The sequence below is a fragment of the Mesoplodon mirus genome (assembly GCF_964341445.2).
Source record: "Mesoplodon mirus genome assembly, chromosome: 17".
NCBI lineage: Eukaryota > Metazoa > Chordata > Mammalia > Artiodactyla > Ziphiidae > Mesoplodon > Mesoplodon mirus.
In genome coordinates this window covers 16,555,031-16,615,978 of record NC_138993.1, presented here as the reverse complement: position 1 = coordinate 16,615,978, position 60,948 = coordinate 16,555,031, and the positions used below count along the sequence as shown (strand labels likewise).

General features: G+C 45.0%; 1 protein-coding gene across 1 annotated transcript; it reads right to left on the bottom strand.

Moving 5' to 3' along the window:
• Positions 1–1,207: 1,207 nt before the first annotated feature.
• LOC309792487 (uncharacterized protein C13orf42) lies at positions 1,208–20,963 on the bottom strand (the record flags this gene model as incomplete). Its single annotated transcript, XM_082602150.1, has 4 exons — positions 1,208–1,382; positions 2,359–2,590; positions 4,726–4,873; positions 20,559–20,963. 4 exons carry the CDS (start codon positions 20,961–20,963, stop codon positions 1,208–1,210), a joined length of 960 nt encoding a protein of 319 aa, XP_082458276.1.
• Positions 20,964–60,948: the final 39,985 nt, after the last annotated feature.

Genomic DNA, 60,948 nt, shown 5'->3' with positions numbered 1-60,948 from the left:
TTTATTTAAACTAGAAAAAAAGAAAATTTAAGCATGTCACATAATTATTAGGCTTTTTTTTTCTCATAGCAATTACAAATACTTAGATTCAGAGAGTCAGGTTCATGTAAATAAAAGCTTCTTTCTACAAAAAAGCTGAACCATAAGAACATCATCACATGGGCCTCGCAGCAGGGAAGCTTTATTCAGTTCTCAGAGGGACCTTAGCCTAAAGCATCCTTGGCTTAATTTCGATTACTGCTGTTTCCTAGTCTGTCTCCTTCCCTTATCGCCATTAACACTCCTGCACCACCCCCCGCAAGGTGACTTCTTTTTTTTACAAGAAAATGCCAGAAGAAATAGGTGAGGATGGACAAAGTGCAGTGTAGTCTCCAAACAAGTGGTTCTCAAACTTGAGGGGTCAAACTATACGCAAACGCGCAAAAAGTACGTGAGAAAGGCAAAGAATATGTTAAATATGTAATTCAGACGGTTATGGAAATCAGAAATCCTTTCCATTCCAAAAGGTTCTGATGGCCCTCCGAACTGGGGAAAGGGAGGGGCGTAGCATTCATACGCTGGCTGTACGGGTATCTATTAGGATTTTGGAGGCTGGGGGTGCCCAGGCAAGATACACACCTTCCCCCATCCCACTGCCAGGACACTGGCCTTGTCTTCAGCCTAACCTGGCAGAAGTTTCCAGAACACTGTGAAAAGGGTTAGGGTGAAAAAAAAGCTGCTTCCCAAACTGCACAAAAGAAGGCAACTTCAATACGAGACCATAACGTTTCTGAGCCCTGTGGGGAGAGGAGTTGCCTCTTTGAAAACTTTGGCCCAGAGATCCATGATGGGCAAATTTCCTGGTTTCCTGTACCAAGTAGGACGCTCGCAGCCACCTGGACAGATGCATGGAGAGCCAGGGACAGGCCAGGGGAGGCCGGGAGTGAGCCTGGACCTTCCATTCTTTCTGCTCTTGAAGACCAGCAGGGCTGTAATGACTAGCTAACCCGCCCATGCTGGGAAAGCCAGGCTCCAGAAGGCCCCTAAGGCAGGCCCTCCAGGAGGCCACGGGTATCTTTGGCACTGGCTGGGCACCGGCAGGCAGTGTGCTCCTGGGCCTGACTTCGTGACAATTTCCATTTTTAACTCTACCAGACACCTCCTTCTGTAGTGAAAGCAGACGCCTTCGGGGGAACCCAGCCTGAGCCAGGCTGCAGGGCTGAGGCAGTCAGGGCACTGTTCGTTCCCAGAGTCTCTCCCGAAGCAGCCACTGCCCTCTGGGGTTCTCTGTCTCATAGTGGTCCTCCCCCGGGGATGCCAGGGGCTCCAGTGCAAAGAGCTCTGCGTCCCCGTCCGTGTCGTCCCCCGAGAAGTTGAAGAGGATCTGTCTGGAGCTCACCAGGCTGGAAGGGAGGAATGAGGCAAAGGGTTTAAGTCTGGCTTGGCTGGCCACACGGAGAACGGATGCTCTGATTTGTCATCCTGACGGAGCCCATTGGATGTTCCCCTAGTCCTGGGCCTCGTGGAGGACAAAGCAGTATCATCGTGGGGGCTGTGGGTGGACCTCAGCTGGACCTCAATGTGGCCTTGGAGGGGAAGGACGGGTGATGAGGGTTGAGTCCTGGTTTTAATATGTCCAGTACATAGTCCATTTTTATGGGAGGAAAATGCCATTTAGAAAAGCCCTGAACCCATCAGAGTTGGATGGCTCTTGTAGAAACAGAGGAAGACAGGTGGACGAGCCAAGACAGGCCCTTCTGTCATGAGAGGTGAGCTCCCTGCAGCATGGCCTAGGGTGGCCAGATCAGGAGTGCACATACTTCTCTGAAGGAGTAAGTCACAGGGATTTGGGGGTTAGAGGTGGCATCTCGTCTTGGGAGAGGAGGATCTGTAGGGAGAGAGGCCAAGAGATGGTGGCAGGAGGGCCAGGTCGGGCCCGGTCAGCGAGATGTTCTCCATCCGAGCCTGGCAATGCCTTTCTCCAGCAGGGCCATCTAATTGGTTCAGTGTTGCTTCCCTCATGGTGCTATGCCCTCCTCAACCCCAAAGTCTCATTAAAAATCTGCAGCACACAGTGTGTCAGTGGCACTTGGGGGAAAGAGGGAAAGAGGATGGACAGAGCATGAGGGCTAAGTGGGCCAGGAAGGGAGAGGCAGGTCCAGAGCTCAAGGTGCAGTTAGGGGTGGGGACAGTGGTGAACCAAGCTAGAATGTGAATATAAGACTATCAAAAAATGTTTTAAACTAAGACCTCCCTCCCCCCATACACAAAAGAATGATTTTTCCATGTAAGATGGGGGTTCAGGGCACCTAAGAAGCCACCCAAGAGTCTGGTGCACATGAGAGCCCCTTGGTTATGCTATGTGACCTGAGCACTCACTCTTTTTTGCAGGCTTTGGGCTTAAATTTCAACGTGCTGAAGGCCCCTTCCACAGCCTTGGGCAAGTAAATGGGGCGCCTTTCGAGCCTCTTCTGGGTGCCGAAGGCCCTGCGCTCTGTGCTCCTCCGGAACTGGCCGGCTGTCGTGTGCCCAGCGATGTCCTCGGAGCATCGGCGGGGCACCCGCAGGATCCAGTTGGAGTGCAGGCTGTGCTCCCGGGAGCTGGTGGCCACTGGAAGAGAGAAGCAGGGCCCCCAGGAAAGGAGGACTCACCATGGGGGTGGGGGAGCAGAAGGCCACGGAGAGGACAAATCCAGGTAAGACCCCACAATACATACGTACGTAAGAGAGGAAATTCTTAGGAAGGCCTGGAGAGCCAAGCAAAGGGGATGGTTCAACTCTGCAGTTTTCGTTTGGGGAGACAATGGACTAGCGTGTGTCCATTAAAGACAAGCACATAGACCTACATTTACTGACTTGGAAAGACGCCCATGATGTATTGTAAATTGTTAAGTGAAAAGGGTGGATGAAAAATAGCACAGAGATCTTGTTTTTGTTGAAAAAGAGTAATAAAGTGAGTCTGTGTGTGTTTAAAGCCTTTTTGAAAGGACGCACACCAAACTGTTAACAGTGATTATTAACTCCAGGGGGTAGAATTACAGGTCAAATTCTTTACTTTCTTCTTTATACTTTGGCGTATTGTTTGATTCATTTGATTTACAGTGAACATACGTTACTGTGGCTATCAGAGAAAAAACATGAAGTCATTTCCATTAAAAAAATTATAACTGTGACGATGACACTTGCGTCCTCAGTAGATTTCATTGTCCTTTCACCAATGTCTGGATTTCCCAGGCCCGACTCTGAAGGAGAGGGCTGTTCTTTGTCAGGGGCTGCAGTGGGAGAGGGGGGCAGACCAGTTACCCTGCGGGGTACAGTGAGCTTGGGGAGTGGGAATCCCCTCCCGTGAAACTCCACAGAACCCAGTGAGAACCGAAATCTCACAGATACATGTCCATCAGGGCTAGAAAAACAACAAACACACCACAAGAATGTAATCTTTGAGCATGAAATAAAATATTTAATATTTAGTATTTAAAATTATTTAGTATTGGTACCAAAAGCTGTTGCCTCAATAACCAGGGGCCAGTAACCGCTAAATTAAATCATCATTAATACACCATGAGGGGCAAGTCGACGATGAGAGAAACTGACAGTTGAGTAATGGAATTTAAAAGTGGGTTCAACTCATGAATGTGGCTGTTATTTGCTCTCCATCAGGAGACAGCCAGTGATACACCTTGGCAAGGAGAAAAACACCACCCTCGGCCTTCATCTCACTCCCTCTCCAACAATCCAGACTGGGCTTGAGCAAGCACCCTGGCCCTCTCCTGTCTACACATCCTCGCAGAGTGGTGGCCCATGAGGGCCACAGGGGGAGTGCTGGGGGGAGGGGTGGAGAGGGGTGACAAAGTGGGTGAAGAGTCAGAGTCGGGTCCAGCAGACAGGGCTGCCCAGGGCCAAGTTAGCTCAGGTAGGGTCACAAGCCCAATTTTTAAATATAATTTGTCTATTCCTTCTTTTTTCAATTCTGGTAAAAGACACATAACATAGAATTTACCATGTTGCCATCTTGTAGTGTACAGTTCAGTAGTGTTGAGTATATTCACATCATTATGTGACAGATCTCCAGAACTTTTTCATCTTGCAGAACTGAAACTCTAAACAGACTTGTGGTTGCCAAGGGGGATGGAGTGTGGGAGGGATGGATTAGGAGTTTGGGGTTGGCAGATGAAAACTACTACTTATAGAATGGATAAACAAGGTCCTACTGTATAGCACACAGAACTATATTCAATAACGTGAGATAAAACAAATAGAAAAGAATATAAAAAGAATGTATACATGTGTATAACTGAATCACTTTGCTGTACAGCAGAAATTAATACAACATTGTAAATCAACTATATTTCAGTAAAAAATTAAAGTAATTAAATTACATTAAATTCAAAAATCACAACAGCTGTTTAAAAAAAAACTGAAACTCTATACCCATTTAACAACTCTCCAACTCATCCTTTTCTTTAATTGTTGCCCTATTGCTTTCCCTCCTGGAGACTTACAAAATTCCACCCCATCTCTGCTGTGGAAAATGGACCCCAGGGAAGGAGTTTTTGTCCGAATACAGCCTGAGGATTTAAGGGGTGGCCTGGAGTGGCAGCAGCAATGACAAAAGCCAGGGCCCCAAGGGGTAGAGCAAGCTCAGGGCCAGGCTTCGGCTTGCAGATGTGAGTTTCCATTTAATCAAAGAAAGTCCACTCCAGAGACCCCACTCCACCCACCTCCTGCCACCGGGATGGCACTCACCATCGAAGTCCACGTCTTCGTTCTGCGGGTCAACCTCAGCAGCCCGCGGCCGCTTCTCCGTATCCAGCTCTGCCATGATGGAGTCAAAGAAGGCGATGGCCTCCGCCACATCCGCGCTGAACTGCGAGTGCTTCTTGGGCGTTGCTTTCTGCTAGAGATGAAGGGCGGAGAGGAGAAAGCAGAGCTGCCTGAGCCAGCCTTGGGGCGCCCACACACAAGTGACATGGAAAAGGACCACACGTTGCTGAAACTAAACCAATGTGAAGTTATGAATTTGCAGGTAAATTTGAATAAGTGCCCTTGAAAGGAAGGTAGATACTCCAGATCCACACTTGCTGTAGGTCAATGGATTTCGGATTATCTCCAGGAGGGGGAGTGAAAGGGTGGGTAGATCTGCCTCTGTCTTGGTCAGGGACTGTTATGGGCCATTAGGCAAAATAATTTTCTTTGGCCTGTTGCCTGCTGATAAACCCAATTAGGAGATTGTACAGTTCCTTAGGTAGGCGACGAGATGCTCACAGCAGGTAAGAGGGGACGAGATACGTTGAAAGTAAAATACTCCAGAAGAGTTTTCAGTACCTGAAGTGGCCAAATTTCGGTTCAATCATGGAATAAATTGAAGACAAATTGGTGTGATTGTTTGAACAGTGTAAGGAATAATATTGGGTTGGCCAAAAAGTTTGTTCAGGTTTTTCCGTACATCTTTAGTTTAAAAAAAAATCTACAGAAAGCCTAACTAGGTTCCAGGTTCTGTCCTGACTCATTCTTCATGATGTTTTCATCACCATCACCATCATCTCCATCACCATCATCACCATCATCATCATCATCATCATTCTCTTCACAGCAGCCCACAGTCAGTCACCAGCGACTGGCATCACAGAGGTTCAAGCACCACGGTGGACTTCAATGGAGAACTCATGATGTAGGCACAGAATCAGCATGTGAACTAATAAAAAGCTCCCTGAAAAATTTAGGAAATAAGAGAACTCAGGGAGAAAAAAGAAAGACAATATGTGTTAACCTGGGCTATTTGGACCAAATGTAGAGTTCTTTTATTTTTTGTGTGCACTTTGAAAGTGGGATGGTATTAAAAATGAAAGTGATTTAATTACAGATTTGCATGTTAGGAAACTAAAGGATGACATCTTTATATACACATAAGATTTTGGTAAAATGTATGCATTTTGTACCACTAGGAAACATTTGTACCACTAGGAAGCCACGCGGCTTGCAGGATCTCAGTTCCCCGGACCAGGGAGCGAACCCGTGCCCCCAGCAGTGGAAGCACAGAGTCCTAACCACTGGACCACCAGGGAATTCCCAGGAAACATTTTTAAATAGAGGATTTTTTCCTTTTATATTTGTAAGGAGCATTCTTGGAGAAAAAAATGTAGAGAACCACAACATACACTGAACCTTTTCTGTTAAAAGTGGAAAACTATTCACATGTAGTTATCTCACCCCCTTCAAAGAGCCCACTAAAATGAAAGTGGGCGGGGGGAAAGTTGAAACCCAGTGTCAAAGAGAACAAGAGAGAGGTCATCAGTGAGAGAGAGATTTCCGAGAGCTCCTGCCAAATGGAAAGCAGTTGAAGCAGGGGAATTGATGTAACAGAGCAGAGGGACCACCCTCCCAGAGAACCACGGGTGGATGAAGCAGCTCAGAAGGGAGACAGCTTGACCCTTGGAACCAGAAATGCTCCAGACGTGGCAACACCAGGCACACCAAGGGTTGGAATGAAAAACTGAGGGGCTGGTTGAAAGTCTGTATGAGCACAGAAGCCTGGGCCACCAGCATCCTTCCTGCAGGCAGATAACAGGAAGGCTCATATCTGGAGGCAGGTCCAAATGCTTTTATTCTCCCTGTGTTTTCTCTTGCTGTCCCTCTGCCTTGAATGCCTTATCTGGCCAACTCCTATACAACCATCAAGATGTGGCTGAGACAGCTCTTTCTCCAGGAAGACCACCCTCTCCTGGGCTGTTTCCCTCCTCCAGGCTCCATGGTCCTCAGTACCTAATCTAATTCTACGATGGCACATATTATTTTAGAGAATTTTTTTGTGAAGTGGAAGAGAGAAACAAAGAATCGAGAAAACCACATGTTCTGGACTGAGCCCCAAAGGAAGGTTGAATATTATTTAATAGAAATGCAAGGTCTGTAGGTTTTCCCATCTCAAAACCCATCTCCACCTGGAAGGGATATCACTAAGTCCCTAGTAGCAACTGCCATCAGTGTTTGGCTGAATGCAAGAGTCTCAACCTTGCTCATGGGCACCATATTCTTTTCCATCTGGGTCACCCTATAATTTCATCTAAGCTGTTCATTCTTCAGTGTCCCCAGGAAGTAGACTTTGGCCAGAAGCTCAGAGCAGCCTGGATCAATTGCTTTCATTTATTAAAAGGCTTAAAAGAGGGGCTTCCCTGGTGGCGCAGTGGTTGAGAGTCCGCCTGCCGATGCAGGGGACGCGGGTTCGTGACCCGGTCCGGGAAGATCCCACATGCCGCGGAGCGGCTGGGCCCGTGAGCCATGGCCACTGAGCCTGCGTGTCCGGCGCCTGTGCTCCTCAACGGGAGAGGCCACAACAGTGAGAGGCCCGTGTACCGCAAAAAAAAAAAAAGGCTTAAAAGAGAGTCAACTTTGGTGTCTTAACTAGTAAAGGCTAAGAAAACAGCAACGAGCACACTGCCAGTAGTTAGGTTAACACAAGCCCTTGACTGTGGCCTCTTGTGAATATCCCCAATCTCCTCAAGAATTATCCTCCAAGGATAATATTTACAAAATAAAAAAATAAATTACCAGCATATACATCACCACCTCAGCCATTGTACTCTCTGCCCATCAAAACTAATGGACAAAGACCCTTTCAGCTGCACATTTCGTTGGTTATTCCAAATATTCAAACATGTTTCTTGTTTGTAAAATTTCAAGCTTGGGGACTCAACACTCCCGCACAGCTCACCCTCTCTGCTGTGCTTAGCAGTGATTGCCTTCCTGGGCACAGCCACAGACACTGACAGATAAGCTCCTTGGCCAGCACTTAAGAGTCTGCTCTGTGGGGCCTCACATCCGGGGCTCTGCTGGACCATTCAGTACACTATCACCGTTATAAAGCTTGTTTCTGTTAAAAGAGCTTTTGGATCCTGGTGTGGCTGGAGAGTGAGACATTGGTGACATTATTTGTGGCCGACCCCTATGTACCTGTGTGACCAAGTCTCATCCCCAAAGAGAGCTTTCCCCAACTTGCCTCAATTACCATCATCAGTTTCACCCAAGGCCTTCATGGAATGAGGGAGGAACATAGATAAATGAAAATGAAGAAACAGTTGCTTTCCTTCCTTCCTTAGCTCTGCCTTCCTTCCCTGCAAATGAAAGCACCACCCCTTGAAGGAGTCTGAGGACCCAGTTGGGGGTGATGGTGGTTATGAATGGTTATGACTCCCCCCTCATCTCTGTCTGGGCGGTTCTCACAGTGGAGCCCAATCCCAGCTGGAGGTTGGACCCTCAATGGATGCTCTTAAAGTATCTCTACACTGGCCCTTTCCCAGATCAATTAATTTAGATAACCAGGTGATTCTAATACAGAGCAGTTGAGACCCTCTGCTCTCTAAGGATCCAGGCATAGGGAAGGGAGCAAGAGGGCCCGCGCTCCCCACCTCGGGGTCTGGTTTAGGATGAAAGCCTTAAATACCAGTCTCATGCCCTGAATTTGCAAGAGCAGACAGGAGTGTCTCCATGAAGACAAGGACACAAGGGACAGGACCCAAGAGGATAGGACACAGGTCAATGAAGAAAGAGGACAAAGCGCCTGGATTACAGGGCCCGGACCCTTACATCCCTGTGTATTTCCCATTGCTCAGCACATAGAGACCAGGTAAAGGGACCACCCCCCCCGCCCCATCCCCTTACTAGCTATAGGTATGAGGGCATCCCACTCATAGGCATGCACCTACCTTTCCCACCCAGTCCCCAAACGTGACCTAAATCACCTCCTGGCTTGCGGGGGGAGAGCAATTTCCTCTGCTTGTATTCATGCAGTTTTGTTTGCATCCTGGGTGTAATGTTTGGTATTCATCTCTGCTAGTCTTCATTTTGACTAGACATCAAGTTTTTTGTTTCTCTCTCCATCATTTCTTTTTAAAAACACAAGCAAATGTGTATTAACCCACTCTTCAAGAAAACAAAAGGTAGCGTACAATATCGCCCTGTGAATTGCTTTCTTCACTTGGTGTACCCTAAGAATAACTTCACAGCAGCAGAGACCCTCCTCTTCCCCTTGAATAGCTGCACAGTTCTCCACTACACAGACACACTGTGGGAAGGAACTACAGTCCCCTATTGTTAGAGCTTCGGGTTGTTTGAAGTCTTTTGCTGTTACAGTGAGTGTTTACACATACATCATTTTGCACTTTGCCAATAATACCCTAGTATAGGCTTCTAATTGTAAAGATTCAGCTCGTTTTACAGAGAGAACGGTAAGCATCAGGTGATCTGGTTAACAAATCTATTGTACTTTATAAAGTATACTTTTTTTTTTTTTTTTTTTTTTCTTTTTGCGGTATGCGGGCCTCTCACTGCTGTGGCCTCCCCCGCTGCGGAGCACAGGCTCCGGACACGCAGGCCCAGCGGCCACGGCTCACGGGCCCAGCCGCTCCGCGGCATATGGGATCCTCCCAGACCGGGGCACGAACCCGTATCCCCTGCATCGGCAGGCGGACTCCCAACCACTTGCGCCACCAGGGAGGCCCTATAAAGTATACTTTTAAATGTCTCCAGATGAATTTTGTGATGATTTATCTGAGTACCAATGAAACTGTGGGTAATCATCAGTTAAATCCATTTCACCTGTAACCTGTCTTCCCGCATCAAGGTTGTTTTCATTGTTGCTACAAGACTTGCCTGTCCTCCAAGGAGCATGGAGCCTAAACAAGGTGTTTGCCTGAGTTGTTTTCTTGGCATCACCTGTGTCTAGTTGCAGCTGAGCCAGTTAAGGCCTGGAAAGGACTACCAACCCTCCAACCGGGCATGCGCGAGTCTGCTCCGTGCCGTTTTGACGTCAGAGGGCTGAGAACTCCGCCCTCAGATGGTGCTGGGTGCCTCCATTTTTGGACGTGCAGAGGCCTGTAGGCTAGTTACACCTGCACAGAACAACAATTACCCCACCTTTTCCTTAGTTCCCCACACCCCAGACCGCCCTGCTTCTTTTTTTTGTTGTTGTTGTACGGGGGCCTCTCACTGTTGCGGCCTCTCCCGTTGCGGAGCACAGGCTCCGGACGCGCAGGCTCAGCGGCCATGGCTCACGGGCCCAGCCGCTCTGCGGCATGTGGGATCTTCCCGGACCGGGGCACGAACCCGGGTTCCCTGCATCGGCAGACGGACTCTCAACCACTGCGCCATCAGGGAAGACCCGCCCTGCTTCTTTGTCGCACAGGTACCTGAGACCCCTTGCCTTCCAGGAGGTGGATTTGAATTTGTTCTCCTGTCTCCTCGTTTGGCTGCCTTGTGAATAAACCCTCTCTTTGCTGCAAATCTCGGCATCTCAGCGTTCGGGCTTGCTGTGAATCAGGCAAACAAGCCTGGTTTGGTGACACCAAGGCTAACCTACAAGTCCAGGCTCCCTGGACCTTTTCAAGTCCTAGTTTAAACTCAGGCTGATTCTGGCTTTTCCTGCCTTTCCCGAAGCTTCCATGGGCCTTTCTGGCCTCTACTACGACCTCCTCTTGGTCTCCAGCCAAGACAACTAGCGTAAGAGCTGCACAACTGAGGCTCAGGGTTCAGGGCTCAGGCTAACATCACAGAAAATCTACTTTACCAAGCAGGGGTTGCACAAAATGGGACGTCAGTTATCAACACCCCTGGGTGAGACCCAAATAGTTCTCCCTCTCTGAACTCAGAACTCTAAATAAAAGTGGACTGCCTCGTCCCGCGCCCCCCCGGCCCCCCCACCCCCCATCTTGACTTTTTCTAGCCCAGAACTGAACTACTTTGGAAAGGCTGCGTGTAATGCAGGCTGCTTCCTGTGGCACCTGCTCAGACCTGGGTTTCGCAGCGCTCATGTTCCTTCGCCAGCAGCCCTTCCGCAGCCCCAGGGGAAGGCGCTTTCTCTGAAAGCCATCTGTACTGCGTTGCCGACTCCCCTTTAACCTTCAGTGGCCTTAAGGTTATCATTTTCCAAGCCTCCCCGTCCCAACCCCTCACAACAGGCCTGGGTCTTGGATTACTTTCCCCAGATAGAACACTTGCATCTTTCCAAACCAAACTCCACCGTATTTCTCATTTTAATTTTTGAGTCCCCCGCGGCAGTTTATTTATCTGCATTTCGTATCACCTCCCATCCTGCCTGGTTTCACCTGCCCTTGGGGTACTTGAGCTTCTCCAATCTGTTTACTTTCTTCTGGGATCTGTCAGTATTTGTCTGAAAGAGATCCAGATGCTACAAAATGAACTTCCAGTTGTAAACAGAAGTATTTTGTCAGAGGTTAGGGTAGGGGGACATTCTAAAGCCACCCGACGTCAAGAGGACCACCACGAAACATCTAGCCCCCTCCTCCCCTCCTCCTCCTGGCATCACTCCCCGCCACCTCTTCGGAGGGCCACTCACGTGGCACCTCCTTTCCGAAGCTTTCACTCATTGTAGCAGACAGACCCACACACGTCTTTTCTATGCTCGTATTCTGCCTTGTGTGGGCAGCAACGTTGTATTATACCCTCAGAGCCCCGCACTAGACCCGTGATCCTTAACCTCGTCTATGAAATAGCTTTGGCAAATAGCACTCACAGATAAGACTGTCTTTGGATACACGCTCACTGCCAGCCACTACCTACGTGAGACAAGTCGTCGGATATACCCAACTTCCAACATTCTTGTTGTAATTCTACCTGCTTCTCTTCCAACACACCAGTGTGGTTCAGGCAGTGATGCTGAGAGTTGCAGCTTCAGGGGCTGCGTCAGGGCAGGCGGACTGGCTTTCCATCTATGAATGTGGAACACCTATTTCAATGCCTGACACGGAGTAATTTGTTGAATGAATGAATGTATGCTATATACATGCCATTATCATATGTTTATATTCTACAACCAGTTTGCATGTTGCTAATGTATACTTTTGGATTTAACTTAGCAAATTTTGAGAACTCTGTACTCCTTATTTTTATGGAGTCTTATAATACTGTCTTGAGCTAATCGTACCTGGAAATCAAAATGGCAGTTCATTGTGATGAAATTTCCAGGATCAAATGTGGGACTGGTCTGTACTGGAGAGATCATTTTCCCTTGGATCAATCAGCTGGGTGAAATGAAATGCAAAACAGCTCAAATGTATCCACAAGCAATTTAATGTCCTCAAAAGAAGCTTTTCAGGATAAACCTTAAAAGCTCTAATACATCCTCTTTCTTTCTGCCATCCTTGAAATGGCTATTCAAGATCAAGTCCAAAGCAATACTTATCTCTTTTTTTTTTTTTTTTTTGGCTGTGCCAGGACTTAGTTGCTGCGGCATGCATGCAGGATCTAGTTCCCTGATCAAGGATTGAACCTGGGCCCCCTGTACTGGGAGTGCAGAGTCTTAGCCACTGGACCACCAGGTAAGTCCCATCTTATCCCTTTTATAATACATCACCTAAGGAAATGTGTACCCATCATTGAATAGGGGTTTGTGATAAAAGAATACGAGCTTAAGAAATGAGAACTTTAAATCTGAGGTACAAATAACTTGGGAAAAGGTATAATCACTGAAATTTAAATACATATGTACACATACCCACATCCAAATTTTCAATAGATACGCTAACGGTAGACTTGTCAGAGCTGAAGGGAAAAACTAGTGATATAGACAATAGAGCTGAGAAAATCAGCCCAAAGAGATAAAAAGAAAGGACAATGTTTGTCACACTCTGTAGTATAACTAAACTTGGGTAGTACCTCTCGTAGCTAAACATTACAGTCATTTTGGAATCGTAGCTGCGCGTCTTTTGTCTTTGGTATTAGAGGTTTCAGACTCACAGTGTGAGGCTTAGTCTTTTTTCTCCCACTTTATAATCTGAAGGCTGTTGCTTCCTTTGCTAGGACCTGGTAACTCCTCCCCTTAAATGTCACCTAAGTGACCATTTCACTTTAGTTCAACACTGGGTGAAGGTTTTCTGCTCACGTTTATCAAACTGTTCGAAGCCTAACTAATAGAACTGAATTAATATGCTTGAAACATAGTATAAAAATCTTCACACCTGATACGTGAAACATCACAATCCAATGAGAGAAGGGGTGGATTTGTCCATAAATGGTGTTGAAACTTTTCTATTTGGGAAAATTTCAAGTTGGACTCTCACATCCCACTACATGTAAAAATAAATTGCTGAATAGATAAGAGGGTTGGGTTTTTTTAAATGGAACTATAAAAAAAGGAGAAAAATGGCAAATATGCAACTGACCTTGAGCCATAGAAGGACTTTCTAAGCACGAAGCAAAGAAGTATCAAAGACAACAATCTACATATTTGACTACATAAAAATCAATAGTATTTGTAATGATAAGATTGTACTCTTAAGTAAAATTAAAAGATGGGCTTCCCTGGTGGCGCAGTGGTTGAGAGTCCGCCTGCCGATGCAGGGGACACAGGTTCGTGCCCTGGTCCGGGAAGATCCCACATGCCGCGGAGCGGCTAGGCCCGTGAGCCATGGCCGCTGGGCCTGCACGTCCGGAGCCTGTGCTCTGCAACGGGAGAGGCCACAACAGTGAGAGGCCCGCGTACCGCAAAAAAAAAAAAAAAAGATACATAACTTTGAGAAAATATTTTTAAGACATGTGGCAGACAGTGTACTCACATCCTTAATATGAGTCCAGATAAATAAATAAAAATATTTAGTAGAGCCAAAAAATGTATAAAGACATGAATGGGCAATCCATTAAACAAGAAGTACACATTGGTTTGATAAAACAAAAGGGTCATTCTTTGCTTAAGCAATAATCCAAAAAAAGTACATAAAACAATGCAGTTAATCTATTATTATCAGTAAACTTTAAAAATTAATGACACTACTTGGTGCTGATAAAATGCAATAAGAAGGGCTTTCTAACTCACTGTTGATAAAAGTATAAATTATAAAATATTTCTGGAAAACAATATGTAGAAGAATCTTTAAAAATGAACAGCCTTTCACCTTTGGCCCATTAATCACACTTTTAGGAATCACTGCTAAAAAATGCCTTGTAGACAGAGTAAGATGAATTTATTTATAATGTTTAACAATTGTTTAAAGAATGTGAGTTGTTAAATTTTTTGTCATTAATACTTCCAGTTTTCAAAAACTAGTTAATGAGATAGAAAAGAACCCACAATATAAATTATAAAAAAAGCATATGGTATGAGCCAAATTTAGTAAATTTATACATATACACACTTTAGGGTTGCCAAATTTAGCAAATAAAAATATAGAATGGCAGTTAAATTTCAACTTTATATAAACAGTGAATAAATTTTTAGTATAAATAGATACCAAATATTACATGGACATAATTATACTACAAAAATCTATCGTTTATCTGAAATCCAAATTTAAATAGGCATCCTTTACTTTACCTGGCAGCCCTAATATAACATATCTGCAACTATACAAGAAATAAATGATTGAAAGAAAATATACTTAAATATTTTATAGTGATTGTCTCTGGATGATAGGAGATAGGATTCTAGATCATTTTTATTTTCTTCCTTACAGTTTTCTGTGTTTTATAAATTTCATTTAATGAGCAAATGTAACTTAATAATCGGAAATAAATGTTTACCTAAAAAAGTGTCTTTTTGATGGTAAACTCTGATCCATTACATGTGGGATGTTTTAATTATGAATATGATATGAATATGAATATCCCCAAACTATATTCTACTCCATTAAAAACAAGATAATTTTCCACTCACTGAAAACCACAGACCTATTACTTTTCCAGGTCTTCATCAAACTTTGTAAAGTTCCATTCTTAAATTGGAGCTTCTCGGGTTATTAGTTTATTGAGCATCTACTATATGCCTGGAGCTGCACTAGAGGTTGGAGATAAAAAGAGAAATAAGACATGGTGGCCCCACTCAATGAGCTCACGGCCAGTAGCAGGCACAGCAAATGAACAGACAATTATGGTGCTGTGTGCTGACTGCTGGGTGCTGAGTGCTGAGATAAGGGTCACACCCAGAGAGGGGGGACATCCACTGCATTAGATTGTGGACATGAGAAATGGCTTCCTGGGGCAGTGCTTTCTTTGCTTTCTTTGCTCTCTTAAAAGACAAGAAGTTAGCCAGGTGGGCGGGGTGTGGTAGAGAGGAAAAAGCCGAAGTACTGTACTGTTTCTAGGCTGAGCAAATGGCACATGTCTGGGAGGTAGATTGGGGAATATAATTACCTGTCTTGTGGTCTGACTGAGAGGGGCTGCAGGAATTGGATGCTGTGTTATCGATGATTATTTTACCGTCTGCCATCTTCTGGAGAGCGCTGCCAAGCATAATAGAATAGTCTTTGCAGCTCATATTGAATGTTCACTGCCCTTCAACTCTGCCAACCAGATACAGGCCAAGTGATAGAGACCTCCAGTAACTGATGCTCACAGAAAACCTGCACTTTGATATCCCTGTGTTTGCAGAGAGTCCCCCCAACAGATCTGAAAAATAAATCCCAGTGGTATGGAACAGATTCAGAACCTTCTTCCCATTGCGTATGCAATTTATATATGGAATCTTTTTAGATGAATTGGATTCAGATCTTTCTACCACAGAGGAGAAAAGAAATCTATTTGCTGTTGACTTGGTCTTATTTCATGAACCAGGATTCAATGGCCAATGATAGAAAATTGGTTCTGAAAGTTAACTATTATCAGAACAAAACTACTTGAAACAAAAATCAATCACTTTTGGCAGGCATTCTCCAGAATTCCACTGGTTCTGTTTAAATCATTCTTGTAGCAGGTGAATTCTTTAGTTGGAGCGGGGTGGGAGAGGGGTTGGTGCTGGGAGGGGTGTGCATTTTGCAGCTGGTTCATCCAGGCAGACATATCAGGGATCGAAGCTGCTCAGAACTATATGATTCACAGGTGAATTAATGAAATTTCTTCTGGCTGTGGTGGGTGACCAGGAACCCTGGCTTTGGCAAATGTCAGCCCAAATCTTCTGGGGAGAGTTCCTTGGGGCACTGCAGCCAACCCCAAACTGCCTCTTTGGCAGCACAGACACTGTGGTCCACCCAGGTCCACTTAGGTGGCCCAGTTCTCACAGAGGGTTGCTGGCTGTTTACCTGTTCATCTGGCTTTAAAACCGTGGGGAGCTATCCTCAGTGAGAACCCCAAATGCTGATGAGCACTCCGGGCAAAGTCAGAGCATAATCTCAAACTTTTCCTCCTCACATCCCATCAAAACCCAAGCTCATGGACCATAAAAAGGAAGGAAGTTCTGACACAGGCTACAACATGGATGAACCTTGAAAACATTATGCTAAGAGAAAGAAGCCAGTCACAGTACGACAGATACTGTATGATTCCAATTATATGAGGTTCTTAGAATAGGCAAATTCATAGAGACAGAAAGTAGAATACAGGTTTCCAGGAGTTGGGAGAAGGGGAAATGGGGAGCCACTGTCTTCTGTCTAGGATGATGAAAACGTTCTGGGAATGGATGTAGTGGGCTATACAACACTGTCCTTAATGTCAGTGAATTGTACGCTGACATTATCATTGAAAAAATGGTTCAAATGGTAAATTTTAAATTTTTATGAGTATTTTATTTAAGAGGATATTATATTTTAAGAAATAAAAGATCATTGTCAAACCTTTTATAAAAACACTCTCCTGGGCTGCCTGGTGGCGCAGTGGTTGAGAGTCTGCCTGCCGATGCAGGGGACACGGGTTCGTGCCCCGGTCCGGGAAGATCCCACATGCCGCAGAGCGGCTGGGCCCGTGAGCCATGGCCGCTGGGCCTGCGTGTCTGGAGCCTGTGCTCCGCAATGGGAAAGGCCACAACAGTGAGAGGCCCGCGTACCGCAAAAAAAAAAAAAAAAAAAAAAAAAACACCCTCCTGATTCCTAAATGAAGTGTTTTTAGAGCCTCCATGACCTCTTAAGGAATTCATTTTCTAGTGTTCTACTAATATACTTTCAAAAAGTGTTCTAAAAATATATTAATTAGGGCTTAATAGACTTTTGGATGAATTGTTATGGGTTTATATAAATGATCATTTGGAAAAGCTCGCAGAAAGCTGTGATCTAAAGAACTCTGATTATTGTCTGGCACTTAACCATTTGAAAGGTGTCCAGCGTTACACATTTTTCTTTAAAAGAAATTTATGTAGGGCTTCCCTGGTGGCGCAGTGGTTGGGAATCCACCTGCCAATGCAAGGGACACAGGTTGGAGCCCTGGTCCAGGAAGATCCCACATGCTGAGGAGCAACTAAGCCTGTGCACCACGACTGCTGAGCCTGCACTCTAGAGCCCTTGAGCCACAAGTACTGAGCCCGTGTGCCACAACTACTGAGCCCACGCTCTAGAGCCCTTGAGCCACAACTGCTGAGCCCGTGTGCCACAACTACTGAGCCCGCGCTCTAGAGCCCTTGAGCCACAACTACTGAGCCCGTGTGCCACAACTACTGAAGCCCACGCACCTAGAGCCCGTACTGAGCAACAAGAGAAACCACCACAATGAGAAGCCTGCGCACCGCAATGAAGAGTAGCCCCCGCTCACCGCAACTAGAGAAAGCCCGTGCACATCAACGAAGATACAAGGCAGCCAAAAATAAATAAATTTATTTAAAAAAACAAATAAGGTCACTTTCTGAGGACTGAGTGTTAGGACTTAAATATAGGATTTGGGGGAGACAAGATTCAGCACATAACAGGGGGTCAAGGGAAAAGAACAGAGTTTGCCCTAAATCTGAACATCAGCAAGTATTTTCTACCAATGCAGGAAGGTGATGACATTCCTGAAGGAAGGGCCTCTCCGAATCCCCTGCCCCTGCCATGCACAGAGAGCCAGGAAGGCCACCTTGCTAGCCACGGAGACCTCACCCACCGTTTCTCAGGCACGCCCAGCAGACAGCTCTTTCTTTGGGAGCAGTAGGGAAGGAGAGCAGCTTGTCTCCAGGCTTCCGTACACCTCCTGCACCATAAATTTCAGAGCAGTGAACACTGGACTCCCTAGTATGTGCCAGGTCCTGTCACAGGCCAGATCTTGCTTCCTCCTCACAAGGTATATTCTTATTTCCGTTTGTATGCTCCAGAAATAGAGGCCCAGAGAGAGAAGCTTAACCTGACAAAGGCACACAGCTGCTAAATACAGACCTAAAATTCAGGCCTTGATCTGACTAACTTCAAAGCCATTTTAAAACTCTTTCCTGACTTATTTCACTAAGCATAATATTTTCTAGGTCCATCCACATTGTTGCAAATGGCAGTATTTCATTCTTTTTTATGGCTGAGTAATATTCCATTATATATATCTCATATCTTCTTTATCCACTCATCTGTTGATGGACACTTAGGTTGCTTCCATGTCTTGGCTGTTGTAAATAATGCTGCTATAAACAATGGTGTGCATGTATCTTTTCGAATTAGTGTTTTTGTGTTTTTCAGATATATGCCCAGGAGTTGGCTTGTTGGATCATTAGGTAGTTCTATTTTTAGTTTTTTTAGGAACCTCCAAACTGTTTTCCACAGTGGCTGCACCAATTTACATTCCTACCAATGGTGTAGGAGGGGTCCCTTTTCTCCTAGAGAATACCACACTTAGTGAAATAAATCAGACAAAGAAAGACAAATACTATATGCTATCACTTATATGTGGAATCTAAAAAATAATACAAATGAATGTATATGCTAAACAGAAACATACTCACAGATACAGAAAACAAATTTATGGTTACCAAAGGGGAGAGGGAAGAGGGGAGAGACAGACTACGATACATAAAATGGATATGCAACAAGGATTTACTGTGTAGCACAGGGAATTATACCTATTATCTCGTGATAATCTATAATGGGATATAATCTGCAAAAATACCGAATCACTATAGTGTATACCTGAAACAAACACACTATTGTAAATCAACTATACTTCAAATAAGAACAAACAAACATAAAACCTCTCTCCTGGTTACACCGTGGTAAGAGACATCTCCTGAGGAAATCTCTACCCTGCATCATGCCTGGGCCCTCTTCACAGCCATCCCTACAGGGCCAGAGCTGGTGTTCTACCTTTGACCCCTCCCTCTGTCTTCAGATGCTGAACTAGGAATGGAGCTGGGAGGAAGAGCGCTAGGTTCTACCAAGAAAGGACTCCATCTTGCAGGAAAATGTAGTGCCTGGTGGGAATCTAACCAGAACCGAGAATCCCAGGATGCTCAAGCTGGAAGTCCAGAAATCACGGCAACCCCCTCTGTCATCGGAGGTGGCCCCGAAGGAGGGGGGGCTGGCCCACAAATCTACAGCTGGTTGGTCACAAGGACAGTACTGGAACCGAAGTGTGAGACACTTTGTATCGGCCCCAACCCTGCCCTACTTCTGGAGTTCAAATGGTTATTTAAACTGCTCCCGCCTGGGATAAAATGCAGACAGTTGAAACCAGTTGGGTGAGGCCAAGCCCTAGAGATCTGATAACAGGCCAGTAGGTCACTCAGTGTAAATGGGACTTGCAGGCCTGCAGGACACTCTGGGGGGGGGGGGGGGGCGGGGGCGGGGCATTGCTGGGCCACGCAGGCCTGCTCTGAACACCTTAGAGCCCAGTCATCAGGAGAACAATTGATGGCAATTTAAAAATAGCCTCAAACTTCATTTTTTTCTTTTTAATTGAGGAAACAAAGGAATAAGTAACAGTGAGTTGGGGATCTTAGCAAAATCAGGTCACTGAGCCTCAGCTTGGTCTTCTGCGATACAGAGGGACTTTCTCCCCCCTTCCCTTCTGGCATTATTCATTATTGGAATTATTTCAAGAAAAGGTAATGTGGGGCTTCCCTGGTGGCGCAGTGGTTGAGAGTCCACCTGCTGATGCAAGGGACACAGGTTCGTGTCCCGGTCTGGGAGGATCCCACATGCCGTGGAGCGGCTGGGCCCGTGAGCCACGGCCGCTGAGCCTGCACGTCCGGAGCCTGTGCTCCGCAACGGGAGAGGCCACAACAGTGAGAGGCCCGCATACCGCAAAAAAAAAAAAAAAGAAAAAAAAAAAAAGAAAGAAAAGAAAAGGTAATGTGTACAAACCCTGTAATAAGTATGAGATAAAGGCAAGTTCTTTCTTTCACTCATTTCCTGCTCTGTCTGCCTGGGCTGGACGCCTCCAGTGCCCAGCAAAGTTGTCATTCAATCTCCTTCGACTCACAGACTCTGAGGCTGTGCCCGAGTCCCCCCAATACTCGGGCTCACGGAACAGACAGAGCAAATCCTCTAAACGTTCCCTTTTCACTGGGATGTTTAGATGTGACTGTAATAAGGAAAATAACACAAACTTGCTGGGAAGCCATGTGCTGTCACTCAAATGTCATACAGGCATTCTCTCGCCCAGGAGGTGGGCAGGAAGTGACAGATGTGCCCTGCAAACCGTCTGTCTGACACCAAGCCCGAGTCCTCCCCACAGGCTGCTACGTGGATGCCAGAAGCTGCTCCTTCCCGTGGTCTCCGCGTGAAAACTCAGCATGGGACCAGCCATCCTTCCCAGGCTGGCGAGACGGCGATGGAGAGTGTCTGAGGTGGACGGAGCTGTCAGCCCAAAGGCGCAGATTAATTACGCTGCGCGTGGGTGATCCAGGGCTGCAACCCGCGTCAGAGGCTCTCGGAAGAGCGCTCGCGTCAACTCTACTTCTCGGCGGCGACACTTACCTTTATTTCTTTGGAGGCGGGCTTCTTTCCTCCCCTGGAGGATTTCGAGGAGGTGGAGGAGATGCCCGGGGCGCGGCTGGGCTTCAGGTCGCTGAGGCTGCTCAGGTACTTTTTGCGCAAGGCCAGCAGCTCCTGTAAGTACTGAAGGCAGTCCTGGGTGCGCGAGTACATCCACGCCCGGTCCCCCTCCTGCTGCAGGTAGTACAGGCTGGTGTCCATGCTGCTGGCGCTTTTGTATTTCTTTAAGGACTCGCTGAACTTCTCCCCGTGGTCCCCGACCACGTACATGGAGCTGCTGCGGATCAGCCTCACCGCGGGGCTGGCACAGTCGTAGTAAGGGCTCTCGGCCACCTCCGCCTTCCTCTGCGGCCCGGAGTGAAAGATGGAGTGGAGCTTTCTGAGCATGGTGCTCGGTTTCTCTCTGTGGGTGCCTTCCAGCTGCCTGCGCGGCGCCACTTGATCTAGCTGGGGGCCCAGGAGCCAAGGTGCAGGCCTCCTGCCATCTGTCTTCCCGGAGGCCTCTGATTCTTGGAATCCCAGCGAGTGTGGGCTTGGTCAGGCGGGCGACCCGGGCATCTCTCATGGGGGGGACCTTACATCCAATAACCAAAATGCCATAAACCACCTGAGGACGTGAGGGAGTGCGCTGTGAGCTTAAAAGCAAGCTCCCTGGCTGGCTTTATGCACCATTTGGTGCGCATACCTTCCACGCTCTTCCATCCAAGGCCCCAGCTGGATGCAGAACACGTGACATTGCGTTTCCTGCTCAGCTATTTTCTTTTTCCTTTTTCATTTCTGGATGTGGTCTCCCTCGATTTGACTTGATCGTGGTGTGGATTTCTACGTTTCCACCGCGGCTGATCTGGCCCTGGTCCTGAATCCCTGTCTCCAAAATGAAATCCTGCTTTTCAAAGACAGCACTAAACCGTAGACAGCGTGTTGCTTGAGGTAAAATCCAGTCCCCGGAGATGGACTCGGGTGGACACAGCCAGGGCCTTTGGCAGGAGGCTCTCAGATCCCCGATAAAGTGAGCTCTGAGTAGCATCCGAGCGTCCTGAAGGCGCCTCGGCCCGCGGTAACGAGACCTCGCCGCCGTTACCAGATAGCAGCTCATTGTGGAGACCGGAGGATTCAGATATCCGACCACAACTTACTGCACAAAAGCCTCAGTGAGCTGAAGGTGGCCACATATATGGGGCAAATCCCGTTCTTTAGCTTGAGCACATGTTCATTTAAATAGACTCTCTACCATCAGACACGAACTAATTTTTCAAGAGCCTCGTCTGAGTACGTTAGAATCTCAGGGACCTTCCCTCTAGAATTCTTCCCAGGTGAATGCTACACATCATTTCTGCATTCATTTTTCTACACAGTCTATTTCTCTCCCAAATTTCAGAGAGCTGAAGCCTGAAAATCTCCAGCACAGGCGTTTTCTTAAGCTGAGTGTCAGAGGAAACTGTGAGCCCCCAGAAATCGTAATAAAATGTTATGGGATGTGTGCATTAGAATGGTTTATGTTTGCTGGGGTTTTTTTGTTTTTGTTTTTTTTGAGGAAGAAAGTGTTCATGGTTTTATCAGATGTTCAAAGAGATCTGCGATACAAACAAAAATGTTTTTTAATGTTTATATCCTGCTCTAGAAAAATAACCATGCCTTTTAAAATGTAACTTAAAAGGACATTATAAATGTATTCTTCTTGAGTGCATCCTCTGCATGTGACATTCTCCCAGGCACAGTGGTAAGATGGTCCCCGATATGTAGACCCATTTATGCTTTACATCTGCAGAGTGCTCTAGGGCTGATGAAGCAGTTCCGTAGATGGTAATTTATTGAATCCTTGTGGCTTCCTTGAAAGAGAAGCATCATTTCCATCACCATCAGTATTGCTCCTCGATTCACAAGTGAGAACGGGAGCCTGGAGAGGTTAGGAGGCTCAGCTAAGGTCTAATCAGGCGAGTGAGAAAGGTATCCTCAGCCCCAGCGCTCCAGCTTCAAGCCCGGTATTCTGGTCCCACTGCCCCTTGCTGCCAGGGGCTGTAAAGTCACGCGCTCCGAGGTCTCCTGGGGGCGTTCTCTATCCAGCCCATTTCTCTGGCTTCACACAAACACAATATCCAAGAGCCCAGAATGGACAAGAGCTGATAGAATTTCTTCTCTGAGGAATCCAGGCTTTGTGACCACACAGCCTTTCTCGGTAGCTTGTGCCAGTGGGCTTATGATGATACTTATTCCACATAGATGGAGAAAAAGTTTAAATAGATTAAAAATGAAGTCTAATCTCTATCATATCCAGAGTGTCCCAAGAACCTAGCCTCTATCTTCATGTGGATTCTCCTCTTCTCTACCCCTGCCTTCCAGCCGGATTCTTCCTAAGGGCCAGACTTAGGAGGAAAATTGAGAGAAAATTCTAGCAACATCATTTGCTGAGCACTTCGTGAATACCAAGGGGTAGGGTGGCAGCAACAGCCACGACCCAGCCAGCTGACTCTCCCACCTCCTGTCGCAGACCAGCCCCTGAAGCCACCGTCTCGCTGGAGCTCCCACTGAGGGGGTCGCAGGGAGGGAACACCCTCTCCCTGCAAAAGCATTTGTCATCTCTGCTCAAGAAAATTCATCCCAAATGGCAACTGCTTTTATACCATATTAGATTTTCTCACGGCCCCGCTAGAAGGAATGGGTGGGAAATCACCACGTGGTATTATAAAGTGTGTTTCGAGGACACTACAGTTGCCCATCAAATCCCAAGTTAGGCACCGCGGGCTTGACTCTTCCCTTGCATCGTGGAGAACACTGGGCAAGCAGCTAGGTGGGGAAGGGGGAAGGGCCTGCGTCCTCGCCCCCAGCCCAGCCCCTCCAGCCCAGCCCCACTGTGGACTGGGAAACTGCCCACTGCTCTTGGAGACCAAACCTGCTCTCTGTGTAGCTAGCAAGAGCCTGGAGGCTTGACCAGGACCCCAGAGACTTGGCATAAGGTGACTCCTTGTAACAAACCTTGCTTTATTCCAGAATTTCTCAAAGCCAAAGGGCAGAATCCCAGGACAGGGCAGAGCAGTCCAGAGGATGTGCTCTGTAGCGATGCCAGAAAACAACAGCTATGGGCAGGAAGCGTGGAGGAGGGTGATGGAGCATCTGTCTGCTCCCAGGGGAGCCTCAGCTGTGCTACTGAAGGTGTGGTGATGCTCACCGCCTGGTGTGCAGGGCAGGGAGTCAGGAAAGAATGTGAGTGTGGGCCTTGCTCAGATGGGGTTTGAGTCTCAGATCCACCAGCTTGGGGAAGTTACTTAAACTCTGAGCTTCAGTGTTCTCATCTTCACAAGTAGACATTACCTATTTCACGGAGTTGTTTTCGTGATTAAATGAGGTGATACAGAGGAGCCCTTAACGGGTCATATTTGCTCAAGCAAAAGTAGCAGTTATTACTTTTATAATATGAAAATATTACTATCACTTCTAATTTACAGCTGCAGCATACAGTTGCCAAACTATTGTGTCAGGCAAATAGTTTGCATCCAGGTCTCTCATCCTTCAGTATTTGTAGAGATCAAAGGCTCAGGTGGACCAGCCTTAAGAACGATGAGCTTAGAAATCACTCGTTTAGGCTGCTGTCCTGAATAAAGCTGAGCTTCCCTGAGAGGCTAGTTGTCCTGAGCAGCCCACCTGCTGAGACGGCATTCCATCCCCTTCCAGCACAAAGTCCGGTGAGCATCTAATCCCTTCCCTCCCCCACGGTGGGTTCCAACTGCGCTTTCTATAAAGAATTCGGAGTCAAAGAAAACAATCTGTATGCTTGCCCCATGTCTAGAAATCCCCTTGGCCATATCCCTGCCAGGAAAGCAACTCTGAGTGGGCTCTTCCCAGAAGTCAGCTAACGTGGAGAGGAGGTACGATGCGGGAGGGGATGCAGGGGAAGAAGGGAGAAGCTGAGAAAAGGAAGAGATCGAATCATCTGTGCTGAATATTTAATGGGGGGTAAGATTACAAAGTTTGACAACGTGTATCCCGTGTCACGCTGGTCCATTTGCACAGCCTACTGGAACATTCCGCTTTGTGGTTGTGCTGTGAATTGTGAGGAGAAGAATTTCCCCAGGAGACCGGCTTCTCTGACTCAGACGCAGAGCCCTGTGTCTCAGGACTTCTGTACAAGGAGCACAGCCCTCCCGGAGGCGGGCAGAGCCGCTCCTGTGCCCTTGGGCTTGGCTCTCCATGTTTGGAGACAGAAACAGAACAGCAACAGATGGCTCTGCAGTCCGTTCTTACTTTAACATGCTTGGAAGTCCTTAAAAAGTGTGCCTGTAGAGAAACATCAGCTCCTGTCTGAGGTTTACAAGACTGAAAGCATCCTGGTGCCTGAGGACACGGACGGTTGGTGGCTGCACTTGTGTCCTCCCCTGGAGGGCACGTCCCCAGTTTGGGAACTGCTCCTGATGGAAGGCAGAGTGGGCGTGTCTGAGAGTGGGGGGTAGGGGGGCTAGGCTGGGCTAAGACCACAAGTGACTAATGAAAGACTGGGCCGGAGAAAGTTGGGGCGGGGACTGAAGGTGGCATCAGGCAGTTAAAGGGAGCTTGGAGGCCAGGTCAACAACTTTGGATTTGATTCAACTGAATATTTTGTCAGAGGCGTCGTCACGTGATTTTGAAAGCCTGCCCTCTCTAGGCCAGGCAAGCAGTCCTCACTGGCTCCCTTGACGGGGTCCCCTGGTACACTGAACAACCCATATAATTGTACATGACGACACTGACTGGTTAAGAACTTAGAGCAGAAGATGGTGTGGCAAATGGGATTGTGAGAAAATTCCATTTAGAAACCTTAGATAGGAGCTGCATGGGAGTTAGGAAAGGTTAGTGCTTCATTTATGTTACTGGGTATAAGCCATCCCAAGACTTAGTGGCTTAACTCAGAAATCATTTCATTTGCTCACAATTCTACAGTTTAGCTGCACTTGCAATGAGGGTATCGGTGGTGCTCCTGTGCCTGTATTCAACAGTGGCCAGGCTGGGGCTGGGCTCAGCAGGGAAGCTGGGACACACGGCCTCTCCTTTCTCCACGTGGTTCCTCCAAGCAGGGTAGCCAGAATTCTGCCGTCGATGCTCGGGGTTTCCAATAATGCAAAAGCAGAAACCGCCTAGCCCTAAGGCTTAAGATGGGAAAGAGCACCATGTTCTTAATTCTATTGATTAAGTCAAATCATAGGACCAGCTCAGCTTAAGGGGAGGGGACTCCACAAGGATATGAGTATCAGTAGGCATGGTTCATCAGAGCAGGATGGCCACAGTCTGCTGGGGAGCTGTGCTGACCAGCCAGGTAGAAGGATGAGGACCTCATTGGAGGGCAGCCAGTGAACAGTTTCTCTTCTTAAGAATAATTCCCAAATCATTTATATTTGACTCAGGGTGTATTATATATCCCAATCAGTTTATCTTCCTAAGTACGTTCAGCAAAGATTAATGACAAAATAGGTTACATTAGCCAAAATCAAGCATCGTAAATCACTGTAGGAATAGGTCTCACTTTTTCCCAAAATATAAAAGGAATGTGGATAATTAGGAGTGAATTATATAATGCTTGGAAAGATAAATTTAGGGACACAATTTATTCGTAATTATTTTCATGGTGACATACTGCAGCATGTATCAGGACTCAGAAAAAAGATAGTCTTCCCATGAAGGCTTGTGTTTCTTTATCCAACATACATGGCTATCAACAGAAAAATCGGCTGTGATTTTCCAAAGCCCAAGTGGAAGGCTAAGCCTGACCGTGCTTTGGGGGTTGGAATGGGATGCAATATATGCCTGTCCAGTTTTTTCCATCTTCTCCTGCACCTCACCTCCTTCTACCAGCCTCCTTCCCCACACTCGCCTTTTTCCTCTGATATTTTCTTCTTCCCTTTTCTCTCCAATTGAAGGGTATTATTCTAGAGCATCAGTTTGGCTCCCACATCAGAGGTAAAATGTACCCATTTCTTTCTCCCTTGTGTATCACGTGGAGGAAGGTGATCCAGGGCAGATGCCTCTGCTCCATGTGACCATTCAGGGGCCCAGGTTCCCCCCATCTTGTTGCTCCTCATTCCATAGGATTATTGCTCTTGCCTGCACTGGCAAAGATGACTCAGAGTAAGATGTCTTTGTTTTAGCCAACAGGAAAGTGGGAAGGAAAAGGATGTGCACATCCTTTCACTTTTATTCACCTCCCATTGACCAAAATTTACTCACATGGCTGCCTGCAGCTGCACAGGAACCTGAACACTGTGGTTCTTCACTCAAAGGACTTGTGTCCAGCTCCAGCTTCTATTGTCATAGCAGCTGCAGGGGGACAAGGAGCAATCTCTGTGTGAATGGCTTGGTTTCATTCGTGGTGTAAGGAAAGAAGAGAAAAGCAGATGAAAAAGAAATTTTCTCCTTCTGGGACTCAAGTAGAGATGTAGGGGGAAAAGCTATTTTCCAGGTTTTGGCAAGAAGATGAAGGTATTTCCGACTTTTCCTTCCCGGAGAAGGAACTGGCCTCTAGCTGCCTCTGCTGCAACAATCCTGCAGAGGAAGCCAGGAGAGCGTGCAGGAGCTCCCTCACACCCCGCCCATGCTTCCTCACTGTTCCCCACCTCCTCCCATCCCGGGAGTGATTGCTTCATGGGGCTCCCAGAGTTGGGCCAGCAGGCATCCACTGTTGGATGAGCCTCAGCGATTCTCTCCTAGAAACAGCAAGGAGCCAAGACGAGGAAAAAACACTGCAGCTGCCCTAATGGAGCGTTCAAGGTGGTGGTTCAAGGAAGCCTCAGCTATGTGCTTGCATTGATTAGAAGTGGGGACCCTCTTCTAAAGATGGCAACAGTAACTCAGAAAGTAGTTAGGTGACCACATATCCAGTTTGGCTGTCACTTGTCTCTGGCGTAGTATAAATAGCATCCAGAGGAGAGAGTCTTGTAGCCTCTGCAAAAGCACTGCGGAGCCTAGGGTACCAGAGCCGCTGCTGGCAGCCGTTTGATTCTCAGGCCCAAACGTAGGGCGTGTCCCACGGTTCCCATGCATGGAGAACAGAGCCTCCAGTCATCAAGGGGAGGGTGAAACAGTTCTCAGAACCATTTCCATCAGTAGCCCCGGTGTGCACTGGGAGAGGATTGTCTGGTGGGAATTAAGTGCCCTTCACTCAACCTGGTGAATTACTCCATTCACAGGTGAGGTCAACAGGTGCAAAATGCTCAAAAAGAAACTAAATGTGTCTGGTTGCTTGCCCTAGCACAGCCAGAAATGAACTCTCTGCTGCTGCCATGGTGTGTAGAGTCAGAAGGAAAACAGCCAAAAGATGGAAACAACCCAAATGTCCCTCAGCAGATGAATGGAAAAACAAAACTGGTACATAAATGCAATGGAATATTACTAAGTTTTAAAAGGAATGACGGGGCTTCCCTGGTGGCGCAGTGGTTGAGAGTCCGCCTGACGCAGGGGACGCGGGTTCATGCCCCGGTCCGGGAGGATCCCACATGCCGCGGAGCGGCTGGGCCTGTGAGCCATGGTCGCTGAGGCTGTGCGTCTGGAGCCTGTGCTCCGCAACGGGAGAGGCCACAACAGTGAGAGGCCCACGTGCCACAAAAAAAAAAAAAAAAAAAAAGGAATGATGTTCTGACGCATGTTACAACATGCATGAACCTTGAGGACATTATGCTAAATGAGATAAGTCTGTCACAAAAAGACAAATATTGTAGAATTCCACTTCTCTGAAACACCTAGAAGAGTCAAATTCAGAGAGACAGAAAGTAGGATGGTGTTTGCCAGAGGTTGGGGGAAAGGGAACGGGAGTTTGTGTTTAATGGTTAAGAGTTCTGATCTGGGGAGACGAAAAGGTTCTAGAGATGGATGATGGTGACGGTTGAACAGCAACGTGAATGTACTTAACGTCACTGAAGTGTACACTTAAAAATGGTTAAAACAGTAAATTTTGTGTATATTTTATTTTTCACGTTAAAAAAATAGATTCCCAAGGCCCTCTTGGGGAAATACTGACTCGGAGACATTGGGGAATCTGGACATTTAATTTTTTTAAGAGGCCTCTCAGAAGAGTATGATCATCAGGCAAGTGTAGGAAACACTGCTGCTTCCTCATGAGATAATAGACGTAAAGCGTCCACGTCCACACTTGATTGATGGCCACTCAATAAATGCTCGGTCATAGTAGCTGTTGTTATTAACAATGTAAATGGTTTATCTGTAGAGGTTCCATGTGAAAATTACAATAATTATCATAGCCAGCACTGACTAGGTGTGCTGGGCTTTTACACGTGTTGTCTCATTTAATCCTCACAACCTTACCTATTAGGTAAGATTATTATCCCCGTTGTAAAGATGAGGACATTTTGGAACAAACAGCATAATAACGCACCCAACATCCTGAATCCACTGTGTGATAGAGTTGAGATTTGGATCCCAGAGGCCAGACTACCGGAAACTGGTATATTTGCGAGATAATAATAAGCTCCAGGAAGGCAGGAACTTTTGTCTGTCTTGCTCATGGTTTTATCTACACTGGCACATAGTAGGTGTTCAATAAATATGTGTTGAATGAATGATTCAACCTTTTTGTGGTCACCCAAAATCGTTATCTGAGTACTTGTCAAAGAAGAACCGTCTTGAGGCCAGTGTAGTGTTATTTTTTTGAGTTGGGGATAAGATGCCAAGCCCCTGGTCTGACGTCCTGTTTCCAGCACCCCAAAGAGGCCCCTTTCATTTCCCTCTGATTTAAGAGGCCCTGAAAAAGCACCAGATATGAAAGGAGACTGAAAATCAGAGTTCTATTTTCAGATCTGTCAATGATTGCTGTGTGACCTTGGGAAAGCCTTTGGTTTCTTCAATAAAATGCCAAACATAACACACCCTGCTCTCTCCCACCCCTTCGAGGGAGGGTTTAAGGATTCCTGTGCCTCGAAGTCTGTGGCAGTTGGTAGCTGAGCTCAGGGTTGAGGGCAAGATGAGGAGTCACCCATGTGTACTCAAAAGGGTCTGGAGCTGTCCTGAGGGACTCAGTGAAGGATTCAGGCAGATCCAGAGCCCAGACACCTTGAACCCCGTGCAATGGGAAGAATGGGATTATTCCAATTTGCATAGCTCCCTGGGGATCAAGCACATTTAAATTAAAGTAAGATAACACTTATCACTTGTTGGAAAAGACTGAGAAAAATACTACTCAGTGTTGCAAGGGTAGGAAAAATTGAAGGGGGAAAAAAAGATACTCTAATACCCTGTTAGTAAGGGTACACATTGGAATAACATTTTATCAGAGTAGTTTAGAAACTCACATCAAAATCCTTAAAATTGTGCATTCACTTTGATCCAGCCATTCTACTTCTAGTAATTTATCCTAAAAAAAATAAATCATAGTTGTGCTCAAATATTTGGCCAAAATTTCCTATAACTGATAATTAGCTAAATAAATTATGCTTATATGATGGAACACAGCACAGTTATTTAAAATGATGCCCTAGAACAACAGTTAATAATATGAAAAGAAACTTACAATGTAACAAGTGAAAAAAGTCCAATGTAAAACAGTGTGTGCAACATACTCCCTTGTGTGTGTGTATGTGTAATGACTATCCTGGGTATTGTTTTTTTTTTTTTTTTTTTGCGGTACGCGGGCCTCTCACTGTTGTGGCCTCTCCCATTGTGGAGCACAGGCTCTGGACACGCAGGCTTAGCGGCCATGGCTCACGGGCCCAGCCGCTCCGCGGCATGTGGGATCTTCCCAGACTGGGGCACGAACCTGCGTCCCCTGAATCGGCAGGCAGACTCTCAACCACTGCGCCACCAGGGAATCCTTGGGTATTGTTTTTGTAATAACTATAAATGTGTTATTTTTAGGTCATGTAGAGAAAGAATATTTACATACATAAGAACTATTTATAGTCTATTAAGAGAAAAGGAAGTTAGAAAACAGTTTGTGAAATAGTTAATACAGTATAATACAGCTGTTGAATATATATTTATCTACATATTTATATAAAGAAGATATATCAGAAATACATATATATGATCAGAAAATGAACGCATTAATAAGCTTAAAAATTTTTGTTAAACCATCATCTTGTTATAAAGTACTAGTTCTGCAGTTTTGTGCTTTAATTAATTAGTGCCCATCACAAATAGATGGAACCAAGCTAGAGGCTTATCAACTCTGCCAGATAATCTGTGATGCATCTTGCTTCCCAACCAGTTTTAAGATTGGACATATCTCCTTGGGACCTAGTGGGTTTCTATTCTGATCACTTATTTCAGTTCTGCCCTTGTTTCTGATTAGTTTGAAAACAATTTTTTCAAGACCGCTTTCTTATATGACCCTCACCCACCTTGTATCCATCAGTTCAGTGTCATCTAAAGTCAAACCAGGGGGAGGAGCTCCGCCACTGAGCACAGTGGGGAGAGAGGAGAGTTTGTTCTGAGGTCTGTGGTGTCCACTGCTGTATCTCCCTCACTAATCAGTTCTCTTTGCTCGTCTCCAGAGAGTGAGCTAAGTCAGGGCCACCTGAGGTGACTGATCAGTCAGTGTATCAGACAATCCAGACATGAGAATCCCTCTCCCTCTCCCAGCTGCCCTCGCACTCCTTACGGGGCTCTCTCGTGTGTTACGTGTCGGCACGAGTTGGTTTTGCTGCGGTAATAAATAACCCCCAAACTCTCGTTGGCTTGTTACACAGATTTTGCTCTCAATCACATTGCAAGTCCATCGAGGGTTGTCTGGGGCATCTGCCTTTCTGAGTCTCCTGGGGACTCAGGCTGTTTACCACGGCAGAGGGAAGAGAACGTGGTGAAAGGTGCATCATTCCTAACCCTTCCAGGGCAAGTTACACGCTTCCCTTCTGTTCTCACTTCATGGACCAAAGTGAATTGCACGACCTCTCCCAGCTTCCAAGCAGCTGAGGAAGTATATATTTTTATACTTATATATACTGAGGAAGTATATATTTATTTACATATTATATTATATTATATATTATATTATATATTATATTATATTATACTATTATATACTATTATATTATACACATACATGTGTCTGAAGGAGAGCTGCACCACCTGTGAGCAGCCAGAATAACTTCTGAGCATCCTAACAGTTTGTTGGTGCCTCCAGCCTCCCCTTTCAGTACAATGGGAGAAAAAATCACCTCTCCCATGCAGTTAAATCCGCCTCCATCCCCTAACCCAGCACCTGGCCCATAGAAAGTACTGGCTATTGATCAAGTGAATGAATTAATAACTTGTCTCACATAATGAGGAAGTAAATCTAGGCCTGTGTTGTGCTGTCAGTTGTCAACTTTGTGATACCATTCTCGCTTCTTAGTGGGCCTTCCTTTCCCAGAATCCCCTTCCTTGTATGGTCCAGGCTTAGTTTTCCAATGGGAGGAAGCTGCCTGAGCTTTGGAAGGTGGAAGTGAGGAGAAGCAATCATCCCCTGGAGGCCCCCGGGGGTCAGACCAGACACAAGGGTCACAGTGGTTTCTTGGCTTCTTGGCAAGCACCAGATTTGGTGGGAGATTTCCCAGAGATTCTTGGGAATTGTAGCAGTTTCCCACCGAATGTTCGAGAAACACCCACTTAGGGGTTTCAGGCTGCCCTTCTGGCTCTTTCCATGACCTCCCAGCTGCCTTCACTCCCCCAGTTTCTTCTCACTTCGTGTAAACCCTAATCCCTATATTAAACCTCTATTCCTCTGAACGAGGCCTTCCTTTCTTTTTCCTAGGAGTTAAATGGGAATTTTTCCTTTTAATCCTACCCCAAAGAAACCTGTTACTTTTGCTCATAGGAAAACCCTCTATGTAGGATTTGCTGTTTTTTTCCTCCTCAAGTCTTGGCTGGACAGGGGATGAAGAACTGCTTCAGACTCTGAAGAGGGCCTGCTACTGACAGCCTCTCTCCTGGGCAGACGTGCCAGTCTTTCTCCATGACAAGTAAATTAGAAACAGGTGTAGGTAGAGGCAGTCAATATTTCAAGGTTTGCAAGAAGATGGGCAAACATGCCAGGGACCTGTCCATCCTGACCTGTAACGGCGTTACCTTCTGACTAAATTCTCAGCTCCTGGGCCGACCCCTTCCAGCAAAGCATGTTATTTCCCTCTGCTTGGAATTGGAGTGAAACCGTTACTGTGCATCAAATATTGATGACTGGTTGAATTGAGGTTCCCAGGGCAGAGGTTGCACTGGTCAAGAATGCATATTTCATCTCTAAACCCTTTAACTCCCTTTGAGTGGGAAATGGCTAGCTATTCAATGCTGTAACTCAAAGAGGTGATGGAGAGGCGTCTCACACCTCTGCCACAGGTCTGGGTGGATCAAGCGATTACTGCAAATGAATATTGAAATATGTCCAGATTCAGCAGGATTCTCGGTGCTTGTGTGGAATTAGGTCACCTCGGTTGCTGGCACTGAACCCCACCCCGGACTACCTACAAACAGCCTTCAGGCTTATCCTTTTTTTTTTTTTTGCGGTACACGGGCCTCTCACTGTTGTGGCCTCTCCCATTGCGGAGCATAGGCTCCGGACGCGCAGGCTCAGCGGCCATGGCTCACGGGCCCAGCCGCTCCGCGGCATGTGGGATCTTCCCGGACCGGGACACGAACCCGTATCCCCTGCATCGGCAGGCGGTCTCCCAACCACTGCGCCACCAGGGAAGCCCCAAGCTTATCTTTTTAATCAATCAACAAATATTTACTGGAGGCTACTCTGTACTCATCACTGCCCTAGGCTCCATGGGGGTTTTCCTCTGGCTACTCCTTCTTAGTCTCCTTCATAATTTCCTCTTCCTCTGTCAGTCATTAAGTAAATACAACCACAGCACGATTAGCTAATATTTACCGAGCTGTTAAAAGATGGTGGTGACTGTGATTTCTTTCATTGGGCTGAGCATGCAAGTTTTATAACTTCCACCAGAGGGCAGCACCTGCACACACTCACTCCCAGCTCTGGGCAGTGTGGACCGCAAAGCAAGAATGATCCACGCTGATGTAATCAAGGTGAACATAAGTTGGAGGGAAAGGAAACCTGTCCAAATTAATGAGTGTGTCCAAATTTCGTGTCTGTGCCTGGGTGTGTATGTATATGAACTGATGGAACTACACGTATATATTTATATCTTGTAGATTGCAGCAAATGCATAGTCACTCTTCAGCACCTGCCATATGCCAGAACTTGTACTTCTTGCTTTAATTTTTTTTCTTTTAATAAGGAATCATTTGTAAGTAGTATTTTACATGAAGACCAGTGCCAACAAAATGCACTTGTCTAACGCATAAATAAGCATTCCTCTCTAATCTTGTTGACTCCACTGAATTGGCTTATAAAGCATCTTTTCTGTTAATAATAACCTTAAAAAAATAGTGTAATTGTATTCAGGAGAAAACCCTACTTTAACAACCTGGTGAGGGGAGGAGGATGCGGGAGAGAATATTCCAATTATTTACTGAAGTTAAGACATTTCTGAAGTGAGCTACAAATTTAAAAAGCATTAGCTTCTGATCCGTGTGTTAAATTGTCCACATGCACCCAAGGTTCTGTGATGCTTTATTTGCAAACGGCAGTGTACTTGCAAATGGGGGGCGGGTGCTGTGCAAAAGGGAAGCCCTTCGTAAGGTCTAAAATAGAGACTTGTGAGACTGTTGACTTCGTTGTCCTGGCCTCCAGGGGACAAAGGGTCAGGCACGACAGGAGGAGATTGCCACGGGGGTTCTGGCCCAAGACTGGGGTTGGTGGTTGCTGGGTTTTCTGATAGACAAAGACCGAGGCCAGATCATTGTGCCAAATGAGGAACCTGGTCCGGGGGAAGGGCTAGGGGCCTGGGGGATTTTACACGATGAGAGGCAGAGGGAGAAGGAGAGGGCAGGGAAACTGGAGATACCTCTTGAAGGAATGACAACCAGCAGCTACAGAGTTCTACCTACGTGCCAGGCATCAGTCTAGGCAACACATCGACCCATTCGATCCTGATGACAGCAATGAGGTGGATCTTAAAATGCCACTCGAGGCCTCCACCTGCTTTTCCAGCCTGGTATCTCAGGCAGGAAACCACCCACCTTCCGTCTTGGCCCTCGGCCCCCAGGGCAGCGAGAGCCGAGAAAGCGATGCGGAGCGGGGAGGGAGGGAGGCGGGTGTCAGCGCTGGGTCCACACTGGCCTGTGCTCCACAACAAAACCCAGACTGAGCGGGCCCCTCCGCGCCTGCGAGGGGGGAGGAGGGAAAGCGCTGCTGGCTTCACCCACCTCCTGCCTCCACCTGTCAAAGTCAGCCCCGCCCCCCGACCGTCCCTCAGAAGCTGGATCCCTGTACCAAGCACAGGGACTGCGTCCCGGCTGCCAGAGGCGGGGACCGCGGGTGCCCTGCGTGCTGCTGCTCCGCCTCGGGCATCCGGACCGCGGATCCTGGAGGCTGATGGTGCAGCTGCCCCAGCGGCTGAGGCTGAGAGCAGCCGAGAGGCTGGAGAGAGCCTGAGAGAGGGGATCTCAGCATCCATACCCCCGCAGCAGCTGCAGACCCCTTCTCATTTGCAAACCTCTGAGTCGTCCTTCCTAGAATCCTTCCCTCTCTGTGTGGCAAGGTCCTGGGGGGCGTCTGCCTACGTCTCCCTCCCCAGCCAAGCCCCGGTCAGTTCACTGCCTCTTACTCCTTTCATTCTATAGCATGTCAGGATCTAACAAAAAGCTAGGAACTACTTGTACATTTAAAACAGAGGGACTTTAACACAGGGGGCTGGTTACCAATTTGATGGAAGAGTCAAGAAGGCAAGCAGGTGACTCTGGGGCAAAGCCAGGGTGGAGGGATGGAGAGGCCTGGGCCAGGGTCACCGGAGGAGCTGGAGGAGATGCGGCCCCTGGCAAAGGTCCCGCTTCCCCTCACCCCACCCGCTGGTCTCCTAAGACCCCCACTGGCCCGCCCCAGACTGCGGGGTCAGCACCCACCCTACAATGGGCTCACATCCCTGGGCATTTTTCTTCTATCTCATGTGCCGCCCTGAGGTGTATTATGTTCCTTCTACTGATGGGGAGACATAGATAACACTGCACCCCACTCCCAAACAAGGGGCGAGGTGAACCCAGATCCATTTGGACCCAGAACCCAAGCTGGATGTGTCTTCCAGGGAACCCAGCTGCTTCTCACTCATCTTTGTATTCTCGGACCCAGAAACCTGGGCTCAATAAATAGTTACTGAACTAATCAGATTCTGAGTCATTAGGCCCTGGAAGTGTAGGATTCGGTCAGTTCTTGTCCTAAGAGATGTCAAATAAAGCACAATAGTGAAACACTGCTTCCCAGAAGGGCCACCTGCTCCAGAAGCTGCTGCTGTGATGGAGCAGGTCCCAGGGCCTCACCCTCAGGCGTTTGACAAGGTCACCAGATGAGTCTGAGGCATCCCAGAGTTGGTACCCACTAGGGAAGAGGACTACCTAGAGGGTAAAGGGTGCACAGAGACAGACCTCCTCACTGGCCCTGGGGGAGGGACGGTGATGCCAGGAGGGGTGTGAGGCCAGGAGGGTGACCCACCCAGGGCCAGGTCCCCAGGGCCCAAGAGTGAGCCAGCTGAGCTGCGAATGCATTCATGCTGTCTTCCTTCATCCAGGAAACTCGCAACAAGCACCCACCGTCCAGTAGCTGCCCCTACTCCTCCTTTGAGGGCTGCCTGGTGGCAAGGGGATCCCTCAGGGACATGGTGGGGTAGCTGGAGGGGAGGGGAGGGAGAGGGGGGTGAGAGCAGCAAGAGGCAGGCACCGGGCCCCGTAAGAGAGGAGAGATGTGTGTGTCTGTGTGTGTCTGGGTGTCTGTAGTACAGCCAGTGGCTTTTGGTTATCCAGGAAACTAAAGCCGTAGACACTACGTTTTCTCAGATCATCGAATATTTTTCTTCAGCTTCACTTTTAAGGTTACATAGTATTCTATGGCACAGACATGTCAGGATTTATGTAATCAACAGTGTCCCTGACCCCCTTGCACCCCAGGTCCCCCTCCTCCCTGCTTTCTGCTCCGCATTCTTATAGAATGTAAGTAAGCTGAGGGCAAGCCCTGGAGAGGAACAGGGGCAGGGACACTGACTCAAGCTTCACATTCACAAAGGGTCTCAGCAAAACGACAGCTGGTAGGATTCTCAAATGCTGTGATACACCCTCTACAACAGACTGAATTGTGTTTCCCCAAAATTCATGTGCTGAAACCCTAACATGCATGGCGATGGTATTTGGAAATGGGGCCTTTAGGAGGCAATTAGGTCATGAGGGTGGAGCCCTCGTGATGGGATTAGTGTCCTCATAATGTGACACCAGAGAGCTCTATCTCTCTCCACCATGTGAGGACTCAAGTCTGCTAGCCAGGAAGAGAGCTCTCATCAGGAACCAAATGAGCCAGCACCTTCATCTTGGATTTCCAGACTCCAGAACTTTGCGAATTAAATGTCTATTGTTTAAGTCACTCGGTCAATGTCGTTTTGTCATAGCAGCCCAAGCTAATACGCCCAGTGATAGAGTGACAGCTCCACAAACAGAAAGATGCTTACTACACAACCTGACAGTTGTGGCCCATTGTCAGACGCACCGCCTGCAGTGTATTATGATCCCACACTTCTCTAAACCCTATGATTGTCTTGTAAACAGTAATATCATCTTGCACTGCACATTGGGTGTGTGTTAAAAGCATTTGCCTGTTAAACGTAAACATGTAAAATGCGCCCTGATTTGTCCATTTGTTTTGGAATTTCTAAACTGTTTATATAATAGGTGTTTCTCCTCTGACACCCAGAGCCTCTAATAAGGGGGTGTCTGCAGAAGCAAGACCTTTGAGACCCCGCCACCATCTGAGACAACGCAGGACACTGACGTGCATCGAAGGATTTCCCGCCCCTTTTACATCCGCGAGCTATATTCCATCGGAACAAAACAAGCCTCCTGTGTCCCCTCAAATATAAACTGAAGTGTCCCTTGCCAAGGGCTCTGGATTTCTCCTTAATCTCAGTGTACATCTGGCCATAACCACCACCTGACCAGATTTCTCCACCTGCAGTGGACCACTCTGACCCTCTGCCTGGTGTGAAAGCTCACGGTGTTTCCCTGGCTTATACCCATCTCAGAATCCCCTCACTGGAAGTAGTGAAACGGCGGTAGCTGCAACAGGCGGGGGACCTTGAAGAGCTTTGTCAACAGGCCCAGGGCCCAGGAAGGGGCTGCATCCCAGGGCAATCTCAGGGAGTGACCGCCTGTCCCCACCCGAGGTACCGTACCAGCTCCCGCTCCGCGTCTGCATGGCAGCCACACACTGTTCTCGGGTCTTCAACTGGGTGTGGTGTGGACACCCTTTCTTCTCCTAAATACAAGAGACTGGCCTGTCAGACTCAGTCCTGCTCTGGGGAGTCTGTAGCCCGGCTCTCGCCCTGTGCACCGTGAGAGGGAACAAGGCTGCAAGGCTGGTGACCTCAGGAACATCACTACTGTTATCCTCCCGGCCTCCGCTTACTCATCTGTAAGCGTGGGGTGGGCCCAGCATGGTCCTCAGCCTGGGGTGCACAGTAGAATCACCCGGAGAGCTGTTTCCTACCTGTGCCTGCACCTCCTCTCGGACTGATTAAATCAGAACCTCTGGGGAGAGGCCGGGCCGAGGCCTCAAGCTGCTTGGTGGGTTCCAACAGGCAGACAGGCTCGAGGGGGCCCCCCATCGCTGACGATGGAGGTCCCTGCGTGGCCCTGGGTTCTGGGAGATGCTGGGTCCTCCTCCACCTCACGCCTCTTCTCTCCTAACAAAGGGATCTGGGAAAGCAGATGCACTTACAGGAAGTGGAACCAAGCAAATGGAAATAAACTGCACTTGAGAGCGCTTTGTATTTGCAGGGCACTTTGGCCCCCTGTAACCTCCTTAACCACCCGTGGTCGATTGCACGGCCGTCCTGACTTCTAGTGGCGAGGGGAGAAACACACCAGGGCCCGCGGAGAGGGGTCTTCACCGGCCTTTTCCACCGCCCACCTCCCAGCCCTTGGGCTCAGGCCTCTCCCTCCTTGATGCAAAAGCTGGAGCTCCGGGCTTCCCTGGTGGCGCAGTGGTTGAGAGTCTGCCTGCCAATGCAGGGGACGCAGGTTCGTGCCCCGGTCCGGGAGGATCCCACATGCCGCGGAGCGGCTGGGTCCGTGAGCCATGGCCGCTGAGCCTGCGCGTCCGGAGCCTGTGCTCCGCAACGGGAGAGGCCACAACAGTGAGAGGCCCACGTACCACACACACACACACACAAAAGTACAGTTAAAACTAGGCCAAATATGCTAAAAAACTGATTTAAGGTAAACTTTGAATTACTTTAAAAAGAAAAAAAAAAAAAAAAAAAAAGCTGGAGCTCCTCCCCTAAGGCAGGTGCCATACCAGAGGCCGACCCTGCCCAGCAGGGAGACGACAAACATGGAAACCTACTGAATCACGGCACAGGTGCTAAACACTGCGAAGCCTACAGGGTGCCCGTCAGAGAACAGTGGTGCCAGCAGAAGGTAAAGTCTTCTGGAGACTGCAGTTCAAGTTCCCCCGGGGGAGGTGACATTTAAACTGAGAGCTAGAAGCTAACAGGGAGGCCGGCCTGTGAAGAGCTGGGAGACTCACAGATGGACAATGGGCTGCACTATTCACCAGGGGACCTGCTAGGGTGGGAGATGACTGCCCAGGGACTAGGTCTGTGCTGTATGAGAAGGAAAGAAAGATTTCTCTCTACCACCTGGCGGAGCTTCTGGCTTATTGACAGGAATCCACTCCCATGGGGGAGGACTTGCCTTAGAAACAGGAGAGTAAAACCCGTTCACCAGCTGAGGGCACAAATTCCCCGTAGACCTCAGGCACCAGGGCTCTGCTTAAGGGGGCTCCTGCCCCGAGGCTCTGGCCAGACCAGCCCTGACTGTCCCCGGCTGGAATGGCCATGCTGTAGCTGCCCAAGGCTGAGGTTCCTGGGTTTCTGGAGTCTTCCAGGCTCCTCTGCAGGCTGGCTGCTCCTGACTCTCTTTACTCAGGAAAGGGAAAAGGGAGCATAAGAAGCCTTCCACAGAGGAAGCCTCTTTTCCTTCCCTTGACAAAGCATTTTCTGACTGCACACTCCTGCCCCCGCACTTACAGAGAAAGGCTGGTATCTTTGAGCTTTAGAATTCAGGCTCCCTTGGGCTCCACGGGAAGAGCTGGGCAGGAATTTCAACCATCCTACACATTTCATTCAATAACTGCAGTGGCAGCTTCCTATTTTCCCACTAGATGGCGTCCTTGATCTCTACCACTCAGAGTTCCAATCATTTAAATTGGCTCTGAAGCCTGCTCAGAAATTTTTTTTAAAGCAGAGATCTTATTTTATAGGAAGTGGCCATGGGCTAAAATCGGAGAAGCACTTCATCTGTATCTTCCGTAATTAGTAACTGTGATAAGGGTGAATGTGTTTGCGAAAGAAACCTAGCAAATCTGAAATAGGGATACAAATGGAGTCAGCTAGAAAGCGAGTCCTATAAATATAGAGCCATTGTGGAAAATGCTCCTGCTGGCTCTTCCTCTTGAGACAGGCCAGAGGCATTAACTCTAGACAATCAGGCTGAAAAAAATTCCTGGGGCTGGTCATTGTCCTCATTTTGCTTGGTCAATGGCAGCCTAGTTCTGGTTGATCAGCCCCAAGCCCCAGACACACAAATCAAGAAGAACGAGGTGGTGAAGCCTTCTCGGACATTTCTGGGCAGAGTTGATATAGTGTTGGGCCTAACAAGAACAAAAAGAGCCTATGTTTTAGCACAAGACACACAACTCTCCAGAACACAGTACAAGACTGATATTTTTACATCATTTTATAACTTTGCATGTATGAGCAGAACCCTGACAAGCAAACTCAAAATCTTGAGGTGTAAAGTTTTCATAGATACAAAACCATTTTAAAGGAACCTCTTTTTGAAATGCTTTCACAAGATGCCACAAGAGGCGTCGTCAGCATGCTTTGAAGATGATCGTGGGACAAAAGCACAGGGTAAACTTTTACCGCTTACGTTTTTATTTACTGGAAACCTGTTTGCAGGGACCTCCACATTTCCCCAGGATGAGGGCTATTTTTGACAAGTGGCCTTTGGGTGCTTAGCCATTGTGCAGACAGACTCTTGGGGTACTTTGTCATCGTACTTCACCATTTCCACTCAAATTCACAGCCACAGGCATCGCCAACTGGGAAAATTGAGGGGAACAGATATTGGGCTTCATTTTCATTATGTGTTGGGAACAAGCTCAACTAGTTTCTTAGGAAGTAAAATCAGAACTTCAACCATTTGGGAAGGTGGCCTGTCACTAACGTGCTTCCCTGAGAGATCTGGAGACGGATGGTGGTGACAGCTGCACATGATGTGAATGTGCTCAGCGCCACTGAACTGTACATTGAAAACTGGTGAAGATGGTAAATGTTGTTATGTGTATTTGACCGCAACTAAAATTTTTAAATTACATTTTTAAAAGTGTGTTTCCTTTAACACATTTCTCCGTCCCGGCCACAAAGCTCAAATTTGGCATAACTTCTGTGTAAATTGCATACACTTTTAGCAGGGCTACAAATATCTTCTAAAAGGACTGTCTATGTAATGGAAGCTCTGGTCCTCCAGAAAGCTGCCTTGGCCATCCTAGTCGGTGAAATGGACGGACCCAGATGAGCCCGTTGATTGCCTAGCGATCACTCCTCGTGCCACCAGAAAGATGCTCGCAGTAAGCCCCGTGACAGTAATCATCCTTCCATCCCAGTGTTTGGCCCGGAATGTAAACCAAAACTCAATTATTGCTTGCTGAAGAGAACTGAATTCTTTGGTTTTGTGTAGACCTTGCCTATATGTATATTCCTGGAATCAAGAAATTACCAACATCTTCTGAGATGTCAGCCATCAGCCATAATTCCGGCCAAATGAAAAATACCAAAAATGCCACAAAAGGGGCCACAGGAAGTCCAGAGCTGTAGAACCCTCAGCTTTTCAGAAACCCTCCACTCTGAACTGTGCCCAAAGTGTCAAGCATTGCCGTAGACAGAATAATGCCATAGACCCACCGCCCAAAAAGCTGTCCACATCCTAATCCCCAGAACTTGTGAATATGTTACCCTACCTGGCAAAGAGGAATTAAGGTTGCAGATGGCATTAAAATTGCTATGGGTCACCACCCCTGCCTTCCATGGGCTTTTAGGCTAGGGCAGGATTTTCCAAATTGGTGCATGAGATGACTTCAGGTGGTACATAGATATCTTTTATTTTAAATAGATGCATATTCACTTTAATGTATTTTTTTTTAAAGAAGATGTTGGGGTAGGAGTTTATTAATTTATTTATTTTTGCTGTGTTGGGTCTTCGTTTCTGTGTGAGGGCTTTCTCTAGTTGTGGCAAGGGGGGGGCCACTGTTCATCGCAGTGCGCAGGCCTCTCACTATCACGGCCTCTCTTGTTGCGGAGCACAGGCTCCAGACGCGCAGGCTCAGTAGTTGGGGCACATGGGCCTAGTTGCTCCGCGGCATGTGGGATCTTCCCAGACCAGGGCTCGAACCCGTGTCCCCTGCGTTGGCAGGCAGATTCTCAACCACTGTGCCACCAGGGAAGCCCCTAATGTATGTTTAAAATATATATCTAGCACATCAAATCTTCAATTCTTAAATATTTCTTAGGATGAGGCTCAGTTTGAAAAAAAGAAAATCACATAAACATAAATAAATATAAACTAAATCTAAATTAAATATTTAAACTGTAAACAAATAATGCAGGAACTATACAGATGAGACAAAAAATCTGGAGATTACAAATGACTGCATTTTGGAAACTGCTTAAGGATTTCACAGACAAATATGTGTTTAATATGATTTAAACTTTAAGAAGACCAGGGCTTGGGCTAAGACAAGCTAAATCCACAGTACAAGGGAAATAGCAGGTGTGAGGGGGGCTCCTAACTCAGTTCAGGGGATTCAAGAAAGACTTTTTAGAAAAAGTCATGAAATGAATTGTATTCCTCTTAATTTTTCAGCCCAGGTATATTTGCTTGGACTCTTCAGGTACGAGTGGTGGACACCCACCATGGAGAAAGTGGGGTCATTTATAGATGAGATGCTCGGTGGACCACGGTGGTCTCAGGTCTCAGAGTGACAAGCCTTTCTCTGTTTCTGCCCCTGTATCTTTCTTTCCCTGTCCCTCTCGCTGCACACTTCCTGTCTCAGTGATTTTCCAAGGCAACAGGGAAAGTAGCTGCCTACACGCTTCAGCTCCTCTCTCCTCCATTCAAAAGACCAGCTAGACTGTGGTGCTGTTTACACAAGGTCCATAGTCACCATGTGGCTCCAGGAGGGGGCAATTCCCAGAATCAGGCTGGGAATAGAGATGGAGATCCAGGCAGACAACCTGGTGGCACAAACTGGGAAAATCTTCCTTCCATCAGCTTCCAGACTCCTTTGTGTCTGACCTGAACGTAGGAACCACCTTCAGGCCTAGAACAACATTTTCTCTTAGGTCACCTTGAGGATAATGGTGGCGTGATCAGAGAGCTGATGTGACAAAGGACCTCTACCCCACCACCTGACTGTGAGCCAGGAGTTCTCCACCATGAGCCTGCCAGATGTTTAGGGTGTCTTGCTATTTATCCTATAGGAGGGGAGATAGAGATCGAACATGGTTTAGCTTAGACCTGAACATTTTGCTTTATATCTCAGAGAATCACAGGATTTGGCCCTTCCGCCTTTGAGAGATTTTTGTCATTCGGTGGCAAAATTGCCAGCACATTTATAGCTCTTACTATGTTCTAAGTGCTGTACGTAGACTAACTCAGAACAACCCTGTGATATAGAGCTGCCATTATGATCCCCGTTTCTGCAGATGAGGAAGTGAGGCCCAGAGAGGTCAAGGAACTCGCCCAAGGTTACACAGCTAGGAAATGCGGAGCTGGGACTTGAAAGCCGATCACTCTGTCTGCGGAGCTTAAGCTCCTCAACCAAAAAGCCAGACAGACCAGGGTTAAAATCTTACTTCACAACTTACTGTTATAAGGTTCCTCTAAATTCCGAATTCAGCTGTAAAATGGAACAAAAAATATTTACCTTACAAGGTGGGTGGAAAAACTAGAGAAAAAAAAAATGTATCCGTACTTAGTTCAAATTAGGTACTTAATCAAAGGTAGTTATCACCTTTGTTTGAGAACAAGAGTGAACCTGAAAGGCATTCAGCTCCCCTGTACGTCTGGTGATAGGGTGTGTTCCCATTTTCCACGATGACGTTACCTCCCTGGGCCAGCTCCCATCTGGGCCGGTTCACTCTGCTGTGAAGGAATAATCAATCTGTTACCTGGTGCCATAGGTGGGTGAGTGCCGTTTACTGCTTCCTGCTTACTGAAAGCACGTGTGGCGCCTTCTATACAATTAAGATTTCAATTCTCCCTAACTGAGGTGGAGCACACGTACAGTACGGGGCGCCATTGTAGGCACACCTCTTGAATGTTACATGTGCAAATGTCCAGATCCGGGCAGAGAACATTTCCAGCGCTCCAAAGGCTCCCACTGCTCCTTCCCCATCAATTCCCACCGTCCCGCCCCGCTCCCGAGGTAGCCACTGGTCTGACTTCTACTGTCTTAGGTTAGTTTGTTCTTGAACTTCGTGGAAATGGGGTTTCTGGGTTTTCAGTGCCAGTATTTTCATTGTGTTCTCCAGGCAGGTGAATGAGCAACCCACGGGCATTTTTTAAATGTTGAATAGATAAAGCAGGCTTAGCAGAAGCCCGAGTGTGTCATATACTAATAAACGTTCACTAAAATTCAGAGCTAGGCAATTAAATATTGACACCTTGCCAAGACCTTGCCAAGGATTTGTAAGTGGCAAAGACAAGGAAAGAGGAAGGCCTGTCACCATAATAGGAGTTTAAGGAATCTCATGTCACTACTTTTACTGATATTACTAAGAATAATAGTGAAGGAAAAAACCTAGCCTTTTCCACATTGATAATACCCCAGTCCTTATACAATGAACTTGGTACCTACATTGCTTCAATGAATAGGTATTATCCCCATTTTGCAGATGGGAGAACAGAAATTCAGAAAGTTATGTAAAATTTTCAAGGCCCCACAGTAAGTGCAAGGGTCAGGATTTGAACCCATCTCTTTCAGATTCCAGAACCTGTGTTCTCAGCCACTAGGCTATGCATAGATGAGAGGCAGGTGGCATCCTGAAAAGAATGTCAGCTTTGGCAATGGACAGAGGTGGGTTCGAATCCTGCCTCTGCCTCTCACAGTAAATGACTCTAAAACCCTCAAGCAAGAACAGATTAGGGAGGGGTGACAATACTTACCTTGCTGGCTTGTTAAAACATAAATAATAATATCTGTAAAGCGCCTCTCTCACAGAAGGCACTCAGCAAAGGTAGCTGTTAAGACTATTCACCATCGTGCTCACCAGAGGCAAGCTGCCCTTGATGGCGCACATGGCTGCACCTGGCAGCACGGTCAGCCCCGCCAAAGAAGCGTCTGCTGGCCACGGTGAGCCTGCATCCTCTGTCACCTTGCACTTTGTAAGCCTTCCAGTAGGGTCTGCCTTGGCCTGAAATTCCCATACGACACTTTGCAGGCATGGCAGCAACTGAGCACACAAGCCAACAGATGGATCCGAAGGACTCGAAGTAACCCGTCAATTCAATGAAACAACTGTTATTGATTTCTGGGTTTTTTCCTCCCCACTGGTTGTTTAACTGAATTGATGGGTGTTGGGTGGAATTGATTGCACCAGCCAGTCCTTTTAGTGTGCTAGAGACAAAATGATAGTGTTTCCCAGAAAATGAATGAATCTCCTCATTAAAGAGAATGTTCAAGCAAATGATTTTTTTTCCTGTGACAGTGGCTTTCCTCCGTGGCTCCTTCTGCAGAGGGAATTAGGAAGCATTTAAGGGGGCCCTCATCGCATGTCAATATGCTGATAAGCTGGCTCCCTTTCCATTTCCTGACTATTCGCAGGGACTGATTAGATGCCAGAATGAATCCACCAATCTCTCTCTCCCCACACAGACTTTTGCCAGTTCTGAGTCACTGAAACCCTTGTGTTTTATATATCCCACCCCACTCTTACCCCTGAATCATACACATAAAAGCTGATTTTCAGCATTAAATGTAAAATACAGGCTCTTGTGCAAGTCAACAGTGTGCCAAGTCTTGGCGGTGATGAATCACACACCTATAATTGATATTTTCTTCCCCAGAGGTTGCTCTCTGTGGGTTTCAGACAGCACCACACTTGTTTTCACTGACAGCGATGAAAAAAACAGATGTCAGAACAAGGATTGGGAGGGCGACGGGGGTGGGCTTAGGGGGTGTAGAATGACAAGAAGTGAAAGAGAGCCAAGTCCAGAGAATTCTGAAACTTTTCTTCGAGTTGCTGAGCTCTTAAGCTTCCTCCAGCCACTGGGAGGGACCAGCTAGGTGACCCCCTTTCAAGAAATAGATTATAGTTGAATTTTTATTGACTTTTCCAAAAAATCAGTTTCTCTCTCTCTCTGAGTCTTTCCTGCTGTCATTAATCCCATTGTGGTGCCCAGATCTCAAGGTTATTGTAATTAGCAGCACAACTGAAATTCTCACATACAATAAAAGCAAAAAAGACCCTTAGGACCCCGGGGTCTCGCTCACCATACAGCTCCATAAGTCAGCTTGGAATATGCAGTGTATATTTTGCATTTTTATGGAGTTTATACAGCATGGATGTCTGATTCCTGGTAATTCATATGTAATACAGTGTGACATGAAGACTGGCTCGACACAACGCCAATTTTTAAGAATTTGATTTGCTCCTCCCGTATTGACATCCTTTATGGTGCACAAAAGATAAGGCAGGAAATGAGCCCCCCTCACTGAAAACTAACAAGGAATTGTGAATTCCACTAGGAGGCACTGGAAAGCAGATGATTTCTCAGTGGTATTAGAACATCTCTTAAAATGGCAGGTGTAGAATGAGTGGGAATACCCATAAGTGATTTAAAAAAAAAACAAAAAAAAACCTCTTGGCAAACTAGAAATAGAGAGTAAATTCCTTGACCTGATTTTTAAAAGTATCTACTAAAATCCCACAAAGAATGATAGTCATACTGGTAATCACCAAAGGCACTCTCTCTGAAATAAGGCACAGGGCAGGGAAGGCTGTGGGCAACACTTTTAGTCAACGTTGTGTTGAAGATCCTGCCAGCATAGTAAGAAAAAGAGAAGAAAGTCTGCAAGGATTGGGAACATAGAAACAAACTGGCAGTTTTCACAGCTGATATGATTGTCCAAAAAGAAAACTCAAGAGATAACTTATAAATAAGTGGACTTAATAAGCACGTTCCACACTGCTATTCAGTATCAAAATCAATATGCCAATATCAGTTAGTATCCTATATCCAATTCATTTAGCCAACAGATACTTATTGAGCACTTACTATGTGTCCCAGTCCCATGAATAAAACAGGCAAAGAGCTCTGCCTTCTTGAGCTCACCAGCTAGAGCCACTTAAACAATGTAATAGAAATGAAGTGAGTGGGAACAGGAAGACTAGATGGTCAACAAAGCTAGTGGGGGAGCCTCATAAACATCAGAGTTCTTCTGATTCTTGGTGGTTCCAACACGGTATTATTTATGAAGATGTGCATCTGCTCTTGGATCATCAAAGACCAAGTGGAGTAGACAGAACTCAAACCAGCACAAGAGCTAAGTGTGGCCTTTGTCTAGCAGACAAAACATTAAAAAAAAAAATCACACCCCTAAAACTTAATATGGTCTCAATAGTATTGACTATTCAGCAATCCATATTCAAATTTCCCTAAGTGTTCTAATAAAAGTTCTTTATAGCTGCTTTTAAAAATCTAGGATCCCATTAATGCTCACACAGTCATTTGTTTGTCATATTGTCTTAGTCTCCTTTAATCTAGAACAATCCTCCCACCTGTCCTCCCACCTGTATCACAGGCGGTGACTCCCATCAGTCAGCCCACTCATTCAGCTACGCTTTCTGGGTTCTAGTAACCACTCCTGCTTCTAGCCCCTCAGGATCCCCACTGTTTCTAATTCCAGAATACTGGATTATTGATTGTTGATGTTCCTAAACTGCTCACATCTTCATAAAATGTCCCATTAGTAAATGCTCCTCAAATTACCAAGATTTTTCCCACCTGAACACTGAACAAGGAGAGAGTACAGATAGAGAAGAGACCCAAGCACTGGGACCTGGGACGGTCAACTCAGTAGGTTGGGAAGAAGAAAAGAAACAAGCAAAGACCAAGAAGGAGAACCAGTGAGTGAGGTGGGAGGAAACTCTAGAAAGTGCAGGCATCCTGGACACCTAGTGAAGAAAACGTTTTAAGAAGAATGACCAACTGTGCTGATGGTGTGGATAAGTCAGGTGAGGCGAGGACTGACTGAGAATGTGCATTGGTTTAGCAACATGGAGGTCATTGATCGCCTTGGCAAGAGCGAGTTCACTGGAATGCAGGTGGAATGCTTCCATGCAGGGTGGTCGCAGATAGGAAATGAGATGAGCAGAGGCTGCTCATCTCTTCCCGATGGTGATAAGTAATCATGGTTTCTGAAAAACCAGACCCAGGACTACACTTAAGCCATGTTTTTTGTTGTTGTTGTTTTGTGTTTTTAACATCTTTATTGGAGTATAATTGCTTTACAATGGTGTGTTAGTTTCTGCTGTATAACAAAGTGAATCAGCTATACGTATACATATATCCCCATATCTCTTCCCTCTTGCGTCTCCCTCCCACCCTTCCTATCCCACCCCTCTAGGCGGTCACAAAGCACCGAGCTGATCTCCCTGTGCTCTGCGGCTGCTTCCCACTAGCTATCTACCTTACGTTTGGTAGTGTATATATGTCCATGCCACTCTCTCGCTTTGTCAAAGCTTACCCTTCCCCCTCCCCATATCCTCAAGTCCATTCTCTAGTAGGTCTGTGTCTTTATTCCTGTCTTACCCCTAGGTTCTTCATGACATTTTTTTTTCTTAAATTCCATATATATGTGTTAGCATATGGTATTTGTCTTTCTCTTTCTGACTTACTTCACTCTGTATGACAGACTCTAGGTCCATCCACCTCATTACAAAGAGCTCAATTTCTTTTCTTTTTATGGCTGAGTAATATTCCATTGTATATATGTGCCACATCTTCTTTATCCATTCATCCGATGATGGACACTTAGGTTGTTTCCATCTCCGGGCTATTGTAAATAGGGCTGCTATGAACATTTTGGTACATGACTCTTTTTGAATTATGGTTTTCTCAGGGTATATGCCCAGTAGTGGGATTGCTGGGTCATATGGTAGTTCTATTTGTAGTTTTTTAAGGAACCTCCATACCGTTCTCCATAGTGGCTGTACCAATTAACATTCCCACCAGCAGTGCAAGAGGGTTCCCTTTTCTCCACACCCTCTCCAGCATTTATTGTTTCTAGGTTTTTTGATGATGGCCATTCTGACTGGTGTGAGATGATATCTCACTGTAGTTTTGATTTGCATTTCTATAATAATTAGTGATGTTGAGCAGCTTTTCATGTGCTTCTTGGCCATCTGTATATCTTCTTTGGAGAAATGTGTATTTAGGTCTTCTGCACATTTTTGGATTGGGTTGTTTGTTTGTTTGTTATTGAACTGCATGAGCTGCTTATAAATTTTGGAGATTAATCCTTTGTCAGTTGCTTCATTTGCAAATATTTTCTCCCATTCTGAGGGTTGTCTTTTGGTCTTGTTTATGGTTTCCTTTGCTGTGCAAAAGCTTTGCAATTTCGTTAGGTCCCATGTGTTTATTTTTGTCTTTATTTCCCTTTCTCTAGGAGGTGGGTCAAAAAGGATCTTGCTGTGATTTATGTCATAGAGTGTTCTGCCTATGTTTTCCTCTAAGAGTTTGATAGTGTCTGGCTTTACATTTAGGTCTTTAATCCATTTTTGAGCTTATTTTTGTGTATGGTGTTAGGGAGTGTTCTAATCTCATACTTTTACATGTACCTGCCCAGTTTTCCCAGCACCACTTATTGAAGAGGCTGTCCTTTCTCCAAGCCATGTTTTTAATCAGCACAGCACTATGTAAATGTAGAGACTCCCAAATAATAATGACTAAGAGTAGGTCACCATTAAACAAGCACTAAGAGCTATACTCAGGGCCGGGTTTTTACATACCTATTGTCTTATTTCATCTTCATTATAATCCCATGAGACAGAATTATTATTCCCATTTAATTGATTCACCCAAAAGACATTTATTGAAAACATACTGTGGACCAAGTACTATTCTAACCAATGGAGATATATCAGTAATCGAAAGAGAAAAACATGTCTGCTTTAATAGAACTCACATTCTGGCGTAGAATTCAAATGAGGGGCTGTGACATAGAGAAGTTACTTCGTTTTCCCAGGTTTAGAAAGCCAGGAAGTAGAGGGGCTGGAATTTTTTTTTTAAATTATTCTTCCCAGCACATATTTTGACTTCAAAATAGCAAACAATTAATTTACAATTAAAAAGTTTGTTTAAAAAAACAAGCATCACTTTAAACTTTCTACATGATAGGCCACAGCAAGTCTCAATTCTATATTCAAATATGAAACTTCAATTGTCCAATATTTGTCAAGGTCTAGAGAAAAAGCTCAAATATCAAGTAATTCTCTCCAAGAAACCCACCAGTAGTTTGCTGCATTTGAACTCCAATGGTAGTACAAAGACACACACACACACACACTCAAACATACACACACTCTCTCTCTTACATGGCTTTCACATACACCTCTCTGGAAGGGTCGGGGAAACACATACCTCAGCATTAAGTGTATGTGGACAAGTCAGAGGAAGGAGTGAATTTCTAGAAGAGTGTATACAAAACCACCTTCTAAAGCTGAAAGCCCTGTTTAGATATTTGTCTAGTGGCAGCAGTTATAAAACCCATGACTCTAGGATTCCCCAAATCTCTCCCTGAAACAGAGCCTAAGGAATGACCCACTGAAGACCTGTACCTTCCCTTCCAGCAAGGGCAGGGGGCCCTGCTTGCTGGACAGGATGGAGGAATAAATAGGCTTGCCCATGGGGACTGCAAGTCTCTTTGTGACACAAAATGACAGGAAAGTGACAAGTGGCCTTTAAATTTTATTTTCACGATTAGAAAAGTCTCAATGCTCCATTTATTTATTTTTAATCTTCTTAATTTTAATCTTCTAAATTTCTTTTATATATGCATAAATGCTTGATTGGGCCTCAACTAATCAATTCTAGGGGTTCCTGATTCCATCTAGGCATGTTGGATGAAAACATACTTTTCCTAACTTGATTACTAGGCTTTGGATGTGCTGTACATCCTCTTCCTTTGTGGCTTTTATTTTTTGTCTCTGTGAGCTCTGTATGCTCAGAGAGAAGCTTTCAAAACCACTTATCTTAAGCTCTGCAGCTGCTACCTCTCCGTACGTGTGTCCAGCCAGAAGATGAAATTCCTATGAACTAATCAAATCTGGGTTCTAAACTTTCAGCTGGCTGTACTATACAGCATTCCTGATAGAATTTCCAGAATTTTGTGCTTTCTAGAAAGAAGAAAAATGGACCCTTCATTGCTGACCACCTACTATGTACCAGATGCTCTAACAAATACCTTATAAACATTAATCACCATTTGTTTATCTCTATTTCATAAACGGGAAAACACATCTGTGGGAGGTCCAGTTAGTAAGAGGCAAAGATAAGATGTGTTTAGATGATCCGTTACTTAGATCAGATGAGCAGTTTCTCAATGACTGGTAAAGTTTTATATGCCAGAGATTGCTAGTTATCTCCCAGTAACTATTCTCCTTTCTCCCTCAATTTTAGCTGAACAAACAATTTCCCAAAATCAAGGTTACATTTCCCAGCCTTCCTTACAACACAGTGTAGTCAAATTTCTGATGAATGGGAAGTAAGTGGAAGTGGTGTGAGCTTCTTCTAGGTTGCTCCATTAAAATAAAAGGGCTTTCCATTGGCCTATAGCTCTGTCTTTCTTCCAGTACCATACTGTTTGGATTACTGTCACTTTATAATATATCTTAAAATCAGGATGTGTGATGCCTCCAGCTTTGTTCTTCTTTCTTAGGATTGATTTGGCTCTTCGTGGTCTTTTGTGGTTCCATATGAATTGTAGGATTTTTTTTTTCTGTTTCTGTAAAAAAAAAAAAAAAGGCTTTGGAATTTCTGTAGGGATTGCATTGAATCTGTAGATAGCTTTGGATAGTATGAACACTTTCACAATACTAAGTCCTCCAATCCATGACCACAAGATGGCTTTCCGTTTGTTGTTCTCGTTTAGTTTTTTTCATCAGTGTTTAGTATATAGATTTTTACCTCCTTGGTTAAGTTTATTCCCATGGAACAAACATAGAGGCCAGAAATAAACCCACATGTATATGGTCAACTAATTTTCAACAAGAGAACCAAGAATGCACAATGGGGAAAGGATAGTCTCTTCAATAAATGGTGTTGGGGCTTCCCTAGTGGCACAGTGGTTGAGAGTCTGCCTGCTGATGCAGGGGACACGGGTTCATGCCCTGGTCTGGGAAGATCCCACATGCCGCGGAGTGGCTGGGCCCGTGAGCCATGGCCGCTGAGCCTGCGTGTCCAGAGCCTGTGCTCCGCAACGGGAAAGACCACAACACTAAGAGGCCCGCGTACCGAAAAAAATAAAAAAATAAATGGTGCTGGACAAACCGGATATCCATATTTAACAAAATGAAATTGGACCCATATCTTATACTATACACAAAAGTCAACTTAAAATTGTTTAAAGACTTAAATGTGAGACCTGAAACTGTGAAACTCCTACAAGAAAATACTGGAAGAAAGTTCCATGACATTGGTCTTGGCAATTATTTCATGGATATGACACCAAAAGTACAGGCAACAAAAACAAAAATAAACAAGTGACACTCCATCAGACTAAACAGCTTTAGCACGGCAAAGGAAACAACCAACAGAGTAAAAAGGCAACCTACAGAATGGGAGAAAATATTTGCAAATCATATTTGGAGTTAACATCCAAAATACATAAAGAATTTATACAACTCACTAGCAAAACAATAACAAGCAATCCAATTTAAAAATTATTCCCATCACTAATCCATATCTCTTTGTGCTCTTATCCTGAATTTTGACCAGGCTCTATCCTTTAGCACCCTCAAAATTCTAGAACTCTCACAAAATGACAGTCACTGGCCTTGATGTCTTAATTAACTTCCAAGTGATCAGCTGAGCAACAGTGATTTCCTTCAGTCCACTGCTTGCTCCCTTGCTGAAAGCAAACAATGAAAGAGTAGTCACAGGGATTGAAGCTCTTTCCTTGAAAGAGACAAAACATTTAGGAAAATGTTCCCTCTGATCTAAGGGATCTATTTTACTCTCTCTTTGTTCTGACCACTTCTTTGTGGTGTAATCAGACTTCCCCAAGTTATCCCTAGATAGAAATGTGTACCTTTGGGGGAAAAGTCAGGCTTCTGATGGAGGCTTTGATTTACTGAGTTCCCACACCTGGCCAAGCAGCACACATACCACAGATCCAATCTAAGGGCCACCTACACGTTCATTAAAATACAATGGACCCATGTCAGGAATAACATAATAAGACACATATCAACATCCTGAAGTCACAAGCTATGCGTTGTGTCTGAAGGTGAGTTGCCTTCTCCATTACTTCTCCAAAAGTTCCTTTCACAAGCTGTGAAATTCAGCGCCTAGAATTGAATTCCCATGCCTTGAATGATGCTGGACTTTCAAAATTCCTTGCACTCTCTGACTCCACAAGGCCAGCCATCTGTCTTGGCTGATAAATTCTGTGTTCACAAGGGATACATTAAGTTCAAGGCATTCCATTTCCAGGGACATATGCTACATTCTTTCTATTTCTTTTGTATAAATTTTCCTAGATAAATAAAGTTGACATTTAATTCCAGCTCTATTTGGAAGGTCAGGAAACTCTGAGCTCACTTCTTCTCTTCATACCCAAGAAGGTCCTGGGCCCCAGAAGTCAGTGTGGCTTGATGGGAAAAATGGGTCTTGAAGCTCACACATCTGGGGTTGAATCCTTCTCCCAATTACCTGTGTGACTTTGGGCAAATTATTAATCCCTCCTGAGCCTTTGTTTCACCATCTTTAAAATGGGGATGGTGGTAATACTACTTCGCAAATTAGTAACAATGTGCATATAATATCTCATATTTTATATTAATTCAATAGAGGCGAGCATTATTTATCCTGACAGAATACAGAAATGGTTAAAAACATGAGCTTTTGTATCAGACAGACCTGGCTTAGTATTCACACCCGTACAAAGATTTGGGAAACATGTTTATCTTCCTAAATTTGTTTCTGTGTCTAGAAAGTATTAGTGAAAATGAATGTACTTCTTGTTGAGAGGATTAAGGGTGATTTTTGCAAAGCATTCAGCACTTGGAATGTGCTTAATAAATGGTAACTGTTATTGTCCTTGATGTTCCTATTTTTATAATTGGACACCTTCCCTATATACTGGCTTAGAATGGTCTTTCTTTTAGCAGAATTATCTACCAAGTCAGTTAGAGAGACAACTCCATGCCTTGGAGCCCATGTTTCCATTTTGCCCACCCTGTCGCTGAGTCCTGGGTATCAGGACAAGAAAGGGTTTCCATTTCTTGATTTTTGTGGCCTCTGAAAAATGTCTTGGTTACCACACCCAATTTTCAAGGTGACTAAGAAAGCCATCAGCCATGATGATTTCCACCTCACAGGTGGGAAAGTGGCCCACGGAAACTTTGAGCCTGAGGTTATGGAGGCTTATAAGGCTGAAAGCCCAGGAAAAAATTCAACGCTATCTGCTTTTAAGGGAACAAGTGAAGATTATTATTGTTACTCAGGCAATGAGGTCTCTGCCACGCAGTGCCTGCTACCTTCAAAGTTTCCCTTTATTGATCTTCATTTTAAGCCCCAAGTAATGTTCAGATTGTTGTGTAAAACTCTAAATCATCTTCCAAAAGAAGGCTATGCCAAACCCATCTATTTGAGTCCTTGCTACTAAACGGCTCATCTTCTTGCTCAAAGGCAGTCCTTCAATCAGTTCCTCTGGCATTCTTACTAAAAGAAGAACAGCTGATGGAGTTTGAATGCTCAGACCTAAGCAGGATGGGCAGAGGAAGAGTTATCCACAAAAACACATCCAATCAACCAGCTTTGATTAACGTGAAATATGGGAGATTCTGAAAGGCATCTTTCACGAAAAAGAGATTGGAAAAGACTACACTCAATTACACTTCCATGACCACTCATGACAAGAACCAACCCTATATCCAGCTGAAATGAATAGAAATAGGGAGAAACTGCCCTGAAAGGAGTGAAAAGTAAATTACTGCATGGAAAGCATGCTCCTTGTATTGAAACAGAATTTTATGACTGTGCCATATTTGTCCATTCATCAATACAATTTGAAATGATATTTGTGATCATGTCTCAAGAACCTTAAATGCTGGCATTTCTACAACTGGTATAAGAAAAAGATAAAAACAAGAACAAAACCACAAACAAGCAGATGGCTCCCTGGCATGGCCATCTATATGGTAATGAGGAAGGAGGGGAATCTCCCAAAAGGTATCCAGGATTCAAGGATTAATGCCCCAGGGTTGATTGTGAGATTGTGACCGTGATAACTAGTTCACAATATCCATACTCATGCATGGTGAATCTATAAACCAGAATAATAATCATATATATATGATAATCATATATACATATACATAATATACATATTATGTAATATGCACATATACATGTATTATATAATATACATATACACATAATCACATACACATGATTATATAATGTATACATATACATATTATTTAATACACATATATACATAATTATGTATATATAATCACTATTGTACATAATAGCCATGTACATATATGGCTGTCCTGTGCAGTAGTGAGGCCAGGGCAGATTCCTCTTAGCACTGACATTCCTGGCAACCTAATCAATAATCAGTACTTTATTAGACAGTTGTGATTTTGTAGGCAGTGTCTATTTCACTCTCCAAACTTGAATATTTACTAGAATACACTTAAAAGGCCAGTGCTGGACACATTTGTTATTAATTTTTAATTTAATACATAATACATTGAGTTTATCTATCTACATTATATTTATATCTACATATTCATCATCTATATGTATCCATCTTCTAAAATTGTCTTGTTTGAATTATTGTCCTTTGCTTGCTTTAACTGTCAGAAACTGAATGTGGCATTTAGCAGCTTCCACATCCAGCATCCCAGCCTTAGCCATCCCCATCCCATGCCCATCAGCCACAACAAATCTACAGGTCTTCAGTATTCTTGATTAAGCTTCACAGCAAAAAATAAATCTGATCAAGGCATCCTGTAATGGCAGTTGCTAAAGAGGCTTACAATGAATTGACAGAAGAGTCTTGAGAAAAAAATCATCACTCCATATATCTCTGAAGAATGCACAGGAAACATGTTTGAAAATTGAGCGTACTGTAGGCCGTATCGTAAATCACAATAAATTCCTCAGTAAGTTCTGGTGGAATTGGGACCCAGTTTCCTATGGGGTAGTCAACTGATTATAGCATCCTTATATTGGATTTTCCTGGTTCACTCTATCAGTGCCACTCTCCTGCTCCCTGGAAACCACCCCCAAATAAACCACAGGTGTTTTCTTTTGCACTTATTGTCTCCATCCTGCTCAATTTGGATTCCACACTCAGCAGTTTCTCCTAAGAGCACAGATTTGTCCTGCAAGGGAGCTGTAGTTTGTTTTGTGAGTTCACAGATCCAATCCACGCTAGCACTCACCGATAAAGTGAAGATTGGGAAGTGTTCTTCAAGTTTTTCTGTTCTCAGAACAGCCAACTGCACTTTCCTTTGAAAATGTGGGAGCAGTTTTGAGGTTTTTAGCTACCAGAACTCTCAGAAAACCCTTTGATTTCCTTCCAGTACCGCCTGTTGTAGTTGCTGATCTCAAGCAGGTAAGGTTTCTGTACCTAATTCACTTGCATTTGGGGGTTCATGTGAATACTTTCTCACTTGGCTTTTATTGTAGACGTTGTCTGCTCATTTGGCTTTGTTCTTCTACTGGCATTCCATTCCATTCCACAGCCACACAGTGTGGAAAGGATATACTTAATAAATGATCTGCAAAATTGGTGATTGAAAAAAAATTGGTGATTGACCATCACTCTACAAGACATACTCAAATAAGTTGTAGATGAATTGAGATGAATGTTAAATGTAAACATAATGAGAAGAAAAAGTAGGTAGTGATGTATCATATTTGTTAAGAGGAAATTGGTTTTCTAAGATTAAAACTCTAGAATACAAAGAAAAAACATTATAGACTCATCTATATAAATTTTCAAAACCTGATATAAAGGAATGACAAACAAATTAAACAATAAATAACAGGCAAGAAAAATACTGACAGTTAATATGGCAGGCAAATGGTTAATAACTTTAATATATAAATACTATGGAATAAATCAATATGGATGATACTACAACCTGTATGGAAAAATGAGCATAAAGCATGAACATGTAATTTGTTGTAAAAGAAATACAAAGACTAATAAACACATGAATAATTGTTAAGCTCTCTAGTAAGCAAAAACTTGCAAATTAAAACAACAGTATAGTATCTTATTCCCCCAAATTGCCAGTATTTAAAAACCAGGTAATGTCTCTTCCTAGAAATGATGCCGAAGAACTGGCATTTGCAAGGACTGCTTTTGAGAATTAAATTGGCACAATATTTCTGGAAGGCAATTTGTATTAAAGGGGGGGTGGTAATCATTTTGCAATATGTAAGTGTATCAAATCAACATATTGCACACCTTAAACTTACACAACGTTATATGTCTATTATATTTCAGTAACCTGTGGGTGGGGGAAAAAGAACACAGTACTACCCGGTAGTGTTGCCAAAAGGATTAAACGTGTGTCTGATCAAGACTTTGGGTCCAACTACCAATTTACAGGACATACAAAAGACAGAGGAGCATGCTGACTTGAGTCAGTATCCAGTCTTTTCTACTTCTACATTCCCTTTCCTCCCTCCCTCCAGCACACAGATTAAACATGAGTCTGATCATGTTTACATACAATCCATAAAACTATAGGAGCCATAAAACTTCAGGAACCTTGTGTTTGGGGCTCCCTCAACAGTGAGACCACCCCCAAGTCTGCACTGATGCGCTTGAACCTGCCAGACATGCATTCCATGGGGAAAAGTGAAATGGGATGGGGAAGGGGGAGTTAATGCTTTCTCTGGGTTTGGCCTCTTGCTTATACTATCACAGCAAGTGATGAAAGGCTTTACTGTTACTTTCACTTTGGCTTGTTGCTTTAGTCACTCTAACACCTGACAGTTCAGCTCTCTACAGCTCAGCTGATCTCCTGACAAAGCATACAATCATGATAATCATGCTTTAAAGATATTTGGGGTTAATTTTAGATCCAAGATCCCACATCATTATGAACTATTTCTGCACTTAATAATAAATGCTTTCATGCTTGTTAAATCTCCTAAGACCACCCACTGCAGCCAGATAACTTTATATTCTACTACAGGTCATTGTAGCCTTGATAGCTTGTCTGAAGTCCACTAGCAAGAGATATAAATCTTCCTATACAAACATACGTGTTAATTTGAGACTCCTCTGTTGTTTATATGTCTTGTCGATTAAACTTCCCTGTATCTCGTCCAAATACTTCTCTTCCTGTCCTCGACAGCACCCCCATGAGTCTCTTCTTACCTACCATTCAAGCTAGACCTGTAATAGAGTGAAAATACATTATCAGTCTGCCTATCGCCCCTTCCTTCAGGGAAAACATCCTTCTTATATTCAAGGTTGTCAAGATGGGAACAATACCGACCACATTTTAGTCCCAGAGATGGGCATGTGACCCAAGTGTGGCCAGTGGAGGGCTCCAGCCCTATGGTCACAATGATGGTTTCAGAGACGGTTATGTAAGCCAGGCTGAATCACGATCTTCCCCAAGGAGTTTTTTGCCATGGGTATGGGAAAAGATTCTTTTTCTTCTTCTGGAATCTTGAGTTCTAAAGTCTATAAATTCAAGCTGCTTTGAGACACCTTCCTTGACTAGAAAAAAATTTTCTGCTATAGGAATGAATAAGGCCAACACTCAAAGGAAACAGAAGAAGAAAATAAAGAGATTGAAAAATTGACTCTGGTTCCAATTATACCCAAAGTGTACCTCAATTTTATAGTTACATGAATCAATAAGTTCATTTTCCTTTGTTTTAAATCAGTGTGAGTTGAGTTCATCACTCGCAAACACAAAAATTCTGATTAATACATACAGCACATCACAGTTGTGTGTTTATTTAACATAATGCTTTCCTGGATAATTGTGTTAATGAGACTAGATCTGAAATTAAAACCGTAAAGTGAAGATAATAGCATTCAATTCACTCTGTCACATATTCATTTATTCAATTGTCATTATGGAGGGTGAGATTTGAGAGGGAGGATAAGAAATCATTTATAGCATAAAGCTTTGATATCTGGATTGCAAAATTCTAATCTCTATAAGATGAATATAATATGGCTATTTCTGCTTGACAAATGAGTGGTTTCTGCCTAATTTTGAATTTTTGCCTTATTGTGTGCTCTGAATCAGTACTTCTATGAGTGGAAAATATTAATTCTCATCAGAACCCATTTGAATTCTGACAATAGTTGTGATTTGTATTTGCATCTAATTACATTTTACTAAAAGAGACAAAACTGGATGTAGCAGAGATGAAATCCTATTGAGTCTTGAAAGATACAGGTGTCTACAAAAATTACAGTAAGAGTCTGGTGAAGTTGGAAGAGAGTAGGTGCTTGAAGAGCCTCATGTTTTCACCACCTGAACGTAATGTAACATGTGACACATGCTGGATGTCAGCATTTCTTAGCCCTGGCTTCTCAGTGAACACACACACACACACACACACACACACACACACACACACACACACTCATTGCATGCCTTTAAACACAACATTCACACACATGCACTCAGATTCTCTTTCTCTTTCCAGCTCCTTGAATACCTAGAAGTTACTGGCCACATTTATTATCCAACCAATTAAAAGAATGATTAAAGAAGCTACAAAGTGTTAACATGTCTGTAGATTTACTCATTTCATCTACCCTTTGTGATCCGCTCCAGGGTTTCAACATCTTTAAAACAAACACTGCACAATTTATTAAAAACATACCACATCCACCCCAAATTTTTGACGGCTGCTTTAGATCTTTTATACAAATATCCATGATACTGTTTTCCACATGTTGTTGGGAAAAAAGTTTTATTTGAATCTTCTTGATGGTCCTGATTCCTCTGTTTTTACATTCATTCATTTCCAACAAGTTTTTCAATAGATTTGTTTCCAAAATCCTGCTGCATATCAGTATTCCCTGGGGAGCTTTCTTGGGAATCCGGGTGTGGAAACCTCTGCTCTACAGCCCCGTCACTCACAGTGTGGTCTGAGGACAAGCAGCACTGGCATCACCTGGGAGCATTTGAGAAATGAGGACACTATGGCTCCATTGCAGACATAGTGAATCAAACTCTGCAACAAAGATCCCCATGTGAGTCTATGCACATTAGTGTCCAAGAAGCAACTGCAGAACATGGTCAACAGAACTGGATCCTCTTTTCTCCATTGCTATTATCCAAAATTCTGACTTCTACTTCATTAAGAACATCATAGTGCACTTAAATTTGATTTATTCTTCATCTGTACTTTGCTCCAAAAAAATTTAAATCTTATCTTTGACTGCGGGTAAGAATAAGGCTTCAACTCGTAAAGGCCTCTTTGATGTCTCATTTTATTTTATTTTCAGAAGCGTATTCCCCACAGGTCTGCACCACTAAAGTGTCCTGAGTTTTTCTTCCTGTATTTCTTGACCTTTGCTTCCCATGTAGCTTTTACTTCCAAGGCTATTTCATCTTAGCTGTGACCTTGCCATTCATCTCCTGCTACCTAAATTTTCAAAATCTTTCCTTTGACAGTCTTCCCAGACTTTTATCTGGGCCAGCTTTAATTCTGGACTAATGTGGAGACCCATTTTCTGTAGGCTCTCAGGTTAGATACAATGACCTATTCCAACTTCAGATTTCATTCCTAGGAAACTGTCTGCCAATATCCACTTTCTAGCTGTTCCTACTTGACTTCAAAATGTCTAGATAAAGGTGATTCATCAATCACCTTGACATTTTATCTTCCCAGTACTGGATGCTTGGTGTTACTCAAACCATCTTCTTGAGGATTCTCAATTTTCCACTTTCCATCTGAATATTTTGATAGATGCAGGAAATTGAAAACACACAAAAACAGTGATTGGCTTGTTATAATGATAGCAGAA